The 60948-nt window shown below is 38.2% G+C and overlaps 1 protein-coding gene across 1 annotated transcript; it reads right to left on the bottom strand.

The window, feature by feature from the left end:
• Positions 1-38134: 38134 nt before the first annotated feature.
• On the bottom strand, positions 38135-39276 carry LOC141608568 (uncharacterized). Its single transcript, XM_074427910.1, has 3 exons — positions 38956-39276; positions 38549-38871; positions 38135-38141 (listed from the first exon to the last, which is right to left on the bottom strand). The coding sequence occupies exons 1-3, from the start codon at positions 39274-39276 to the stop codon at positions 38135-38137; spliced, it is 651 nt and encodes a 216-aa protein (XP_074284011.1).
• Positions 39277-60948: the final 21672 nt, after the last annotated feature.

Consider the following 60948-nt stretch of genomic DNA (forward strand, 5'->3'; position numbering starts at 1 on the left):
AGGCTCCCTGAACATCATCCTAGGAGGATCGATGGGAACCGTCAACACATCCTGAGAGCACTGACGAGCCAAGCGCTCGCCCAAGTACCACACAGGACCCATCGACGTCCTCAACAGTAGCCGGCTCGAGCTCCTAGGTCGAAGGACCTCAGTCACGAAAGGAGGCGCTCCGGCGTACTCTGCCTAAGGCCTGGGCACCCACTGGACAAGACAAAGAAAGAATTATTCTCGTTATCGATTAAAGAAATAATGAAGAAGCAGAAACAAATACAAGTGGAATGCTCACGCTGTCCAACTGAAGAGCGTTCACGTCCCGCCAGTAAACGCCGTAAGAGGAACGCTTGCTCCTCGTCCAGCACATCACCCAATCCCTCACGACGGGATAGGCCCTCTCCAGCGACTCCGTCCTCCTGGGCGAGAGGCTCGGAAAGTAGGAGTACACCCACGCCAGTGAAGTAAGATGGTCAAATAAACGATCTTTCGTAATTTGACAAGAAAAGGAATTGATTTTAGTCTAAATGAAGGTTCATACATCCAGCAGCAGTCCAGGTCCGACAGCGCCAGGAGAAGTCCCATTCTCCATCAACTCCGGATGAACCATGGCCCTCATAAAGCGGATGAGGACCACAAAGCCAGCAGTGACCCAGTCCCAACGCCCTAGGGAGCTCAGGTTAGAAAGGAAGGGAAGAAGCTTTGTCGACAGCCTCTCTCCCTTGTCTCCGAGGTAGATCGAAGACAGAAACCACCAAAGCCACAAACGAGCCCTCTGCTCAGCTGTACAGGGAGGAGGAGCTGTCTTTCTCCCATCAATCGTCACCAGCGCCGGGGTCTTCCCCGCAAAGTAGTCTCGGACATAGGAACTGGGCACCAGACCAAGCACAGTAACAGCCTTCGGTGACAAGTTCCAGCCGATCAACCTCCAAGTCTCGGCCAAGTCCACCCTCATGGTAGTCTCCGGCGACTCCACCTCCTCGATCCCACGGTAGACCCGAAATCATGTCGTAGTCCTCCAACATGACTCCCACCTCACCAAAAGGCATGTGAAAAGTGGAAGTCGTGTCCCAGAATCGGTCCAAGAAAGCGCGGACAAGGCTAAAGTTAGGCCGCAGCTTCCTCTTCGCGATATCCCTCCAGGCCTGCACCAGGGCACGGAACGTTCCGTGATCGATCATGGCGCGCTCCTCCGCTGACGGCCGCTCGTAGCACTCCATCGCTGTCGTATAATCCGAGAACGACCTGATGTTCCCAGCCTCCTATTGTGATTTGAAACAAAAGCTAACTTTAGTTTGAATGAAATTAAAAAAATGATGAGCAAATGAAATAGAAGAAGATGAATGAAGAGTGATGAATTCCTATTTACCAAGCTCTTCACCGTCCTGTAGGACAGGTGACCCTCTGCAGCCCAAAGCAGGTGCCTACTCTCCCAGGTCTCAGCCCACGCGGGTGCTCCCCTCAGCTGACGACCTCCTCGCCCAACGTTGGCCTGCCTCGGGGCCTCCTCCTCCTCAACAGCCTCGTCCTCGTGGACCTCGTCCCCAGCAGCCATCACCGCGGCGGTGAGAGCTTGCTCTAAAGCCTCCTCGACAACAGCAGTGTCTATCTCCATGGGAGCCCTCCCAGAAGTAAAAGCCTCATCACCTGCAATATTAAAGCAAATTTAGGCCGCGTCACGTGACGACGAGCCTTGATTAAGGGATTTTCGAGTCTTCAGAAGCCCTGAAATCGCTCTTTTCTCGCCATCTTTGGCCATATTCTCACAAACCCGATCACTCATGTGGTAATTAGGGTCAAGTCAAGCCCAAGTCAAAGCCTAGTTCCGAGTTCGAGTCGAAATTTCGGCAGCATTTCGTTATAACGGCGATTATGCCCTAGAAAAGTGTCCTGAAAAAGCCATCACAAACTGAAATTCCGAGATGGTAGGAAGTTTACCCGTTATCCAAGGATCCCAAATATCAAGTTTCATCGGAAATGGGCAATCCGAAGGCTATTTTCGTAGCAATTTACGGTTTAGCTGTGAAACCGTCACAAATTCACTCAAATGCTCAAAACTCAACGAAAATTCAAGACAAATACATGGTTATGTTCCTTATATTACCAATTATCCGTTTCTAATGTCAATTTCACAAGTAAAATCCATTTGGGGGAAAAGCCCCAAATTTTCGAATTAATTGGGTTGGAAACCCTAATTTTCTCGATCCAAATTGAGCAAATATAGAAGATTGATACAAGAACGATGTACATACCTCGATTAGTCATGACGAATGCGACCTTTTGGATCAAATTTGGCGGAAATGGTTAAGATTTGAGAGAGAAAGGGATGAATTTGTGTTTCGAATAAATGAATTGCAAACACTCTGTTTATCGCGTTTTTACGCAGGAAAGACACACTCAGGAACAGACGCAGCAGGCGCTGCGCCTATTCCAAGAGATGCAGCTCTTTCTGCGCCTCTTCCTGGTGTTCCCTCCATACGAGTTTTCAAAAATTCGTTATTGGGTTCTGTTTTGTGTGGATTTTGCGCAGGGCGAAATCAGGTCAGGGTGATATTGTGCAGGGTTAACTAGCTCTAGTTAGATTTCAGGTCAGGTTGACAGGCTACGATATTAGTTGTAAATACGATAACAAAAATAATAAGACAAACAATTTTGTACGTGGAAAACCCTTGAATGGGAAAAAACCACGGGCACCAAGCCAGGAGAGGATTTCACTATATGATTTGAGAGTATATTCTTATGATGACAATAATGCTTGTATTTCTATGTAATATGTGTATATCTTCTTGCGTATGAATGATGATCCCCTTAAAATCTCTCAAGTGTTCTTTATATAGCTTTCCATCTTGAACGGCTGTATGATCAAGCATTGAAGGCTGAATATTCTCCACAATTGCTGGTAATAAAGGCTGAATATTTCCCTCTTAATTACCGTAATTACTGCATAATCTTTATACTTAATGCTGCGTATTTATTTCCATTAATATACGCGGATATGGTCAAATATTGTCCTGATATTTGGATCGTTGTCCTCTCCATGGCCTGGCGCCTAACTTCATGTGCCCCGAGAGCCTGGCACCCTGAGAGCCTGGTAGTCGGGTTTAGGTGAAATGCTGATCAGGGTGGTCTGCGGATTTCCAAGCCTAACAATTACCCCTTATCTCCTTATTGGTAGTGCCAGGACGAATAAATGAGGAGATAACTTCAATTTTGATAAGATCACCCAACGGTTAATTTCCCTGATCAGTTTCCTGTAACGACTCTTTTTACTGCAACTGCTGACGTGTGGTCTATTTACTGCAACTTCCTTAATTATTTTGCGGCTGAAACCCTAATCTTATTTGCTATAAATACTTGGGTGCTTCATTGATTTGAACTCATCAACATAATTTCTTCGTCTTCTTTCTCTTAACTTTCTTCAGTTTTCTTAATTCTCAACTTTCCAAATCTCTTAATCAATCTTTCATAATTCTTCAATCAATGGCTGCACAGAAAAAATCTACCAGGGCAGCGGTTCCTGCTACTCCTCCTTCTCAGAATCCTGAGGAAGTTTCCTCTGAAACTCTTCCTGCTTCTTCTGCTGCTCCATCTCCCGTAGTGGATAAATCAAGTGATCCTCCATTGGAGATGATTTCAATATCTCATGGTGCTTTTCAATTCAAGCCTACAAAGGCTTTAAATGAGGATCAGTCTCCTGCAAACCGCTTGAAACCTGAGTTCGAGAAGATTCTGAAGGAGAAGGGGATTATCCCTACTGATGCTGAGGTCTGGATCCCTGAGAATTCTGCTATCAGGGCTGACTGGGCTTGTCCTGGTTGGTTCTGCATCCATGACTAGGCCTTCAGGGCAGGTTATAAGCTTCCTTTTTCTCCTCTTATGGTTGAGGTTAGTAAGGATATTGGTGTTCCCTCTTATCAATTAATGCCGATGGTGTGGAAAGTTGTATGTTCTATTGAGAACCTCTGTAAAAAACACAATGTCTCTTTTTCTCTTGATGAGTTTTAAGGTCAGGCCGTCAACTACTCCCCTTCTGAGCAATTTAGACAGTGGTCATGATAAGGGCTGGGCTGCTGGCTATATGTTTGTCAGGACCAATTCTGTGGGTCCTGACCTGGCGTATTTGAATCATGAGGCCTGTGTGGCTGGTGAGTCTTTTGATTTCTTTCTTTGGCCTGCATGTTTTTCCTGTTAGTGAGAAAATGAAATGAAAATAATAAATCATACCTCTTATGTGTGCAGTTGATGACTCAAGGTTCTTTTGGCCAGTACCCTACTCCCAATGTCTCTGCTTTCCTTGCTATTCCTCCTTTGGAGAGGTCCTGGCCTCTTTGTTGCGGGGTTGGTCACCTCCCTCGCTGTTTGAGGGCTGACGGTGTTCCCAGGGCGGCTAAAGCGTCAGGGGCTGCTGGTGCCAGTACCTCAGGCTGTAAGTCTATTTTAATTTTTCCTTTCTTTTTACCTGGGCTTCCTGATAATGTTTTGTTTGTGTTGCTGATATAGTATTTCATGTTGCAGCTACCAGGTCATCAGTTCGCCTTGCCAGGTTTGGCATGGCTGACCTTTCTGCCAGGCTGGCGAAAATCAAGGAGGATGGTCCCCAGGGGAGCGGGGATACTGAGCCTGTAATTGACTTGACTGAGCAATCTGATGTTTCCAAGGTTACTGTTGCACCTGCTGTCCCTGCTGAAACAAGTTCAGCAGCCCAAAAAAGGAAAATTGAAGATGTTGATATCTCTGCCCCGGTCAGGGAGGTGAGAGCCAGGGTGGAAAATATGGAGGCTGCTAGGGTGAAGATCAGGGATTATGCATCTTCTAAATCGGATGTCATGCTCACCCTTGACCCTGTTGAGACTGCTACTCAGGCGGTTGCTTCGGTGGATAATCCAGTCAGCCTCTTGGCTGGTGCCCTGGCTGCCGTAAGGGAGGTAGGCTGGAACAATTTCTATGTGTACTTTTTTTTTTTTTTTTGTAATTTTCTATTTTCAGGGTAAGTTATTCATTCTTTTTGTATTTTGATCAGGGTGCCGCAGCCTATCTCCATAATGCCTATCAGGCTACTTCTTTGGTGGCCAGGATTGATCTGATGAGGTCAGATTATGATAGGTTAAAGTCTGAGCTGGAATTTGCAAGGGCTGACTTGGCTGCCAAGACTGCTGATTTGACAAGGGTGCAGGCTGAGAGGGATGCTGCAAAGACTGAGGCAGCTTCAAGCACGCGGCTGTTGTAGGAGGCCCTAGATAGGAATGAAGAGCTTACCCAGGAGAGGGATGATTTGGAGTTCAAGTTAGATGACGCCTCCCTCTATTTCTACATCAAGGGAAGGGCGGCTGCCATGTCGGAGCCTGTCGAGGCCAGGGCAAAATGGGACCTATGGTGAGATGGCTTTTTTGCTTTGGTTCGAAATATCCTGACCTGCATAATTTGGAAGCTGAACAGAAGGTTGACTCTCCAGGGGAGCAGAATGTTGAGGCTGAGCCGGCTAAGAGTGGGGAGCAGGTTGTTGATGCTGCTGCTTCTGAGGAGAAGCAGTAGTACTTTTTAATTCTTGATTGGTATTTTGGCCCATCCAGGGGGGATGTCCCTGGACAAACAGTATTTTCGTTTTCCTGTTCTGGGTCAGGGGGGGCTCTCCCTGGCCTTTATGAATATTTTGGCACCTTTGCCCTAGGGGGTAAGGGTTTATTAATATAGACATGATGGCCTTCTTTTAGCTGATTTCACTTTTGTCTTTGCTTGATTTGTGAGTTTCATCCTGTTGGACCTGTCAAATATTTTGTTTGCATGATTTGCACATTATTCTGGTTAAATAACTTGCACATTTTTATTTCAATTTTTGTCGTAAGTATTTCAACCAAGTATAGTTTTTTGCTATAATGGTTGAGTGGGAAATCCGGCCTGTCGAGAGGGCATATGTCCCCTGCCTGGCTGGAGGGCTTGGTATTCGGCCTGTCGAGAGGGCATTTTAGACTGATGGTCGGGATAAAACACCCTTGCACCGTCTTGCTACGCCAGCCGGTTGTTATCCGTGGCAGTAAACCTAGTCAGGTCAGGCAATTATTTCATGCCTGATTGGTCCTGACTTTTTACTGTATCTGGTGATGGTTACCAACTCGTTAGGCACATTTAAGTGCAAAATTTTTGTTTCAGGAATATATAGTAGAGTAGCCCTCAATCCTGAATATTTATGCGTATAATCTTTTATTATGTATAATTGTTCAGGATTCAAAAAGTAAATAGATGGGTTAGTTGAGCAGGTATAAAATACAGACAAGTCATATAAAGCATGTAATTCATCACATAGCACATAAGGTTGAGTAGTGATTGAATTTGTACCTGACTGTAGCTTGATCTGATCTTTACATATGGAATAGTTTTAAATGAGTTACATTCCAGGATCTTGGGATCATTTCCCCTTCTAGTGTTTGGAGCCTGTATGCTCCTTGTCCAACAATTGAATCAATTAAGTAAGGGCCTTCCCATGTGGGAGCTAGCTTGCCTGCTGATTTTTCCTTTTTATTTGGAAATACTTTGCGTAGGACAAGGTCTCCTTCTTTGAAGACCCCGACCGACGTTTTTATTGTAAGTCCTGGCAACTGCTTGTTGATATGATGCCATCCTGATTTTGGCAAATGTCTCTTAGTTCTTCCGTTAAGACTAAGTTATATTGCATCGGGTCTTTGTTTGTTTCAACGTTGTTCAGGCGGATCGGATGTTGGTACTCGTATTTCTGCAGAATGACGACTTAGCAGCCATACACCGGGAGTAAGGTGTTTGGCCTGCGTCGCGATTTTGGAGTCGTCTGTCGCCCATAGTACTAATGGAAGTTCTTGACCCATCCGCCTCGTCTTCTTTTCAGCTTCTTTTTTAGGCAGCTTATGACTACCTTGTTGCTTGACTCTTCCTGGCCATTAGCTTTTGGGTATCCAGGGGTTGATGTTACCAGGTTAATATTCCATTCTTGGCAAAATGCTTGGGTCCTTTTCCCCACGAGCTGAGTTCCGTTGTCATATACTATTTCTGATGGGACTCCATATCTGCAAATAATGTTTGTCCTGATGAAGGTTATTACTTCTTTTTCGGTTACTTGCCTGTAAGAGTCAGCCTCGATCCATTTAGAGAAGTAATCAGTCATGGCTAACATGAAGACTTTTTGCCCTGGAGCTACAGGCAGTTTTCCCACAATGTCCATGCCCCATTTTATAAATGGCCAGGGCGCGGAAATTGAATGAAGGAGTTCAGATGGTTGATGTATGATTGGTGCATGGATTTGGCAAGCTTCGCATTTCAAAGAGTATTCCAGGCAGTCAGCCCTCAGCGTAGGCCAGTAGTAGCCTGTCCTGAGAACTTTGCTTGCCAGACTCTTTCCTCCTTTATGATTGCCACAGTGTCCATCATATATTTCTTGAAGTACTAGCTTAACTTCGTCAGGCTCCAAGCATCTCAGGTAGGGTCTAGCCTTTAGGTTTTGAACACTGAGGTCTAGACATACCTTTAAGCCTCTTTTTGTGACCATATACCCAAGAAATTTGCCTGCAGAGACCCCAAAGTGGCACTTTGCAGGGTTCAGCTTCATGTTATATTTTTCTAATATCTCAAATGCTATTTCTAGGTGCTTCACATGATCTTCTGCATTCTTGGACTTCACCACCATGTCATCTATGTATACTTCCATGATGTCACCTATTTGGTCTTTAAACATCATGTTGACCAGGCGCTGGTACGTTGCCCCTGCATTCTTCAGGCCAAAAGGCATGGCAGTGTAATAGTATATGCCTCGGTCTGTAATGAATGCAGTACTCTCCTGGTCGGCAGGGTGCATCTTTATTTGATTGAGTCCGCTGGAAGCATCCATGAATGTCAACATTTCGTGACCTGCTATTGCATCTACCATGACATCAATATGAGGCAGGGGGAATGGATCTTTAGGGCAAGCTTTGTTCAGGTCAGTGTAGTCTACACAGACTCTCCACTTTCCATTCTTTTTCTGCACAACAACTACGTTAGCCAGCCACTCAGGGTACATTACTTCCCTGATCATCCCCATATCTAAGAGTTTTTCTACTTCTTCATTTATTATGGTGTTTCTTTCAAATTGCAAATTTGCGCCTTTTCTGCACGCACGGGCTTAAAAGATGGGTCAACATTGAGCTTATGAGTAATAATATCAGCACTAATTCCAGTCATATCAAAATGTGACCAAGCAAACCAAGATGATTTATTTTTAAGGAATTTTACCAGTTCAGGCCTGACATTATCTGGTGCGTCGGATCCTATTAAAACATACCTGTCAGGGTACTCAGGGTCTAGATTTACCTGATCTGTTTCCATTCTTGGAGGTGCTACATACGTGCTCCTGACGAGGGTCTCAGTAATTGCTATGCCAGGGACTTACCTGCCTTAGAAGGTTTCAAGGCTGCTGTGTAGCACTCCTGGGCTGTTTTGTGATCCCCTTTGATTGTGGCTATGCCCCAGTCTGTTGGTATCTTGATGCATTGGTGATAGGTTGATGGTACGGCTTTGACATTGTGAATCCAGGGTCTGCCCAGGATGGCGTTGTAGGATGATAAGCAGTCAAGCACCCCAAACTTTTCATAGGATGAGACTCCTTCCACATAGGTTCGGAGGTGGATCTCTCCTAGAGTGCTCCTGGTTTCACCACTGAACCCTACCAGGACGCTGGATTTTTTGGTGATTTGATCCTCGTTTATCTTCATGGCTTTCAGTACGTCAAGCATGATCAGGTTTACTGAGCTGCCTCCATCTACCAGGATCCTTCTTACTGTGGCTGTTCCAATCTGCATAGAAATGACTAGGCCACCGTGATGAAGATCAGGGATGCCCACCATATCGCAATCATTGAAAGTGATTGTTGGAACAGGATCCAGCTTACAGGGTGTCATGGTCCTCGGTGTCCTGACTATCTTTTTTGCCGCTGAGCTTGTCAGGCCACAAATCTCTGAACCGCCTGATATGAATTTTACTTCATAGAGTGGTGGTGGTGAAGGGAGGCTGCGATCCTGCTTGTGCTCCTGATTTTCTTTATCCTGGTTTGCATTCCTGCCTTTTGACTTGATCGGGTCTTTTAAGTATCCTGATCTCAGCAGGTAGGCCACTTCCTTCCTCATAGTGAAACAATCATCCGTGGTGTGTCCAATATCCATGTGAAATTCGCACCATTTTGAATTGTCTCTTCTGGGATTTGGATTTTCTACCTTCCTGGGCCATATAACAGCTGTTCCCATGTTGTCAAGCCTCTGGATCAATCCTGCAGTATCAACACAAAAGTTATGTTCGGAGATAGGTGGATAAACCTTAACCTTACCTTGATATTCATGAGTCTGGTTGACTTCTGATTGATCTGGCCTCGAATACGGAGTAGGTCTGTAATGGTTTCCCCTGTTGCTTTTCCTATTGCTTTTTTCATGGTCCTTTGGTCCACTGGGTGATCCTAGTTTGTAGCTTTTATCTTCTTCCAGCCTGATGAAGGCAAGGGTCTTGGCCTGAACATCTTCGAAGGTGTGGCAGGGATACTTAGTAAGTTCACTGTATAAGTCACTATGTGGTAGTAACCCCTGTCTGAATGCTTCCACTGCTGTTCTAGCGTCACATCTGGGTATAGATAGTTTTTCTTTGTTGAATCTTGCAAGGAATGTCCTGAGAGTTTCATCAGGCTTCTGTGTAATTCGGTAAAGGTCACTGGATCGTTTCTCCAACTCCCTGCTACTTGCGAACTGCTGGTTGAAACTGTTGATCAGGCTGGCAAAGGAATGGATACTGCTAGTAGGCAGGTTGATGTACCATTGCAGGGCAGGTCCAGTCAGGGTCGTTCCAAACCCCTTGCACATGCAAACTTGTCTGAACTCGCTAGGAATGGATGCAACCAACATCTTCTGCTTGTAAAGAGCCACGTGATTTTGTGGATCCGTGGTTCCATCATAGACCCTCATGGATGGAATTGTCAACTTCTTTGGTAGATCTACTTTGGCTATTTCGTCTATGAAGGGTGAATCAGCATAGCTGTCAGGGGCAGCTTCTTCCATACTGACAGGTACTCCTGGTATCTTGTTAAATTTTTCATTGAGTTTCTTGATCTCCTGAACTACTGCCATCATGATAGCCGCTACAGATTCATCAGGTTTATCATCATTTTTTGGCTCTTCATCACCATCTACGTTAGTGATTTTAGGAGTATTTGGGCTCCCAAAACTGGAAAAATCAATGTTTTTGATGATTGATGAAAATGGGGTTCCTGGTTGGAATCTAGAGCCTGTCCCTTGGGTTTTTTCCAATCTTTGCTTCAGGGCTGACTCAGATTCTTTCAGTTGCAGGATTTCTGCTTCAGTTTGGGCCACTTTTTCTTTCAGGCTTTCCAACTCAGCGATTTTTTGGAGAGCTGCATTCAATTGATCTTCAACGGTGGGTTGGGCCATTTTTGTAGGTTTTTAAGTTTCTGTAAGATAAGAAAAAAGGATTAAAGAGCTAGATGCCCCACGGTGGGCGCCAATTGTTTTGTGTGGATTTTGCGTAGGGCGAAATCAGGTCAGGGTGATATTGTGCAGGGTTAACTAGCTCTAGTTAGATTTCAGGTCAGGTTGACAGGCTACGATATTAGCTGTAAATACGATAACAAAAATAATAAGACAAACAATTTTGTACATGGAAAACCCTTGAATGGGAAAAAACCACGGGCACCAAGCCAGGAGAGGATTTCACTATATGATTTGAGAGTATATTCTTATGATGACAATAATGCTTGTATTTCTATGTAATATGTGTATATCTTCTTGCGTATGAATGATGATCCCCTTAAAATCTCTCAAGTGTTCTTTATATAGCTTCCCATCTTGAACGGCAGTATGATCAAGCATTGAAGGCTGAATATTCTCCATAATTGCTGGTAATAAATGCTGAATATTTCCCTCTTAATTACCGTAATTACTGCAAATCTTTATACTTAATGCTGCGTATTTATTTCCATTAATATACGCGGATATGGTCAAATATTGTCCTGATATTTGGACCGTTGTCCTCTCCATGGCATGACGCCTAACTTCATGTGCCCTGAGAGCCTGGCACCCTGAGAGCCTGGCAGTCGGGTTTAGGTGAAATGCTAATCAGGGTGGTCTGCGGATTTCCAGGCCTAACAGGTTTGTTATTTGTGGGCCCATCTTTGGTGCGCCTCTTCCCCGATGTTATTTTATCTTTTTTCGGCCCGGTTGACGATTATCTTTCGTTCGGACCCGCATTTTTACGCCAACAGCAGACTATCATATGTTATTTATCGTTTCCAAGACCCTTGCTTGTCACAACGAGCAGGTATTCTTTCACAGGTGTTTCGACACGCCTCTTTTATATTTCCAACGATAGTAAGCGGATAGACTTTCCCTCTTGAGACATGGAGATCAGTCCCGATTAAGTTCCCCAACGAGAGTAAGCGGATAGACTTTCCCTCTCGAGACATGGAGATCAACATCGACCCCAAATTCTTCTGATGTTTGTTTGAAGCTGAACACAAGCAGATTTCTCCAAGCAGTTCCGGACCGTGTCCTGCTGTCTACTCCCAATATCGCAAATTTTTTTCCCTGAAGTTCCAAAGAATCTCAGGTATGGTTCCTTCTTATGGCTAGCGAGCCTCCTTACGTAGTCTAATGGACTTTAAACGACCCTCCCCGATAGTCGACAGACTCTAAAATGTTCCCGACGATAGGTCCTTGGCTCAGACCTCTTGAGCCGCCTCGCGTCGCCATAGTCGTCAGGTTGTAATCTTCGATTGACCTGATGGCTATACTTTGACTTTCGCCTTGTCCAAGCCTCAGTCAAAGTGGGGGCTCTGTAGATACCTCATTTCTGCACCTCTCGCAAACCACCAAGTGATGATTGGGCCGCATGTTTGGTACGCGGAACGATTTGTGACAGTTCGTAAGTTTATCGTCAAGTGATTGCTCAAACATTTATGTCCACCTCTTAGTTGTCATCTACGTGCCGATACTGTCATTTTGACAGTAATTAGAGTACATTTGGAGTCTGGGCCTAAAACCGTTTTCATTTTTCTATAACCGTTAAATCCCGAGTCAGAATGTTCTGGAATGTTCCGGATATTTCTATTCCATATTTTAATCTTTGGTAAAGAATTTTCCGTAATATTCACACGAAATATTAAGGAAAATAAGATTAATCCGTTTTTCCATAAACCCAACACGGAAATCTTTCTTTCGCAGGAGGAAACCACTTGGGAACAGACGCAGCAGGTGTTGCGCCTCTTCCAAGAGACGCAGTGCTTGCTACGCCTCTTCCCAAGTCCTTTTCTGCGTATTTTTCGTATCTTTTTTTATATCTTTCCGAGATTTACTTCCAAAGTGTCTCCGAAAACCCTATTCTTTCCGTGATTAGTATAAATAGAGACCTTCGGTCTCACATATTTCTCACGTGAGTGTCCACCCTTCTCTTCTCTCTTTGCATTCTAGACTTTTGTTCTTACTTTTTGGCGTCTACATGCGTGAACATTAGACCACGTAAGCTCGGATCCTTCTGAGTCTCAGCCTCGTTTGCATGACCGACCAATTTGACCAACTACACAACAATCAACTTAATTAATCTAATCGTTTTCCTCTTACGAGGGCACTTTCTTTACATTCGCGTCGAGCATCACTAATTGATAACTTAGTTCATCTCGTTCCGTTAACATGTAAGTCTGAGGGTGTATAATCCTTCTTTTATTTATTGTTATTTACTTTTTGTATCATTAATGTAAGATTTATGTCGAAAATATCATTAAAACCGATTTATAAAACCTCGTTCAAAACCTCTTTTACGGATTTCCAGAAGACAAACCATCGAGAAAGGACGCAGCAACTGCTACGCCTCTTCGAAGGAGCGCAGTGTCTGTTGCGCCTCTTCGTGAGGTTGCCGCAGTTCCTGCTTCCTTTCTTCTTCCTTCGTCCTCTGTAATTCGTCAACTTTTATTCGTTTTCGTTTGTTTTCTTTAATTCTTTGACGTAACCTCATAATCATCTCATATGTATATTATTCATCATCATTAACGCGTATTAGTTCATCATAAATTCGACTTAAATCCCAAGTAATTCATATTTGCGGGTTTTCGTCATTAAATTCAACCCGGGTTGTAGAAATTCGATTCATTCACATTGAGTTTCTGGAATTCGACCTTTGATATATTTTCATCATTAATTCGTCATATTCATCATTAATTCGTTGTTAATTTATCCTATTTAGTTCACCTATGTCACTAATCAATCCTTATTAATTCTCGTTCATTCATGTAGTTAATTCGTTTGTATCCGTCTCACCCATGTTTTATTGCTTTTATGACCGTCATTCATATGTAAATAACCTATTAATCACTTTCATCCGAGTCAATCATCATAATCAATCCTTAAAATTACCAATTAACATTAACGATTTGCAGTTCCGGCTTCACAGCCAGAACTCACCCTTGGAACAGACGCAGCAACTGTTGCGCCTCTTCCAAAGGGCGAAGTCTTGCTGCGCCTGTTCCAGGGTGATTTCTGTCTCTGAACTCCCTTTCTGCCTTGACTTAGTTTTATTAGTTTACGTAAAATTAACTATTAATCGTATTATCGCCTACTGATGTGTTCGTTAATTTATTCTTTTATTCTTTTTCCCAAATTATCCGTTTTAAAGGTATTTTCGACATAAATCGCCAAACCCATTGTAATTATTGTAATCTTTATTATTGTAATTTTTCATTATTGTATTTATCGCTGTATTTTTGTATCATTTGTATGTCCTCACATATAATTGAACCTTAAATCCAACCTCGACAAAATTGTTTGTTAATCAATTGCTCACCGACTTAGTTAATTCTCACATGCTAGGATTAATTCTATGGATGTTGCATTGCATGCATATAATCGACGATATATCGAGTACGAATAACTTCCCTAATCATTAGTAGAGGCCGTTATCGAGGCGGGCGGGATTAGGTGTTCGATCAAAAGAGCTTCCTAATACGTACCCTCACCCCTTACTCCAAATCTCTGTGAACCTCCGTGTTCATTGGCATCCACGAGAGTCATTCTAGACATAGAATGCTAACGGTAACGAGTTCTTGGTGTTCATGTCTCTACTTTGTGTCTTGAGATGACACGAGGTATTCGAACGGTTCCAATTTCCCATAAAAATTGGTGGCGACTCCACAAAAATGCAAACGCTTGTTCTCTCTCCCAAGCGCCCCCGTGGGCCCATTGTCCACACCTACCTACAACTAGTCTTACACATCTTACACATCTATTTTCTTGTGAAGACAAAAAAGAAAAAGTAAGATGCCTTATATTGGACTACCCAAAAACCGTCCACCCTCCATCATCATTTTAGAGAGATTTTTTTTCTCTTATTATTCTTCATTCACATGCATTTTCTCTCTTCTTCTTCATTTTTCTCAAAAACTTGAGAAATCTTGATTCAAATTGTTCAAATCAAATTACTAATATTATTAATGTAATATATGAGTATTAGTAATCAATTTTAAGGTAAACTACTAAACTAATATCTAGCTAATATTATTTAGTGAGGATAAGGGATAATCTTGGGTGCAATCAAGAGGAGAATCTCTACTTTGGGATTTTTGGAGGATCATCCTAATATTCATTATAGCTCAAGAACTAACAAGTAGGAGATCTTGTTGGGCCCATATTGGCCGAAATATTCATATGGTATTAAACGATTTTTCCTTATTCTTTTTCTAGTTTTGCATGCATAAGATCTTTAAGTTTTTATGACTAAAACTTCCAACCAAAATATGTGATATTTAAAATATGATTTCCAACAGGTCTTATCACTAACCTAGGTTGAGACCGAAAGGGATAACCAATGGAGGGTACCTCTAGGCTAGCATTTGAAATCGACCTCCGAGAGGAGGAGTGGGATGACCCGGAAAACGATGAGGCCTTAATGACCTTAGCCATTACTAAACCACCTTGGGAAGTTGCATGTTCTTAGGGTAGCCGGGTATTAGGTTAGGGATTCCGACCTTCGAACCCGAGAAGGGGGTTGGTGGGTAGTTCTAGTGTCCTAATTCGAACCCGAGAGGGGGGTTTTAGGCGAATTAGAGCCATCTCCTCCTTGCTTGTCTACCCAAGTGATTAGCCTAGGGAATCGTGACGTGGAATTATGAATCATTGTGGGAGAACCGAGTTCTAGGCCTTTTTAATCATTTGAATTACATCTTAGTCTTATCTTGCTCATTTTCACCTCTTTTGTTAAATTCCCTTTTATTTTGTTTAGTTTAGTTGATAGATTAATACACTCATCCTTTTTATTATCGACTTAGCTAAGCTTAAAGATTAGAACGATTAATAATCTCCCTAGCTCCTCGTGGGATTGACCCTCAATAGTGTACAACGACAATCGTGAACTTGCGAGGTAACATTTGATAACCATCAAGTTTTTGGCGCCGTTGTCGGGGAGCAAAGGCTAGATATTAATCGTTTTATTCTAGATTAGACTAGGTCTTTCTTTGTTACTAATCCCTTTCTTGAGTAGTGAAAGGTGTTTTAGAAGAACCGGGTAATCTTAAGTTCTTTGATATTCCATTTGGAATTCCCGAAGAAGCAACAATGGCCGCGGTTCCTATGAGAGACAAGTTGGCTCCAAAGAAGGTGGTGAATCCTAGTATTGTCAAGCCACCTATTCAAGCAAACAACTTTGATGTGAAGGCTACCTTGTTACAACTAGTCCAAGGAAACCAATTCGGAGGGGGAGCCACCGAAAACCCCAATGAACATCTTAATGAATTCTTGGATAGTTGTGACATGTTCAAAGCAAATGGAGTGTCGGAGGATGCCATCCGCCTTAGGCTCTTTCCTTATTCCTTGAGGGGGAGTGCTAAGGAGTGGTTGAAGAGTTTTGAGCCCGATTCTCTACGGACTTGGGATGATATCTCCAAGGCCTTCTTGAACAAGTACTTTCCACCACAAAGGACCGCAAGAATGAAGAGTGAGCTTCAAGGCTTCACCCAACATGATGATGAGACCCTTTATGAGGCGTGAGAAAGGTATAAAGGCCTCCAAAGGTTGTGCCCCCATCACGGGATCAGAGATGATGAATTGATAAACAACTTCTATGTGTGGTTGAACAATGAGATGAAAATGAATCTAGACTCCGGCTCAGGAAAAAGGGCACTTGACAAGATAGATCACAAGACGGCCAAGGAGCTTATTGAGGAAATGGCCTCCCGTACTTTTCATCGGAATAATGACCGCCACAAGAGGAAAGGGAAGTCCAATGTGGAATTAACAAACAATGTGGAAGTTAAGGGATTGATAGAGGAACTCCAGCAACAAATTGTTTTGTTGAACTCTAGTAACACCTCAAGAAACTCTTCATCAAATTGGTGTCAAGTGTATTGTTGTGAGATTTGTGAAGATCAAGGGCATCCACCAAATGAATGTCCTTTGATGATGGGAGAGGCAAATTGTATGGAGCAAGTGAATGGAGTGTGGGAATCAATTCCGGCTAGACAAGCATTCAACAACAATCAATACCATCCTGAAATGAGAGTCCACCCAAATTTTTCCCATGGCTCACAAAATGTCCAAAACTTCACTTTCCAACAAAATCCACAATTTACACCAAATTTCCAAGCCCAAAAGCAAAATCCCACCTTTCAAACAAGACCAACATTTCAACAAAATTCCCAACCATTTCAACAAAATTCTCAACCCTTTCCACAATCCACCCAACCCAAATCAAACATGGAGCTCATGATAGAGCAATTGATGAATTCTCAAACCCAATTCATCACTCATTCCAACCAAAAATAAGAGGAGGCCACATCTTCTATCAACCAACTAAGGACTCAAATGCAAACCTCCCAAAAAATGACAGATAATCAAATCTCTCAATTGGCTTCTCAAATAAGTCAATTTCAAGCCTCAAATGGAAAATTTCCGGGAAAAACCGAGGAGAACCCAAAGACCATTATGTTGGAATATGTGTCCTCCGACAATAATGCGATCACAACTGTCGATCATGATGATCACATGTTTAAGTCTCATTTTAAGAATACAAATTGGGAAGTAATATTTTACTGTCAACTGGTCCACACATATCGGTAATGATTGGCTGACTAGAGTTTGACATTACTGTCGTGCGACGGTGGTGACCAGTTGATCCCCTTAGGTCATACCTAAAGGGGTAACAATCTTAATTGATTATTTAATTGATCGTATGACGATACGGGTTAATTAAATTAAATAAAATTGATGGACGATTTTGGAAGTAATATTTACGTATCTCATTATAATTTGATTAAATAAGATACGGTCTAAGTGATCGAATTGTTTTATTACTTAGATGAAATTATTGTTTACGGAAATAATTGAACTGAATGAATAATTTATTATAAATACAAGATGTTGTAATTTATAATTGGTAAAGTGTTTTGGTACAAGTAATTGTGAATTACTAAGTCGATTTTGTACATGACGAATTTTATTAATACGTTGATTTTTAATATGTTAAAAATACATGACAATTTTACATGACTTGTAACATGTGACAAACTGACAAAATTGACAAATTGACAAAGATAAAATGGAATCCATTTTATCCCATTTAGATCAAAATTAGGAGGGAGTATGGTGTTTATATTATGTTAAATTATTTGAGTGGAAAACAATATAATTAAACCTAGTCTCCTAGCCATGCAAGCCTAGTCTTTTCTTGGGAAGAATAGAGGCTCATGCATTGGCCTTTCCTCCCTCCCATACCCGGTTTTTCTAGTAAAAGAGACCAAAGAGTTTTCTCTTTTATTTACCTTATACACTATATCAAAGATTAGTGTATCAATTATTCATTCAACCATCTAAAAATAAGAGTTTTAGAGAGATAAAAATTCTTCCTCCTCCTCCCATTCTCTTAACCGAAAATTAAGAGACCAATATAATTTTTGGGTCAATTTTTTATCTAAATTAATATTGTTCTTGTATCAATAATATTAATTTTATTAAGTAGTTACCTTGGGTATTATTCCTTGGGAGGGATTCTATACTTGAATCCTTTTGTTCATCCATTTTAGGAAGCTCAAGAACAAGTGAGTAGGAGAACTCACTTGTGCCCAATAATCCGAAATATCCAATGTAAGAATGATAATTTCTTCCTTATTCTTATTATTGTTTGCATGCATAAGATCAACATTTAATTTTATGACTAAATTAATTTGAAACATATATGAATATGTTAAGTAATGATATATAGATTTCTAACAAGTGGTATCAAGAGCCTTAGGTTGTTTGCATGCAAATCGGTTATAGTTTTTCCGAGTTATACGATTAACATACAAAACTTATAAATTTGTGTTTATTATGATATATCACGAAATCATTATGCATGTTAAAGTTTCTGGTCCTAAAACGTATTTAGGTTGTTTTGGTTAATTTATGGATTTTTATTGTTCATTTTACATAATAATGGCATTAAAATGTGATTTTATGATAAAAATGTCATTTTCGACATAAAATTAGCTAAACTTTGAATTCTTCAGTGGTTTTTGGATATGTTTTCACATGTATTATTCTTATATGACCTTTAAATGTTCATAATTTTATGAGTTCTTATGCTCGAAATATGGATTTTTCATGATAAAAATTGAATTTAAATGAAAAATAGGTTAATATGATAAATATTTCGAATCTGGTCATAGAAATTTAGTATGTTGTCACATGCAATTGTAAAAGATGTGTGTAAAATAATAGGATATAGTGAAGTCTTTATGCATGATTTATGAATTTTTGATGAAAAATAGCATAAATAGTGACTTTAATTAGTGAATAATTGCTAAAACATACTTCATGACTAAGGAAAAACGTCACATGTTGCATTTTATTACCTATTTCAGATCTAAAATTGAAAAGTTGATAAATATAATTTTTCTCATATTTTTATGATTATATTTGTTAAATCCGATAAACCGCAACATTGTTTTTCCCGACAAGTTTCAAAATTTTTTAACCTAAGTTTTTGGATATTATGAGTGTCATGGTATTTTTCCCAGAATTTTCATGATTTTAAATTTCAAATTTTGAATTTATTTGAAATTTTTATGATTTATTTGCAGTTTAAGGCATTTTATTGTAATTTTGAGTCCATTAATGAACAATTTTAAGAAATATAAGTTAATTATAGTCAACTAGTTTTGTGACCCGTGAAAATCACGGGTTTGACTTTTTTTTGTTTTGTTTTCGGTGTATTGTTCGTGGAAGTGTTTTTTGGCTTTTTCTGTACTTTCTTTTTTACTTGGAGATATATTATAGTTAAGGTATTTTGAAATTTTGTGATATGAGTCAAAACTATGTAATGAGGAATGACACCAAAACTTCTAAATCTGTATGATGGTTTGATTTGTCTTAATGACAACCCCTAAGTTAGTATTCCATTTTAATATTCGAGCATTGTAACCACTAAATTAAATTTACTTAAGCGAAACAAAAATACCTGGTATATTTGAAATAAAAGTAAAAAAGAATAAAATATTAATTGTTTATACCTCGACATTTCACGTTTAGATCCTTGGTAAGTAACTCTGAAAATAAATTAGAATCCAATTAAATAGAGTGTAAAAGACTAAACAAAAGTATGCAAATAATAAATTATAGGTGAATGGAAGTCCCCCCGCCTTTTTGTGGTCTTATTTATAATCTTGGATTATATGACTTTTATTGATATATCTCTTGAGTTATCGGTTATAATTGATCTAAATAAACCCTCCTAGTGCTAATGATAATGAGAGTTACTGAAATTAAACTTTAATGAATTATAATGAGTTGATGTAAACATCATTTCAATGAGTTAATTTAACCAATTTTTATTTTTTGTCTTTTTAGTTGCCAAGATCATTAACGATAATGAAGTAATGAAAAATTTAATGCATATTTCTTAGAGAGTTTTTTAAGGTTCTTACATAGTCATTTATTTAGCCAATTTTTATTTTTTGTCTTTATAGTTACCAAAATCATTACTCATGTAGTTATGAAAATTTTAGTGCATATTTATCTTTATTTTGTCTTTTTAGTTACCAAGATCATTAGTCATGGTTATGAAAAATTTAGTGCATATTTATGTTAGAAAATTTATAAAGGTTATTAAATGATCACTTAGTTAGAGTAAGATGATGTCACTTGATACTTAAGGAATTACTCAAAATATCATTTTTATGTTATTGTAATAATAATAATAATAATAATAATAATAATAATAATAATAATAATAATAAAAATAATAATAATAATAATAATAATAATAATAATAATAATAATAATAATAATAATAATAATTATAATAATAATAATAATAATAATAATAATAATAATTATAATTATAATAATAAATAATTAATAATAGTAATAGTAATAGTAATAGTAATAATAAGGATAATAATTTATGAATGAATGGATTATAAAAATGTCATGTGAATTAAAATTAAATGATTTAGGTAGCCTTTTGATTGTATATTCATTTTGTTACCCGTGCAATGCACGAGATAAACATAAATTTTCTTACTAAAATTTACACGTGCTTCTTAATACTCAAAAGTGAATAATAATGTTTAATTAAACTAAATGTACAACAAATTCTTGCACAAATGAAGATATATTAGTATAGTAGTACAAGACAATAATTACACATTGTGTTTGAAACATAAATAGTTTGATCTATGAAATTAAATATGAGAAAGTGAAAAAAAATTACCCTAATATGAACAAAATAGTTATTCAAAATCTGTTATACAAACTTTACAACTCATTGTCATTTGACACAAAGTACATTTTTTTGTCTTTATCTACTAATAAAACGATACATCAATAATTTATTAGTTTATACCTTAAGTTTTATCTTTAGTTTTCACCTTAGTCTTGTGCCTTTTGATTATCTTGTTTCTTCAAACTACTTGCATGAGGCTTTACCATATCTACATTCACGTGCCTTTGATGATGCTGTAGAGTTGATACACATGTTTTATTGATCAAAGAGAAAACATCAACATGACGAACATTTAACAAAAGAATCAAAATATTCTCAAATGTATGCCATTTAAATTAACCCAGATGAAAAGTATAAATTCCAATATAAAGCAAAACGATTCATAAGAACGAATAACATAAAAATAAAATTAAAATACTTTATCATACTACAAAACAACAACAATAACAATTTCATATAGAGATGTTAATTCATTTTTATATACCATATGTTCATACTCACCAAAATCAAATATAATATTCAACCATGAAATATAGTATGTAATTTGAAAATATATGATCAATGGATATTAAATGGAGGATTAGTGAATGAAAACTATTAGTTTTATATCCATTATACAACCATTACTTTTAAACTTTTCATTTTACTTTTCATTTATTTTGTGAGTTATGAGTATTATTAAATAAGATTATACAACCATTGATTCTCATTTTTCATATTCCTTTTCATTTATTTTGTGAGTTATGAGTATTAATAAATAAGATAATTTATTATGAGGACCTTAAGAGGTAAATTAATTAGGAAAAAGGTTAATGAAAATTGTGGGTGTTCAATTGCCTTGTTTTTAGATGCGTGAATAGTTTTCACATAATAAGTAAATTGGATTAATGTGAAAAATGTCATAGTTTTTCAATTGCCTTGTTTTTAAATAGTAGTTGAAGTAAAATGTCATACTTTTAATTTTAAGAATGTTATTAAACAACAAAATTATTTTTATTTTTAATTAAAAAGGTTTTAATTTTAGGAAAGTAAAGTATAACAATTTATAAAAAAAAAATACAACACTTTCAACAAACACTTAATCAAATTTATAAATTAGAAAAATAAGTATGAAGGACTCTTAATCAATTCATTAAGTTTTATTACAAAAACTTTAATTAAAATGTCAAATTTTATTTGTGAATTTGTATATATTTCATTACTTTTGAATTTTTTTTAACTCATGAAATATTTAATGTATAAAACTAATTTAAGATTAATGCTAATATCCTTCGATTTGGTTTATCTTATATGTTACAAAAATTATGAAATTTGTAAGGGAATTTGTGTAAATTACATCACTTTTGAAATTTTTTTAACTCAAGAAATATTTAATATATACAATTAATTTAAGAATAATGATAATATCCCTTTATTTATTTTAACTTATATGTTACAAAATATATGATGACACTTTTGTGAGAAATTTATGTAAATTTAATAAATACAAATTTTAAAATTATAAAAATGCAACATAGAATAAAATTTAATGATTATGCCACATGGAATTAAATTTAATGCTTTTAAAAGTATTTTACTTTGATTTATTTTAACTTATATGTTACAAAATATATGATGACACTTTTGTAAGAAATTTTAGTAAATTTAATAATCAATATAAATTTAAAAATTATGAAAATGCAACATAGAATGAAATTTAATGAGTACGCCACATGGAATTAAATGTAATGCTTTTAGAAGCCTTTTAATAATATTGTATAGATATAGTCATAGTAATATCGTACGAAGTAATGTATTATAAAATGTCATTTGAAATAAAATTAAATGGTTTAGGTAGCCTTTGTTTAACTTTACTCTTTTAACTATAATTAATAAAATATAATATTTTATGGATTAATAAAACTAAATGGTTTATGTAGTCTTTTAAGTAAATTGTATAGATATATATAGATCATAGAGGTTGGGTGAAATGTGAATAATAAACTACTCTTTTTTTTTATCATTTTTTTGCTACTCCTTTGTCTCCTCATCTTTTTGGTTTGTTAATTAGTAATAAACTAAATAGATAATTAAAATGTATAGAAAGTAAATTGATTTCTAAGCCTATGTGGAATTAAATTAATTGTAGTGACATGTGGAATTAAATTTATTGCTTTTGCCTAACCTTTTAATTATATAGTATAGATATGTTAGTGGAGACTAATTTTGAGTCCTAAGTTGGTTAGGGTAATTAACTTGTGCATAAATATGATTTTATGTAATTTAATGTGATTTTAAAAGGTTGAATTACACAAATCCGTAAAAACCGTTTAATATACGATATTGGCTCCTTAAAGGCGATTTAGCATAAAATTGGGCATGTTTATACATATTATAATGCTGCATTTTATTTATGATTGTCATAATTTTATTTTATGTAATTTTTAAATTGTGTAATTTTTACTTAGTATGGCCTTAGTTTTAAATTGGTATTACCCGAAATGTATGGGAATATCGATTCGGTTGTAATTTATTGTGATCTCGTATCACCGTTTTGTAATTTAATAGATTTATTTTATTTTAATTACATATGTATAATAGGAAATTATGTAATTTGTTATGTAATTTATTTATTTCGGAGTTCCTTGAAGACGGTGTCACGCAAGAAGGCGATACATAAAGACGGTGTTACCTTGAGATGCGTGCCAAAACCGAAGTTCAAGGGACCAATGGAGTTGGTTTCCGAATATGTAATAGTTACTTAGATTTTCTATTTTAGGAAGGCCATACTAGGATTTATTTTATGCTTTGCATTTTATTTATATGTTACATGCATCGCTAAATCGCCATAACTAAAACATGCATCATCATTTTAATCGAGTTTATCGACCGTGTCAATTATAATTATCGTAGTTCACCGCTTTAGTTCACTTAAAACATGATATATAATAAATTGACATGACCTCTCGCTAAAATAAACAATTGAGACATAGCCTTACCAAAAAGTAGAAACCATGAAAACCTATTTCGTGAGGGAGTGCACTCGGCTTTACCGGGGTACAAACCTTGTTACGTAGGGGAAGTGGGTGATAAATGTCTACCCACCGAATTTATAAAGATGAGGGTTGTTTTCGGCTTTACCGATGCCCAAGTTGACATAAATTTGGATCATGGACACATTTATTCGAAATTTGGGTTGAACTCAACGAAAGTATTCTCGACGGTTGCCGGATGTGTTTCGGGCTAAAGATAAATATTAATGTAATTTTATCAACCAAGAGTTCTAAAAGTAGAATCGATTAAAGCGTTAATCCACCGAGTTATATTGATAAGGGTTGTTTTCGGCTTTACCGATGCCTAAGTTAATATGAATTTGGGTATTGGAATCATTTATAATAGTTGGGTAAAGGTCACTATATAAATGTTCATGTCTTGTTAAATTTATTTAGAAGTATGATTTAAAAAGACAAATGTTAATATTTCCTTTTCCTCCATACGCGTAGTTCATTACAATGAATCCATCAAACGCTACCGCACCGATAACTATTGAGTCTTGCCACAATGTTTTTGACGACGTTTACTTCAACAATGATTTCGACACTACTAGAGAAATTTCTTTTGGGATAGATTCGGATGGAAACATAAACTTCATCACTTCTTCTAAACCTCCCACTACTACTACAAGATCTCTTGTGAGCCGGTCTCAGGAAGACCGCCTCATAAAATATATAGGATCTTTGTCCTTGGAAGATAAAGTTGCCAAAACTAATGGGAGCTCAAGCAATCAAGTTCTTGCTTCCAAGGGCAAAAGGTTCAAGAAGAAGGGAAAGAAAGGGAAAAACTTCAAGCAAGTTGAAGATGAGTGCCATTATTGCTATGGCATGGGACATTGGCTTAGGAATTGTCCCGTATATTTGCGAAATATAAGGGAAGGAATCATCGTTCCAAAAGGTAAAATTCCTAAGGAAATTTATGTTATTGATATAAATTATACTTCCACTACGACATGGGTACTGGATACCGGTTGTGGTTCTCACCTTTGTAATCATTTACAGGGGTTAAGAGACGTGAAGAGGCTTAGCAAAGGAGATGTGGATCTACGCCTTGGAAATAGAGCTCGAGTAGCGGCCGAATCCAAAGGAACTTATGTATTAGCTTTGCCTAATGGATTTGAGTTGTATTTACATAATTGTTTTTATATGCCTACACTCTCTAAAAACATTATTTCTATCGCTATGATAGACATGGACGGATTTTGTTTTGTCATTAAGAACAATCGTTGTACTATTTCGAGGAACGACTTGGTTATAGGCCAAGCTTCTTCCATTAATGGCATTTACATTTTAGAAACCTCGAATCCGACTAATGATATCTATAACATTCAATCAAAGAAACTCAAATCAAGTGACCCAAATGAATCGTTCATTTGGCATTTTCGATTAGGTCACATAAACGAGAATCGCATCAAAAGATTAATTTTGACTAATGTGATTACACCATTTGATTTTCAATCATATGGAACATGCGAATATTGCCTTCTTGGCAAAATGACTCGAAATCCTTTTAGTGGTAAAGGGACACGAGCAAGTGAACTATTGGGACTCATACATACCGATGTGTGTGGACCAATAAGTATCACCGCTCGTGGAAATTATGACTACTTTATAACCTTCACCGATGACTTGAATAGATATGGGTATATCTATTTAATGAAGCATAAAAGTGAAGCGTTTGAGAAATTCAAGGAATTTCAAAACGAAGTAGAGAACCAATTGAACAAAAGAATTAAGGCACTACGATCCGATCGTGGTGGAGAATATCTTAGCCTTGAATTCGATTCACACTTGAAAGGTTGTGGTATTATATCACAACTTACTCCACCCGGAACACCACAACTTAATGGTGTTGCCGAAAGGAGAAATCGAACCCTACTTGATATGGTTCGATCCATGATGAGTCAAACCGAGTTACCAAACTCGTTTTGGGATTTGCGATTCAAACCGCAATAAGATCTTTGAACAATTGTCCCACCAAAGCGACCGAGAAAACTCCATTTGAGATATGGAAAGGAAGAGTTCCTAATCTATCCTACATGAAAATTTGGGGTTGTAATGCTTATGTTAAAACCAAAAATGACAATAAGCTAGCCCCACGATCTGAAAAATGCACCTTTGTAGGCTATTCTAACACCCGAGGTTATTACTTCTATAAACCTCAAGAAAACAAAGTGTTTGTGTCTTCTGAGGCTGTCTTCTTAGAAAGGGATTTTATTTCTAAGAGACAGAGTGGGAGAAATTTTGAACTTGATGAAATTCAAGAGCCACAAACCGAGGTAGAGAAGCAAGAAGATGTTCCTTCGTCGTCTAGCGCGGTTGTCCCTCCTCCTCTTAGAAGAATGGGCTGAGTTATACGCCATCCTGATCGATATATGGGACTTATCGAAGAAGATGGAACACTCGATGTGTTGCTTTAAGAAAGTGACGAGCCCGCCACCTACAAGGCCGCAATCTCTAGTCCAAATTCCTCCTTATGGCTTGAAGCCATAAAGTCCGAAATGGATTCTATGCATGAAAACCAAGTTCGGAACTTGGTAGATTTGCCTAAAGGGGCAAGACCTCTTCAATGCAAATGGATTTTCAAAGTCAAGAATGGCATAGAAGGACATGATGATGTCTACAAAGCTAGGCTAGTGGCAAAAGGATTTACCCAAGTCCAAGGTCTCCATTATGATGAAACCTTCGCCCCCGTAGCCATGCTAAGATCCATACAGATTTTGTTAGCGATTGTCGCATTTCATAATTATGAAATATGGCAGATGGATGTCAAAACCGCTTTTCTAAATGGGCATTTAGAAGAGGAGGTGTACATGATACAACCCGAAGGTTTTGTTGATTCTAAAAATCCTAACAAAGTGTGCAAGCTTAAGAGATCCATTTATGGTCTTAAGCAAGCATCTAGAAGTTGGAATCATCGATTTGATCATGTGATAAAAGAGAGTGGTTTCACTCGAAGTGTTGAGGAACCATGTTTATACATGAAATTCAGTGGGAGCAATGTTGTGTTCCTAATCTTGTATGTCGATGACATACTACTCATTGGAAATGATATTCCGATGTTATCTTCTGTTAAGAAGTGGTTAGGTAACCACTTCCAAATGAAGGATTTAGGAGAGGCACAACGCATATTAGGTATCCAGATCTATAGAGATAGATCCAAGAGGATATTGGCATTAATTCAAGAGTCTTATGTTGATAAGATTCTTCGACGGTTCAGCATGGACAAGTCAAAAAGGGGTTTGGTACCTATGGTAACTAGGACTATATTGAGCAAGTCTCAATCTTCCTCCGAACCCCATGATTTTGAACGCATGAAGATGATCCCTTATGCTTCCGCTGTTGGATCAATCATGTACACCATGATATGCACACGTCCTGATGTCTCGTATGCCTTGAACATGACAAGTAGATATCAAGGAAATCCAGGTGAGAGTCATTGGATAGCCGTCAAGAATATCCTTAAGTACTTGAGAAGAACTAAGGATTCTATCTTAGTGTTTGTAGGAGCCACCGAGCTACGTGTTAATGGATACACGGACTCGAGTTTTCAAACGGATAGAGATGACATGAACTCACAAGCTGGTTTCGTTTTCATGCTCAATGGTGGTGCCGTTAGCTGGAAAAGCTTCAAGGAAGCTGTGACTGCGGATTCAACAACGGAGGCTGAGTACATTGCGGCATCAGAAGCTGCCAAGGAAGTTGTGTGGATCAGGCAATTCACGGAAGGTCTAAGAGTAGTACCTACCGCCAATGATCCCATCACTCTCTATTGTGATAATAGTGGGACGATCTTCCAAGCTAAAGAGCCTAAGTCTAGTAATAGATCTAGACATGTACTTAGAAAATATCATGTAATTAGAGATTTCATTGAAAGAAAGGAAATTGCGATATGTAAGGTTGTAACGGATGACAACATAGCCGATCCGCTCACCAAGCCTTTATCGCAGACCAAGCATGATGGACATGTTGCGTCCATGGGACTTAAACGTGTACCAAGTTTTTGTTAGATTTTGAAATGAAATAAAAGTGTTGTTTTTGTTCATGTTCATAATCACATTTGCCTTTTATCTTTTCTTTATACATTGTTACATCCAAACGAGTTGTAGTGACAAATTGAACCTCGTTAAAGTGAACACAGATTAACATAGTATTCGCCCATAGTCACTTACATGAGGTGACGTCTCAAAGTGACTAAAGTGTGATGCGATTGATGGCAAGTTCAAGTGCCATGAAGTCATGTGAGATGATTAGTCGATCACATAGGCAGACTGTTAGGAACACTTTGGCGGCCCTTATGACCGCTTATAGAGTTCTGGCAAATTTATATAGCCTGGTCGTGGCGAGAGCTACTATAGTATTCTAATGAGTCGATTCTTTTGACTAAAGACTGTTTGCCTAAGATAGCACAGTTTCAGATTAACTTTGATTTGTGTTACTACGACCTTCGTAAATGGGGTCAAATGGGAATATTTTGGGTTATGATAGCTGTGGCTAGTCGAAGGGAATAAGTGCGATAGGAATTGTCCAACCCTTGTCAGGGTTATAACAATATCTCAGGGCCACTCAAGGAGTAATGAAATGGAAATGCGTGGCCACGCTCGGAAGGTATCCATGGTGGATAAATTCCGGTCAATCAGTTATTCTCCAAATCGAGGAAACCACTCTTGATATGATCACTTGCAAGTACGACCCGAAAGACACCTTGAATTGAGTGAGAGATAGTAATAGGACAAGAGAATTGGTGACGCACACTTGTCGAGGACAAGTGGGAGATTGTTGGAATATGTGTCCTCCGACAATAATGCGATCACAACTGTCGATCATGATGATCACATGTTTAAGTCTCATTTTAAGAATACAAATTGGGAAGTAATATTTTACTGTCAACTGGTCCACACATATCGGTAATGATTGGCTGACTAGAGTTTGACATTACTGTCTTGCGACGGTGGTGACCAGTTGATCCCCTTAGGTCATACCTAAAGGGTAACACTCTTAATTGATTATTTAATTGATCGTATGACGATACGGGTTAATTAAATTAAATAAAATTGATGGACGATTTTGAAAGTAATATTTACGTATCTCATTATAATTTGATTAAATAAGATACGGTCTAAGTGATCGAATTGTTTTATTACTTAGATGAAATTATTGTTTACGGAAATAATTGAACTGAATGAATAATTTATTATAAATACAAGATGTTGTAATTTATAATTGGTAAAGTTTTTTGGTACAAGTAATTGTGAATTACTAAGTCGATTTTGTACATGACGAATTTTATTAATACGTTGATTTTTAATATGTTAAAAATACATGACAATTTTACATGACTTGTAACATGTGACAAACTGACAAAATTGACAAATTGACAAAGATAAAATGGAATCCATTTTATCCCATTTAGATCGAAATTAGGAGGGAGTATGGTGTTTATATTATGTTAAATTATTTGAGTGGAAAACAATATAATTAAACCTAGTCTCCTAGCCATGCAAGCCTAGTCTTTTCTTGGGAAGAATAGAGGCTCATGCATTGGCCTTTCCTTCCTCCCATACCCGGTTTTTCTAGTAAAAGAGACCAAAGAGTTTTCTCTTTTATTTACCTTATACACTACATCAAAGATTAGTGTATCAATTATTCATTCAACCATCTAAAAATAAGAGTTTTAGAGAGATAAAAATTCTTCCTCCTTCTCCCATTCTCTTAACCAAAAATTAAGAGACCAATATAATTTTTGGGTTATTTTTTTATCTAAATTAATATTGTTCTAGTATCAATAATATTAATTTTATTAAGTAGTTACCTTGGGTATTATTCCTTGGGAGGGATTCTATACTTGAATCCTTTTGTTCATCCATTTTAGGAAGCTCAAGAACAAGTGAGTAGGAGAACTCACTTGTGCCCAATAATCCAAAATATCCAATGTAAGAATGATGATTTCTTCCTTATTCTTATTATTGTTTGCATGCATAAGATCAACATTTAATTTTATGACTAAATTAATTTGAAACATATATGAATATTTTAAGTAATGAGATATAGATTTCTAACACATTAATGCTATACATTTGAGGAGTGGTAGGGAGTTGGAATATCAGGTGTTCGTAAAGAGGAAAAAGAGTCGCAAACCGGAAGTTGTGGTTGAACCACCAAAAGTGGTTGGAGATGATCTTGTAGAGGTTGTTGTGGGGACTCCCATGGTAGTTGATGAACCTACCAAAATTGTTGAAGAACCAAAGGAACAAGTTGTGAGAACTTATGTGCCACCAATTCCTTTTCCCCAAAGGTTGGCAAGGGCAAAGTTTGAGCAAAAGTATGGGAAATTCATGCACATGATGAAAGGTGTGAACATCACCATGCCTTTTATTGATGCCATCAAGGAGATACCCGCATATGGAAAATTCTTGAAGGAGTTGATTTCCAACAAAAAATTCCTTGAGTCCAAGTACAACGTTGAATTTATCCAAGGAATGTAGTGCCATCTTAATGAATGAGTTGCCCCAAAAGCTTGAAGATCCGGGTAGTTTTTCTATCCCATGCACAATTGGATCCATTCAAATAAAGAGGGCCCTATGTGATTTGGGAGCTAGCATTAGCCTAATGCCTCTCAAGATTTTCAAGAAGTTGAAGTGATTTGAGCTCTCACCTACAAGAGTATCTTTGCAACTTGCGGATAAATCGGTGAGGTATCCAATTGGCCTAGTGGAGGATGTTCCACTCAAGGTGGGAAAACTTGTGATACCTTGCGACTTCTATGTGATGGATATTCCCGAGGATTCCAAAATTCCAATCATCCTAGGGCGCCCATGCCTTGCTACCGAGGGTGCTATGATCGATGTTAAGAATGGCAAACTATATCTTCAAGTTGGTGATGATAAGATAGAATTCTCGTTGGAAAATTCCATGAAATCTCCTTCTATGAGTGACTCTTGTTGTAGAGTGGATATGTTGGAGGATTGTTTGAATGAACATAATATTGAGCCATCACATTTGGATCCATTGAAAGTTTTTCCAACAAACAAAGAGGGAAATGGAGGTGATCTTGTGTTTAGAGTTGATGTTAAAGGACATTTGGGTGAAGATGACTCAAGAGAAGATGAATTTGAAGACCAAATTAATGATGAGAATGAATCATTCTTGAACTCCCCGGATTCATTTAATCTAAGCCCTTTAGAAGATGCACCTTGGTTCGATAACTCTTCAAGTGATTGGGAAGCTCAAATTGATGTCTTGGAGGCGGCTCTCAATGGAAATAGGTCGGTTCAAAAGGAGAGTCAAGAAAATGAGGATAAAAATGACAACATCATGAGCCTCAATGTTGAGAAGTTGACTCCTCCCCATACTATTCCCTACCAATTTCCTTACTTTGGTGACCAAGAAGAGAGTTTCCCAACAAGTGAAACTTATGAGATTCCGTTACTCCTACCACCTAACTACCATTCCAAGTTTAAGGGTTCTAACTATCAAAAGGACCTGAGAAAGGAAGCCAAGGAGGGTAAGAGGAACTATGAAAAGAAGTGTTGGAAAATAAGTTGGTTGAGTCTTGATATAGCTTGGTGCTATTTGTGCTTGTTTGAGGCATTTGCTAAAGCTTTTGACCGGTTACTACGTGCTTTGTGTGACATGGAGCACATCACCAAAGGATTCAAACAACAAAATTTTGGATGAGAGGTTTGGTGGAGTCCCTTAAGAACCATCACATTGTTCGTATTCTTTTCCTTTACTTTATTTATGTTTTGCTTGCATTTGCATTTAGTTTACTTAACCGAATAGGAGTAAATCTAAATTAGCTCTCTTTGAATTCATGTAGTGTAGTTTGCATTGTCCTTTAAATTTAACATATAGAATAATTCATGCATTACATTCTTTAACCAAAAACCACTAAAAATTTGAAAAATCAAAAAAAGATCTTCAAAAAACATGTATTTTATATCGAAATTTCCTCCACACATTTATTTCCATTGAAAATATGTAAATAAATAAGTGTGGAGAAGAAATTCCATCATTTAAAAATACCAAAAACATGTTATTTATTTTTAAATATTCAAAATCAAAAACATGTCTTTAATTTTGAAAAAATTTTAAAAACACAAAAATATGTTATTTATTCTTCCTATTCTCTCCCTTTGATTTGTTCCATTGAGGACAATGTAAATTTCAAGTGTGGGTAGGGAAATATCCATTTTGTGCATATTGTTTATATTTGTTGTTAGGCCCAGTTTAGCCTGGTCTGACCATAACCTGGCCTGACTCAACAAGGCTGATTGATCAAGACAAGAACCGGACAAATCTGACTACTATTTAGCTGCTGAAGAATATTGTGGCAAGAAGACTACTAAATCCTGGAAAAGAAGCCTGATAGTCAGTATATCATAGCTTGGCGGACTACTAAAAACAGCCTGGATTAAGCAGATAAACAAGAAATGCGATTGTATAAGCCAGATAACCAAGCCCTATTCTCAAGGAAGACCAAGTCCAAACCTAAAACTATTTAATCCATGAATCTGGACGGAAAGAAGAGAAAAAGCTAAGGATTGGTTGAGTTGAGAACGGGTCAAGCGAACTAATAGGAAGCATGCCCTATTATTCCGGCAACAACTCCTACCTTTGGGGAGAACGTTATACATTTATAACGTTATTCATTGTAACGTTGAGAGGACGGGAGAGAACTATAAATAGGAGAATTTAACAATTGTAAAAGATATTCATTATTAGTTAATTTTATCTATACTTTATCTTTTTACTCTTGAGCATTCAGATATTCATACAACATTGTGCCCGGTCTATCAAAATAATAAAAAGCGTTATCCTTTATATTTATTTCTTTCTTTATCATTTATTCATTCCATTCTAATTTCATAGAACTAGATACCCTGATCACTATACAACTAAGCCGGATCCCTTCAGGAAAATCCTGCTAAAACAATTGGCGCCCACCGTGGGGCATCTAGTTCTTCAACCAATAAAATTCTCCTTATTATCTTTCAATTAATATTCACACACAAAAATGGTGGAACTCACCGCTGAACAACAATTAGCGGCTGCTCTGGCCAAAATCAAGGAATTGGAAACAATCCAAGAGAAAGCAGCTCAGGCTGAAGTAGAAATTAATAGGCTGAAGGAATCTGAGTCTAGCCTGAGGAAGAAATTGGAAAATCAGGCTTCGGGCTCCAAGACCAGATTCGAACCAGGAACCCCATTCTCATCCATCATCAAAAACATAGACTTCTCTAATTTTGGAACCCCGGAGAAGGATACATTATCCGGCACTCCAACCATTCCCAATGATGAGACAAACAAAACTGAAGCCGCAATAATGATGGCTATGCTTCAGGAAATCCAAAAACTCCACAACAAAATAGAAAATATACCCGGAGTACCAGACCGTGGGTCAAGTAGAAATTGACAGACTTTGCGATTCACCCTTTGCAGATGAAATTGCAAAGATTGATCTACCCAAGAAATTTACTTCCCCCATCCATGAGAACTTATGATGGAACTTCTGATTCACAAAATCATGTTGCCATATTCAAAAAAAAATGTTGGCTGCCTCAATACCCAGTGAACTCAGGCAAGTCTGCATGTGCAAAGGCTTTGGCACAACCCCGATCGGGCGCATTACAATGGTTCATCAATCTCCCAAATGGAGGTATTAAGAATTTTGCAGAATTGATCAATGCCTTCAATCAACAATTCGCAAGTAGCAGAGATATGGCCAAGAGACCAAGCAACCTGTTCAGGATAAAGCAGCTTCCTGAAGAATCTCTCAAGGAATTCCTGGCCAGATTTGTCAAAGAAAAGGTGGCCATTCCAAGATGCGATGAAGAAACAAAGAGAAGAAGCATTCGTGCAAGGAGTCCTGCTTGACAGTGATATTTACGCAGATCTGACCAAGAAAGCATGTCCAACCTTTGCCACCGTTCAATACATCGCCTTAGAGCATGTCGATTAGAAGAAGACCTCAACTTCGGACGAACTCATCCGGAGGAAAGCGGGGCTATGGACATACTAACAGAAAAGCTCCTACCGAAAGGAGGCAATCCCGGATCGACCCTATTCCAGGCCTGAACGATCCGAAGTCAATATGGCACAAGAACATAAAGGTAACCTCTCTAGCCTCCCAACTATTCCTGAATATAACTTCTCTATTAATACTGCAGGATTAATCAAACGCCTGGAAAACCTGGGAGATACAGTCAGATGGCCAAAGAAGTCCGACAACCCCAGGAAAGATCCAACAAGATGGTGTGACTTCCATCAGGACATCGGACACACCACGAAGAATGCATTCACTCGGAAACAAGTGGCATATCTTCTAAAGAAAGGCTACTTGAAAGATATAATCCAGCAGCCAAAGAATAAAGATGAAGGACAAAATAAGAGAGACCCGGAAGCGGCGGGATCCTCCTCCTCCTCCTCCCATCTATGAAGTCAAATTCATAAATGGAGGATCGAAATCGTGGTCCGACCGACTCTGCAGCCAAGAGAATATCCAGGGAATCCAGACTCCAACCTCCTTCCAGGCCCGAGTCATTGCCTGCTATTACCTTTGATGACTCGGATCCGCAAGGAATATCGTCTACACCATGACAAACTGGTAATCACAATGCAAATCGGACAAAGAAAAGTATCAAGAATCCTGATAGATGGAGGAAGCTCAATCAACCTGGTGATGCTTGACGTCCTTAAAGCTATGAAGATAGACGAAAGCAAGATCATAAAGAAATCCAGCGTCTGGTTGGATTCGGTGGAGAAACAAAAACACCCTGGGAGAAATCAACTTGCCTACCTATGTGGAGGGCGTGGCTTCATATGAGAGATTTGGAGTAATGGATTGCTTATCCTCGTATAATGTAATCCTGGGCGGACCATGGATCCACAATGTCAAAGCAATCCCATCAACATACCATCAATGCGTGAAAATTCCAAATGCGAAATGGGGATAACCACCATCGAGAGGAGAACAAAGGATTGCTCAGAATGTTACACTCAGGCTTTGAAACCCTCAAAGTCGGGTAAGTCCCTTGCATAGCAATTAAAGTCACCTGTCAGGGAAGAATACATAGCACAAACACAGATGGAAACAGGAGAAGTCATATTAGACCCAATTCCTGACAGAAAATACTTGTAGGGTCAGATGCACCCGACTCAATCAGACCAAATCTGGTCAGCTTTCTTAAAACCAAAATGTCTTGTTTTGCTTGGTCACATTTTGATATGACTGGTATAGATGCTGATGTTATTACTCATAAGTTGAACATTGACAAATCCTTTAAGCCTGTACAGCAAAAGAGAAGAAAATTTGCTGCAGAAAGGCACGAAATTATCAACCAAGAAGTTGACAAGCTACTGGACATGGGAATGATCAGGGAAGTAATGTACCCTGACTGGCTTGCAAACGTGGTAGTCGTCCAAAAGAAAAATGGCAAATGGAGAGTCTGTGTAGATTACACCGACCTAAACAAAGCCTGCCCAAAAGATCCATTTCCCCTACCACACATCGATGCAATGGTAGATGCCACTGCAGCCACGAAATGTTAACATTCATGGATGCCTCCAGGGATTCAATCGATAAAAATGCATCCAATGAGACAGACCAAGAAAGCACACTTTCATCACCGAAAGAGGTATATATTGTTATACTTTGCTATGCCCTTTGGATTAAAAATGCGGTACAACCTATCAAAGGCTAGTCAACATGATGTTCAAAGATCAGATAGGAGACACCATGGAAGTCTATATAGATGACATGGTAGTCAAATCAAAAAAGGCAGAAGACCATGTCAAAGACCTGGAAGTAGCCTTTCAAATATTGGAAAAATTCAATATGAAGCTCAACCCACAAAAATGCCACTTCGAGTCTCAAGAAAATTCCTGGGCTACATGGTAACAAAGAGAGGAATAGAAGCCAGCCCTGAGCAGATCAAAGCTATCCTGGAACTAGAACCACCAAAGACAGTCAAAGACATACAAAAGCTGACGGGAAGAATAGCAGCCCTGAATAGATTCATCTCAAGATCATCAGAAAGATGCAAATCGTTTTATAACCTGCTAAGGAAGAACAAGGACTTTCAATGGACCCCTGATCATCAGGCTGCCTTTGAAGACCTGAAAATATACCTATCCTCTCCACCCTTGCTGGCTAAACCGGTCAAAGATGAACCCCGACAAAGATACCTCAGTCCACAGAAACTTCTTTGTCGGTGCGATCCTGGTAAAAGAAGCGACGGACAACAAGACTGCCTGTCTATTATGTAAGTAAAAGTCTCATGGATGCGAGAGATCGGTATGGCCTACTAGAAAAATATGTTTTAGCTTTAATAATGAGTTGCACAAAATTAAGACCATATTTTGAAAGTCACCCTATAATAGTCGAAACAAATCTTCCTATTAAGTCCGTACTTAGGAGACCGAATTGTCCTGGACGAATGTGCAAATGGTCGACCACTAAGCACACATACAATATTACGTTTGAACCAAGGACAGCAATTAAGTCACAAGCACTAGCAGATTTTGTGGCTGATTTTAGTCCGACCCTAGAACCTGACCTAATGAAAGAAGTAAATAAACTGACCAGCGACCAAACAGACCTAGAATGGACCCTATTTGTCGATGGAGCAGCCAACACAAGGGGCACAGGCCTAGGTGTAGTACTAAAATCACCACGGGGGGGATAAGATAGTACAGGGCTATCACCGTGTGCATTTGAAGCCACCAACAATGAGGCAGAATATGAAGCCCTGATAGCCGGGTTAAAGGTATGTATTGATCTTGGTGTGCAAAATTTAAAGGTACGCACTGATTCCCTTCTCGTCTCCAACCAGGTAAATGGCATATATACTGCAAAAGACCCCAAAATGATGCTTTATCTAGATGTTGTTCAAATGCTAAAATCAAAGTTTAAAAACAGAGATATTGACCAAATTTCCAGGGACTTAAATACCCAGGCCGATGCCTTAGCCGGCCTAGGGTCCAACTTTAGTCCCCTTGATTTTGACAAAATACCCATTGTGCATTTATTAGAACCTGCAATAAACAAACAAGATGAAAGTTTCCCAATCTACATTGCTAATTCCTGGACGAAACCTTACTATGACTGACTACTTCTCCAAGTGGATAGAAGCTGAATCATACAGGCAAGTCAAGGAGAAAGATGTCATAGCATTCATCAAACATAATATCATATGTAGATATGGCATCCCCTCTGAAATAGTATGCGACAATGGCACACAATTTGTGGGAAAAAGAACAATGACCCATGTGCTCAATGGAACATCAATCTGGTAACATCCACGCCAGGATATCCAAAAGCCAACGATCGGCGAATCCAAAAGAACAAAGTGGTGATCACCGCATAAAGAAAAAGCCGGAAAGAAGAAAAGGTAGATGGGCTGAAGAGCTCCCCCTGGTCCTTTGGGCTGACAGAACCACGCCTAAAACATCCACCGGCCAAACCCCTACTCCTTGGTCTATGGATGTGAAGCGAATACTGCATTGAGGTGGACATTCCATCAGCCAGATGTAGCCTGAACACAACAACAAACAACGTACCTCTAATGGAGGATAGCCTGGACTTAACAGAAGAGCTAAGAGATGCAGCAAGCATCAGATTAGCAGCATACCAGCAAAGAGTTGCGAGAAGCTACAACAAGACCACAAAGCCAGGGTGTTCGTGGGTAGGAGACCTCGTTCTCAGGAAAGTATTCCAAAACACAAAAGAGAAGAATGCTGGCAAATTGGCCCCAACCTGGGAAGGCCCCTATCTGATTGATTCAATAGTCGGCCAGGGAGCTTATAGACTACAAACCCTGGACGGAGAAATGATCCCAAGAGCTTGGAATATTACACACTTAAAACTATTTCACATATAGAATATATTTGCACAATCCAGGTATAACTTTTTACTTTAAACACTTCTTGCCTGAAAACTACATGTATGATACTTGCAATTACATGAATAAATGCCGTATATGATTTCTTCAATTTATATGTCCAAATACTTATTTATATTCTCATATTCACTTAGCGAAATCTTCAACACTTGTTTTACATATTGCATCTTAGTTAAAACAAATCTTAAAGATTGGGGGCCACCCCCACCAAATATCCAACTGATATCCAAAATTCAGTTGCAAAACAGGCCTTTAAATACTGAGCTCAACATACAAACCTGGAAAATCTATTCCTGAACTGTATGACATAGATGGGTCATAAGCCCTCCAGACAGGCAAAGGACGTAAGCCCTCCAGACAGGCAACAACTCCACCCATAACACATTAAATCGCTCGATCCGATCGAATAATCGCTCGATCCGAATCGGCCGATCGGTCGAACAATCGCGAGATCCAAGTACATGTCCAACATCAGTACCTTATCAAAACACGAAAAGAAACAAAACAAAGACCAAATATTTATTCACCCAAAATACTGGTCCCACCTAATAACCATCCATTCCGGGGACATTCCCCCTGGATGGGCCAAAAAATTCCTTGAAAATCTAAATATTCATTCCAGGGACATTCCCCCTGGATAGACCAAAACCCAAAAGAAGAAACTAAATTATTTTTGAGCCAGTAACCGACTCACAACCATCCACCATCTCCTGATCACCAGACTTTGCCTTGGAAGGAGGAGAATCCACTTCTTCTTCTTGACCCATGTTGGCCAAGTCAGGGTACTGAGCGTCCAAAGCCATCTCATCTCGGTCTGGATTCCAATTAGCCCGGTCAGATTCTGGATCCCTCATAGCATCAACCCGGCCTTTCCCGAAGAAGTACTGAGCAGCATCAGCCAACCGCGCTTCCACTAACTCCTTTTCAGCAACAAGCTCTTCATTCTTTTTCAACTGATCCTGCATTGCCTGCTTCTCAGCCTCCAACTCCAGCCTGACAGCCTTTTCAGCATTTTTCGCAGCCACCTCACAAACTATAGCAGCCCTGGTTGACTCCTTAGCTGCTACCAACTGAGATTGGAGCACCACTTCATTACCCCTGGATGAGTGCAGGTCACGGTTTAGCCTATCCAGCTTTTCCTCCAAACTGGTAACCTTGGCCTGGGCGTCCCTAAGCTGACAAGCAGTAGCCAGCCCAGCATCCAACCCCTGCGTACATACAAAATCAATTAAGCAAATACAAGGTAAAACAAAAAGCACATAAACAAAAAAAAATATCCCTCTGCAACTAACCTCTCTAGCCTGGGAAGCGAGTTCAGCAGCCCTTGTTACAAGAGAAGTCAGAATAGAAACCACCCTGGTAGACGAATCAAGGGTACTAGCAGACAATAGTTGGTCGCTCATCTTTGCAGAAAACTCATCTATCCGAGCCCGGGCATCATCCATGTCATCAATCCTAGCAGGCACTTGCCTTATACTCCTGAGAGGCTGAGCTTGAATAGGCTCTTTGTCTCCCTCTTCCTCTTCCAAGATCACATCCTCTCTCTTCCTTTTTTGAGCCTGGACGACCTGCGGTGTTACTATCCTGGGCGGATCTTGAGGAGGGCCGGACATCGAAATCGGGATATCCAAAGTCTTGTCACTCCCACTAGTTTCCTGGCTCTTGACTGCTCAAGAATCCTAGCCACCCCACCTTCAAATCCTTGGCGTAAAAGCTAGCCACCTAGCGGAAGACCTAAACACTGGATACATAAAAAATATATACGTAAATATCAAACCAAAAAGCGACAAGAAGACAACGGCCAAAATAAAAGCATGCGAAGACGTACAGAAAGAGCGAGAACTAGGCTTGCCTTTGGGCACTCGACCCCAGTCGGCTTGGTCTTCATATACCGGGCAACAACTCCCCGCCCAAACTCGCTGGCCGGTTTCTTTCCTCCTCGGGAATAGCAAGGAAAGCATCTATCCCGAAATAGCCTCCTCATCCAGAGGATCACAACCCCAATCAGGAGCTACAAAAACCACCAAAATTACACAGGTAAGAATCAAAACCCATTAATTTCATATGATATATTGCAAAATAAAAAGGTACAAGGAACCTACCACTCTCCAAGGAGGATATCTCGGTAATCAAAGCCTGATCCCAAAGTCTCGGTCCGGACAAACAGGAAAGTCTTTGCCCAATTCTTATCATCTCCAGAATCCAGGTTAGTAATTAATGGAGACATTTTTGACTTTATTCTCAAATTAAAACGACCATCAACAGGATTTTTCATATGATAAACTCCCTTAATATCGTTAATAGTAATTACAAGATTATGTTTAGCACATAAATTTTCAATAGAGTGAATAAGTTTCCAAACCATTGGCATAATCTGAAAAGGTGATACCTCCATAGCACGAATGGTATCAATCATCAAAGGAGTAAAAGGCAACTTACACCGCTTTGAACGCCCATTCAAAAATACGAACCAACCAGGTGAGACCCGATTAGCCCGACCGGGCAGATTCGTGGATCCACACTTCATGAGATTCGGAATTATTTTCTTCTCCCTTAGAATCTTGTCATAGTTTGTTTTTAGCAAATTCTCCTCGGGGAAAGAAGAATCAAGAGATTGAAGAGCAAAGTGAATACAGAATCCCGATACTTGAAAGCCACGGCCGAGCGGGAGGATCAATTTCCCTTACCTCCTCCTCTTGAATATCTCGGGTTCGGGCTCAACAAAGAGCAGCAGCTCTGGGAAGCGGGCGTTTTTTGGCTCCCATATTTTTAGATTGTTTGATTTATTATTGAAATTGTCGAGAATATGCAAAATAACGAGAACAAGATTACTAAGAAGAAGGAAGAAATTCGGAAGAATTTTAGAAGAGTTTCGAAGAATATTCAAAGAAAGAAAGTGGAGGAAAATTGATGAAAAATAATCTTGCCCTAAATACCGTATTTATAGAGAAGTGAATAACGGCATGAAAAACCTAGGAATTGTAAAACTGTCAAAGATGATGTCACGTAGCCGTTGCAGTGTTCAACGGTAAATAGGAGTCTAAGAGTCACCGAATGAATATGATTCTCTTTAATTGGTTAACCCATTAAATTTGACATCTCACCCCCGGCCGGATCCAAACGGGTAAAATGTCAAGGGGCAATTGTTAGGCCCAGTTTAGCCTGGTCGACCATAACCTCGGCCTCGACTCAACAAGGCTGATTGATCAAGACAAGAACCGGACAAATCTGACTACTATTTAGCTGCTGAAGAATATTGTGGCAAGAAGACTACTAAATCCTGGAAAAGAAGCCTGATAGTCAGTATATCATAGCTTGGCGGACTACTAAAAACAGCCTGGATTAAGCAGATAAACAAGAAATGCGATTGTATAAGCCAGATAACCAAGCCCTATTCTCAAGGAAGACCAAGCCCAAACCTAAAACTATTTAATCCATGAATCTGGACGGAAAGAAGAGAAAAAGCTAAGGATTGGTTGAGTTGAGAACGGGTCAAGCGAACTAATAGGAAGCATGCCCTATTATTCCTAAGAACAACTCCTACCTTTGGGGAGAACGTTATACATTTATAACGTTATTCATTGTAACGTTGAGAGGACGGGAGAGAACTATAAATAGGAGAATTTAACAATTGTAAAAGATATTCATTATTAGTTAATTTTATCTATACTTTATCTTTTTACTCTTGAGCATTCAGATATTCATACAACATTGTGCCCGGTCTATCAAAATAATAAAAAGCGTTATCCTTTATATTTATTTCTTTCTTTATCATTTATTCATTCCATTCTAATTTCATAGAACTAGATACCCTGATCACTATACAACTAAGCCGGATCCCTTCAGGAAAATCCTGCTAAAACATTTGTATATATAGTTGTTAATTTGAGAAAATTACAAAAATGCCTAAAATTGAAAATTTTGAAAAAAAATCAAATTTTTTTGCATTGTTTATATTATATATATTACATTTATTCTAACCTTTTGATTGACAACACATGAGAGCATCGGAGAAGACATTTGGTAAAATTCTTCCAATATTTACTCCTTTATCCTTCCTTTTCTTTTTGTATATAAGCATGGAGGAGGACGGGAGATGTGATGTGGGTCTTCCCTTTGGGAACCGTTTTGGATATGGTTGTGTTGTTAGGACTAGAACTTGTGTGCATTTAGACTAGAAATGTATATATGTGTTCACTATTGCATTCACGTAGCTTGTTCATATGTTTAGTTGCATTTCATACACGTTGCATCTTGTTTGTAAATTGTTGCTTAGAGGGTCTAAATGTGGAGCGCATATGTTGCCAATGATGATAATTTGTCTTGCTTGTGTCATTTCCCTCTTGATAGCTCGTATCTCTTGATGACACATGTTAGGGTTTTTGCTTGAAAAAACCCGGAAGTCTAGCTTAACAACCGAGTTGCGACCACCATGTGAGACCGTATTGGACCCGAGACTTGACCTAGGACCGACATAGCTACTAAAATGTGAGGATAGAGCCTCCATATGGCCAGTCCATCAAAATGGTCCCGTTTAGGTCATGAGAGTAGTTCTCCTTACGTGGTATGTCATGTCAAAACGCACAAGTATGGTGCTCATTCCTTGATTCCGTCGAAGTGTCAATGTTGTAAATAATTGAATGATTTTTGGAAATGACAATCTTGCCATATTTTGTGGAAGAATTCTTTTGCATGGATCGAATTTAGTGGATTGGTTAGATGTGATGACTACTTAACCGATAGCCTCACATGTCTTAAAACGGTGCTTGCACCAACCACTTTTCACCGAACCCGAACCCCATTACAACCCGATTGTCTCTTGCATGTGCATCATTTGACATTTCTCTTGCGGATATTGGATTGGGATATTAGATTGCGGGCATGCTTCGCAAGTCGAGTTAGGAGAGTGATTTCGGTTACTTTTTGTCACAAAAATCACCCCGTTCTTTCATTTGAGTGACTAGTGAAACCCGTGATAGTCGAACTTAGGTCTCCTTTGGTCAAGGGTTTTATATGGAGTCGAATCTTGCGTGTGTCGTGTCAATCTTGGGAGTATAGCTACGTACTTCCCCTTTCCCGCCTGGAATTTGTTTCTTCGGCATCCCGTGTTGTCAATGTTGGTTACATGAGCTATAATTAGGGAGTCGACACCTTGGTAAGACCCGGAGACGACATCCTCCACTAACGATTCTCTTTGTTCAATTTTTGAAAGAAAACGGCCGCTTAGATGAGGAAAGCGGTTTGACTTTTTTGATGCATCTTATATGTTGATTCGTGCTTAATGTTGGATGCGTCAAAATTTTCCGCAAGCCCCCACTTGCCTTGCATCGGAATGCATACCTCATTGTGTCTTGGTGTGAGTTGAAGGGACGGAGAAGGCCCGTTAATTGTCTTTCATCGGATATTAGTAGTTTAGATAGTACTTTTATATTAACGGTCTTAGTTTAATTTAAATGAGCTTGTGGGGAGATTTGATAAGTAGTAGTTTAGCGTTATTTTACCCATGCTTTTATCTTATTTTCGACTCAATTTTTGTGTGCTTATATGTTTAATTAGCTCATTTAATTACTATTTTATAATAATTAGTTGTATTGGTAATATTTAATAATTAGTCGGTTTTTATATAATATTAATAAAATTATTATCTTATTTATACATTTACATAATGCGTAGGTGAGATGGGATAAATAAGAAGGAACGAGGAGTAAGACGATTCACAACAAGCAAAGCGGGTCAAGATGAAACAAGCAAGGAATTGTCAAAGTCAAAGGTTGACCTTTGATATACAATTTTCAATCGTCTTCTTCACCTTCACTGCAATTAAACCACCATTTTTATCCTCCATCAATTAGCACCATCTCCACCTACAACCAGCCACCCTCACCACTGCTACTTCCTGCATCTCCTCATGCATCCTCATTCATACCACCTCCATCACGAAAACCCAACTCCACCACCATACCGCCATTTTCGACCTCCCTTCTTCATTCAACTGCAACTCCGACCACCAATCACCATTAACCACCTGCATCGATCCCAAATCACCACCAGCATCAACAACCTCTATCATCGGCTCTGTCATTCACCATAACCGGCAGCAGCAATAACAGCCATGACATCCACCATAATTGCCATCATCTCCGATCACTATTCTCAATTAGAACAACACCGTGGTCTCTCGAGGAAGAATCTCTGGGTTCGAAACCCGGCACCTGCAAATCCATACATCACCATCCTGAAATAACAAGAGCAGCACCAACGGCCCATCACTTCAGTCGAACAATCGTCAATATTGAACTCGGAATCAAAACCGGGTCAATTAGATACAAATGCATCAAAGGTACTCACAGCCGGGCACCCGTCTGCCTCCCGACCGGCTCGCGCAAAAATCGTATCAAAATTGACCTCCTAGCCGGGGCACCGGCCGCCGACACCCTCACCGGCTCCCACTACCACCAAATATCACCTTTTCTTCCAGGGACTTTGATGTATCACTTTTATATATACTTTTATAGCTCCCTTTATACCATTTTACATACCGTTTTCGTGCCTTTATATCATTTTTATGCCTTATTTCAATGAATTGTTGACACTGACGCTATTTCGTGTTTTAATGCAAAAATGACTCGTTATGAGTATATATGGTCAAGCTAAGATTAGCGTGGCGGAGACGGCATAGTAGAATACGCGAAGCATGGCATGAGGAACGAGGAAGCATGAAGGCTAGGAGTGAAAGAAAGGAGCATACCGTCTGTGAAGATGGTTCCTCGATCGAGTCAGGGAGGACTCGATCGAGTCACCTCTGGCTCGATCGAGGAACCTGTATGGCAGACTAATTTCCGGATTTTCCTAAAACATTTATCTTTTGTTATAAATTAGAAACTCGTATTTTATTAGAGGGGACGTTATTATTTACCTTCATACTGTTGAATACTCTCTTAGAACCCTAATATTTCCTTGTGACGGTACTAATCTTTCCTCAATAATTAATCGTTCATCGTTTTATGTTAATTGATTATTGTTATTCCATGCTTTCAATTATGTTTTCAATCTTAATCATTATTGTTGTTGTTATCATTATGAGTAGCTAATCTCCTCATCTAGGATGAAGGGGATCTAGGTTAATTTAAAAGGGAAATTGATTAATTGCTAGTGATATCGCATAAGTTGTTGTTTAATTATTGTTCTTCTTCTAGTTGATTAACTTAAGACCTGAGTTATTAATTAGTGTAGCGATTTAATCCTTTCGCCGACCGGGTTAGAATTAATATAGGCTGCGATAATCAAATAGATTGTATCTAATTATAGCGACCGCATGTTAGAATCGATCTAAAGGGCATAATTAAGTCGACCGATCTTATGACCTTAAACAGCTTGGTAGATCTAGCAATTGATTAAAAGACCCCAAATAATTGACCTAGTGAACCGGAAATCCTAGACCTTTAATATTATTGTTTAAACCTCCTTTTTAATTACTTGCAATTAGTTGATTAGATCAAAACAAAACAAACCCCCCAGAAAACGGTTACTTTTAGGCAATTTAAATATTTACAGACTTAGCTTTTACCGCCTCCCTGTGGATTCGATACCTGTCTTACTGCTAGCTATTCTTGTTAGTCCTAAGAAAGTTTTACTTTGATTTGGTGATACGACTTTAGCCACATCAAATTTGGCGCCGTTGCCGGAGAGGTAACAATTGTTTAGTTTGTTTGTGTTTATTTTGTCTTTTTGTCTCAGGGAACCCAGTTCCTTGAGACCGTTCTCACACTTTTCTTGTTAGTTCCATTTATGCCCAGGTCTAGTAGGTCCGAGGTGATTCCTTTTGATCCTGAACCAGAGAAGACTTTTCGCTACAGACGAAAATTTAATCAAGAAGTGGGTCAAGTAGAAGACTTGAGTATACTTGATGAAGAGACGGCGAGCTCAGCACAGCTAGCCGATCAGTCCTTTGAAGAGGACGACATCCCTCTTACCGATCAGTCCTTCGAAGAGGACGACATCCTTATTCCCGAAACTCCAGTCATAACTGCTATTCCCGAAACTACCATCATGCCTACTCTAGCCAGTCACTCCGAGCCAATCTTAGCTTCTATCTCACAAGGATTTAAGCTGCACACTACTACCAATGGAACTTTTGAGATTCGGCCATCTTACATCAATTTGGTGGAACGAAATATGTTTGGAAAAACAGCTGCTGAGGATCTTGCGACACATATGGAGAAATTTGTCACCTACTGCTGTTCTATTCCATTAACAGCTGGAATTCCTTAGCTCTTGCTTTCTATAAGAGGTACTTCCCACCTCAAAAGACTAATGCTTTGAGAAGTCAAATTACCAGTTTCAAGCAAGGAGCTACTGAAGATTTGAATGAAGCTTGGACTCGCTTCAAACGTTTGGTCCGATCAGTTCCCCATCATGGTTCCCCTAAGTGGTTTCTTTGCAACCAGTTTTACAACGGGTTGTATGACAATCATCACGCTCTTTTGGATTCTTCTGCTAATGGGAGGTTCCAGGACAACACCAATGATGATAATGCGTGGAAGTTAATTGATCAGATTGCTACCCATACCGCCAGGTATGGAAATCCTAGGGGAAGCACGCGAGGTACTGGAGTTGATAGTGCTCTGGCGGCACAATTAGAGACCATTTCAGCTCAGATTGCCGAGATAAAGACTACCCAATCACTGGGTAGTAAGGAGAGAGTTCATGCTATGAGTCAGCAAGTAGAGGAGTCTTGTGCTAGATGCGGTTTAGATGGTCACAGTGCACCTGATTGCATGAGCACATTGGAGCAGGTTAATGCCTTTCAGGTTTACAGACAAGGTGCACAAGGTATATCTTTCTCCAACTTTTAAAATGAAAGAACGAAGGAACAACCGTTCCTTCAATGGTCTAGTCAGAATGTGCAAAACCCGCAGCAGTCACAACCGCAAAAGAATACTTATGTCCCTCCCACCAATCGTGGTAGTCAACCACAAGGGGGATATCAAAGGCAAAATCAAGGAGGACAGCATTTTAACAATCAATATCAACAGCCTCCTCAACAAACTCCTTAACAAATTCCTCAACAAGCTCCGAACAGTGATATGGCAGAGTTGCGCAATCTTTTGCAACAAACTTTGTCGATGCAGCAGAAGAAGACGGCTCGAATTTCTGAGTTGATTGCCCATAACAAGATGCTAGATAATCAAGTGGCTCAGATGGCACTTCAAAACCCATCAAAACAGGTCGTATGTCTTCCTCCTCAAGGTAAACAAGCTCACGAGCAAGCTAATGTTATTCAGCTGAGGAGCGGTACTTCTTATGCGAATCCCGACCTACAAAGCCTTGAGAATGACGTGCCCATTACTATTGATGAGGTCCCTTATATGCATCCCAAAGGATTGGGTAATTTGGAGCTTAGTGATGATGAAAAAGAACCTGACGAAGTTGAAACACGAGTTGACGATAAAAGCAAAAAAGATGAAGAAGCTGAACTTGCAGAGGTTCCTCGATCGAGTCAGCCCCAACTCAATCGAGGATCCAGCGTGCTCGATCGAGTCACCTCTCGACTCGATCGAGACACCTCTTCGACAGATGGTGGTGTTTCAAAAGTTGTTTCTAAGGTCAAGATAGCCGAGCCCATAACTATTGCACTACCTCTTTCTCATCGACAACAAAAATCCAAGCTGGATAAGCAGTTCGGTAAGTTTATGGAGGTTTTGAAGAACCTTCAGGTAAGTGTTCCTTTCACTGAATTAATTACTCAAGTGCCGGGTTATGCAAAATTCATGAAGGAGATTTTGACAAGGAAGAGATCCTTTGACGCGGTGGAAGCTATTGCTTACACTCAGAAGTGCAGTGCCATGTTGCCAATCAACTCACCACCTAAATTAAAGGATCCAGGAAGTTTTTCTATCCCTTGTCATATTGGCCACCTTTCTATTAGTAAAGCTCTTTGTGATTTAGGTTCTAGCGTCAGCGTTATGCCTTATTATATTTGTAAGAAATTAAATATGGGTCTGTTGACAGTTATTAATATGATACTGCAAATGGCCGATAGAACTGTTAAACACCCATTGGGGGTGTTAGAGGATGTTCCCGTTCGTATTGGGAAGTTTTTCATCCCCGTTGATTTTGTTGTCATGGACATGGCTGAAGACAACCAAATCCCTATCATTTTGGGCAGACCGTTCCTACACACTGCGGGGGAGGTTATAGATGTTAGGCAAGGGAGATTAACCTTAGCTGTGGGGGGTGATACAATTATCTTTAACTTGGAAAAAGCATTAAAACATCCCATGATAGAAGAGACTTGTCATAGTATAGATGTTGTTGATTTTACTATTGATGAGTGTCTTCCTATGTTTTTGGACAGGGATCCTCTGGAGAGTGCCCTGATCACGGATTCAGCTGATCAGACAGGTTCATGGAGTCCAGAAGTTCATCGGATTGAGAAGCTTCTAACTGGAGAGGAATGTCCCCATCAAAGGGTATATAGTTTGGGTACTACACCTAAGGTAACTGAGGTAAAGAAACCTGAACTAAAACTCCTTCCCTCTCATCTTAAGTATGAGTTTCTTGATGACTATGAAATGAACCCAGTGATTGTCAATGCTAGCCTAACTGAAGGTCAACTGTCTGCTTTGTTGACTGTTTTGCGAACTCATAAAAAGGCAATTGGGTATAGCATTGATGATCTAAAAGATATTAGTCCTAATTTTTGTATGCACCGTATTCATTTGGAAGAAGGCCACAAGCCTAGTGAACAAGGTCAGAGACGACTAAATCCTCCAATGCAGGAGGTGGTAAGAAAAGAGGTACATAAATTAATTGATGCTGGTATTATCTACTTTATATCTGATTCTAAATGGGTCAGTCCTATCCAAGTTGTACCTAAGAAAGGAGGTACTACAGTAGTAAAGAATGATAAGAATGAATTGATTGCTGCTAGACTTGTTACAGGGTAGAGGATGTGCATTGACTATAGGAAGTTGAACACGGCTACTAAGAAAGACCATTTACCACTTCCTTACATTGACCAAATGTTAGAGAGACTAGCATGTCATAGTTATTTTTGTTACCTAGACGGCTACTCCTGTTTCTTTCAGATACCCATTCATCATGAAGATCAGGAAAAGACCACTTTCACATGTCCATATGGTGTATTTGCCTATAGGAGGATGCCTTTTGGTTTATGTAACGCTCCTGCTACCTTTCAGCGTTGTATGATGGCCATATTTTCTAATTACATAGAGTCTATCATGGAGGTCTTTATGGATGATTTCAGTGTATATGGTACTGATTTTGATATTTGCTTGAGAAACTTGACTAAAGTTTTGCAGCGCTGTGAGGAGAGCAGCCTTGTTCTCAACTGGGAGAAGTGCCACTTCATGTTTACTGAAGGGGTGTTAATCGGTCACTTGGTGTCAGGTAAGGGTATTCAGGTAGACAAAGCTAAGGTTGAGGTAATTGAGCAACTCACGTACCCGGTTAATGTTAAAAGTGTGTATAGTTTTCTTGGTCATGCAGGGTTCTATCGCCGCTTTATTAAGGATTTCTCTAAAATTGCTCAACCTCTAACTCAGCTTCTTCATAAAGATACACCTTTTGTGTTTACTGACGAGTGTGTTAAAGCCTTTGATTGGATTAAACAAGCTCTTATCTCGGCTCCCATTATCCGATCTCCGGATTGGGGCCTTCCTTTTGAGATTATATGCGATGTCAGTGACTATGCAGTTGGAGCTGTTCTGGGGCAGCGAAAGGACAAGGTGTTACATGTCATTTACTATGCAAGCAAGACTCTTCTTGAAGCACAAATTAACTATGCTACTACGGAGAAGGAGCTTCTTGCCGTTGTCTATTCTTTAGACAAACTTAGAGCTTATCTTGTTGGTTCTAAAGTTATTGTTCATACTGACCATGCAGCTTTAAAATATCTTTTAACCAAACAAGAGGCTAAACCTAGACTTATTAGATGGATTTTGTTGTTACAAGAATTTGATTTAGAAATCCGTGATAAGTCTGGTGCTGAAAATGTTGTTGCAGATCATTTGTCCAGATTGAGATTTTCAGGATGAGAAATTTTGCCCATTGATGACTCTTTTCCAGACGACCATCTTCTAGCTGTAGCTGCAAATACCCCATGGTTTGCAGATTATGCCAATTATTTGTTAGGAGGTACACTTCCTCTTGATTTGTCTTATCATCAGAAGAAGAGATTTATGCATGATATGAAGCAGTACTTGTTAGAAATCTATATCTCATTACTTAACATATTCATATATGTGATTATTTAATTTAGTCATAAAATAAATGTTGATCTTATGCATGCAAACAATAAATAAATAAAGAGAAGAAATCGTTTTCCTCACATTAGAAATCGGATTTTTGGGCACAAGTGAGTTCTCCTACTCACTTGTTCTTGAGCTCTCCAAATATTGGATGAACAAGGATTCAAGTTTAGAATCCCTCCCAAGGATTAATACCCAAGGTAACCTCTAAATAAAATTAATATTATTGATACTAGAACCATATTAATTTGAATAAAATTGACCAAAATATTATTTTGTTCTCTTAATTTTCGGCTAAGAGAAGGGAGAAAGAGGAATAAATTTTTTCTCTCTAAAAACTCTTATTTTAGATAAAAATGAATGAATAATCATACTAGTATACAAGTAGTGTATATGGTAAAAATTGTAGAGAAAAACTCATGGTGTTCTCTTGATAAAACCGGGTAAAGGGAAGGGTTTTGAGGGTCAATGCATGAGCAAGGTGCTCTTCACAAGAGGCACTAGGTTTGAATGGCTAGGTTTAGGTAAAAATGATTATGTTTACCACTAAGTTAATCAACATAATATTTTCCTAATACTCCCACTAATTCGGTCCATTTTAGGATAAAATGGATTCCATTTTATCTTTGTCAATTTGTCAATTTGTCACATGTCACATGTCACATGTCATGTAAAATTGTTATGTATTTTTAACATATTAAAAATCAACGCATTAATAAAAATACGTCATATACAAAATTGACTTAGTAATTCATAATTACTTGTACCAAAATATTTTACCAATTATAAATCACAACATCTTGTATTTATAATAAATTATTCATTCAAATGCAATTGTTTTCTTAAACAATAATTCCATCTAAGTAATAAAACAATTCAATCACTTAGACCGTATTTTATTTAATCAAATTATAATGAGATACGTAAATATTACTTCCAAAATCGTCCGTCAATTTTAAGTAATTTAATTAACCTGTATCGTCATCCGATCAATTAAATAATCAATTAAGAGTGTTACCTTTTAGGTATGACCTAAGGGGATCAACTGATCACCACCGTCGCACGATAGTAACGTCAAACTCTAGTCAGCCAATCATTACCGATATGTGTGGACCAGTTGACAATAAAATTTTACTTCCCAATTGTATTCTTTAAAATGAGACTTAAACAAGTGATCATCATGATCGGCAGTTGTGATCGCATTATTGTCGGAGGACACATATTCCAACAATCTCCCACTTGTCCTCGACAAGTGTGCGTCACCAATTCTCTTGTCCTGTTACTATCTCCCACTCAATGCAAGGTGTCTTTTAGGTCATACTTGCAAGTGATCATATCGAGAGTGGTTTCCTCGATCTGGAGAATAACTGATTGACCGGATTTATCTACCATAGATATCATCCGAGCGTGGCCACGCATTTCCAGTTCATTACTCCTCGAGTGGCCCTGAGATATTGTTATAACCCTGACTAGGGGTGGACAATTCATATCGCACTCATTTCCTTCGACTAGCCACAGCCATTATAACCCAAAATATTCCCATTTGACCCCATTTACGATGGTCGTAGTAACATAAATCAAAGTTAGTCTGAAACTGTGCCATCTTAGGCGAATAGTCTTTAGTCAAAAGAATCGACTCATTAGAATACTATAGTAGCTCTCGCCACGACCAGGCTATATAAATTTGCCAGAACTCTATAAGCGGTCATAAGGCCCGACAAAGTGTTCCTAACAGTCTGCTTATGTGATCGACTAGTCATCACACATGACTCCATGGCACATGAACTTGCCATCAATCGCATCACATTCTAGTCACTTCGAGACGTCACCTCATATAAGTAACTATGGGCTAATACAATGCTAATCCGTGTTCACTTTAACGGGGTCTAATTGTCTCTACAACCCGTTTGGATGTAACAAAGTATAAGGTGAGTTATTAATAAGTCAAACGACAAATGTCGACATCACATTCGGGTAGTCAATATCGTATTACAACCTTGTGATGCATATCGTAAGTGTGTAAACACCAGACGATTGCAATGGAAGTTTAACATACCATGTGTCCATGTGTTCAGACTTCTTTTATCGCATTTTCCTTTACATTCATGTTATCTGTAATAGCATGAACCTTACCAAGTACATATATAGGTTCCCAACCTCGGTTTGGGTTCTTTATCTTGAAAGAACTTTCTGGTTATTTATCACACAACCAACGAATTTGTGGTGGATGATATAACTTGCACTGGTCAAGTGTTCTACCAACTCACAATGCACTAGGTAAACGTTTTGTAGAGTCTTGCAACAATTGTCAAGATAATTAGCCTAGCACTTCTCACAAGTCCTAGCATTTTAGAAAATATTAGTTTTGAGTAACTTCTTACTTCAACTAAGTATCTTTCCAAACTTCTTATTTCTCCTTTCAGCTTGAAAAGCTTAGGATTTTCATAAATCCTTACGCGTGTTCGAACTTTAATATGTGCAACCTCTTGACACATAACAGAGTGTTCTGTCCAACACTGAAATCGCTCATCGGTTCCTCCTCGAGAATACATGACGATTCTTCTATGGCTTGCCTATGAATCATCATGCTCTTATGCATATGATTCATTATTGGACATGTTCATGATTATTCTAATGGCGGAAACATTAGTAACTTTTAATCATGCCATCAACCATTCTTAGGTTCAATGAATGACCATGACTGCTTATGGTAATTCCATTTTCATCGATATGAATAACCTACGTTTGTTGTTGATTTGATGTGTATATCTCAATACCTATCCAACATCTTATGATGTGATTGGATTCAACATAGTCCATTTTCATCCAGAATTGAAAACTCAAATACTTCTTTATGAAAGAATAGTATTAGCTCGTCATTCTCAATGAGTAATGAGTTATAAACTTTTACAAGATGATTGCTCCCACTAAATTACATGTCTTCACATGATAATTTCCAACTCCCACTTAATTCCACATGTTTCGCAATTGACTACTCAATCGAAATAATTCAAGAATTGAAATATATTTTGCTTTGCCAAGTTATTAAGATAAAACCATATATGTTCCCATCATATCCTTTCAAAATACCTATTTTGAAAAGGTTTCAATCTTAACCTTATGGAAAGATATTTTAATCTCTAACTCATTCATTTTATAATGATGCGCGGCAATGTCATTAGATTAAATGTGAATTATATCTAATACACGTCCTTCTTAAAATACCCTTTTCGGAAGGAGGTTTAACCATTTCATTTTCATAATGAGGTTAAGTAATGACATTAGCGAGGTTAATACTTAACTTAGCTCTTGTGGATATCGGTATATCAATCTTTGCAACTTTTAGTCATAAATCTCATTTATTTTCTAGGATGCAACTTTGATTCATTTAGGCTCTTAAGTAAATATCAATATTGAAACTATTGGTCAAATGTTGTTCATAAACTAGTCAAAACTCTTGTTAATACTTTACTTTAGTCATTCTTATTCCAAAACTTTCTTTTGGTCTCCTCGTGTAGATATCTTGAGAACATATTCTTTTGATTACTTCATTTGGTCTCTTTTTTTACGTAGATTTCATCTATTCGAGACCATATATCTCATCTATTCGTGTATACTATCCGTATAGGTATAAAAATCATTATTTCTTGCGTAGATCTCATTTACACAAGTACACAAATTTTGCTTGGTGTTCTTTGTGTCTTCATTTTCTCCCACTCTATCTTTAGAATGAATACACTAGAGATTCAAAAATAGCATATGAGACACAAATAATGATTTTTGAAGTATAAGGAGGACTATCTCATAGGTTGACTAATGGTTTTAGATTTGATAAGTGTACTTGGTGATTGGCATTCCTTTAAGAGAGTTCATCAACTCAATATCACTATATAATTGATCATACTCAAGCCTTAAGCTTGTGTACATATAATGAATCCCATCATTATAGTTGTCCATTAGATCACTTAAGTGAATGATCATATGTTTCTATGAGCAAGCATATAAAGACGAATTTTTTAGAACAAGGATAAAATACGATAAAACGGGTGACTTGGGTTGCAAACCAAACCACCACAATCCAAAATACAACAATTGTTTTAGAGAGGATCAAACATTTCCATGTCGAACACGGAAATCAAAAGGTTCTAAAAATCCGAAACATAATTAAAATAAGACAATAAAAGCCAAGTTTCATGGAAGCTACTCCTAGCTTCTTGATGGTTTCTCAAGCTTGCTTTTCGTTTCCCTTGTCCTTGCTTGGTGGAGGCCCTATTTACAATAAAAAGGGCATACATTATCACAACTTTGTATCACAATACCATAGTTGAATTAGAAACATAAAAGAAAGGATATTACTTACTGGAGTGATCTTTCTAGCTTTAATGTCACCAAGATATTTGAAACAATTTCTTTTCCAATGTCCAACACCATTACAATAATGGCATTTATCAAGAGGACCCTTCTTGATCTTGGAAGTGCTAGCTTCATAAGTCTTAGCTTTGGTGAAAATGGGAGCTTGCTTCTTAGCCTTCTTCCCATTCTTCTTGAACTTCCCCTTGCTTTTGGTGCTTATGTTAATCACATCCTTAGGTGGGTTAACATTTAACCCCATGTCTCTTTCGGCTTGCACAAGTAACTTGTGCAACTCTTCAAGAGACATGTCCTTGTCTTGCATGTTAAAATTCACCCGGAATTGAACATACGCTTTGACTTTGGATAAGGAGTGTAGAATCCTATCTACAATGAGTTCTTTGGGGATTTCAACCTTTTGAATCTTCAAGGTCTCGACTAGTTCCATCAATTTGAGCACGTGAGGGCTAACCTTTTGGCCCTCTTTAAAGTCGAGATCAAAGAATGCCGCGGCCGCCTCATATTGGACGATCCGCGGAGTTTGTGGAAACATTGTCACAAGCTTGGAATAGATTTCATTAGCGGTGCCCATCTTAAAGGCCCTCCTTTGGAGATCCGCCTCCATCGCAAAGATCAACACATTTTTCATTGCGGCGGACTCCTTGTGGTAGCCTCATATGCTTCCCTAGTAGCGGCACTCGACCTAGCATTAGGTTCGGGTGGAGAGGCCTCGGTGAGGTAACGAAACTTGTCGTCACCTTGGGCGGCTAATTTGAGTTGGGAATCCCAATCGGAGAAATTTGACCCATTGTTTTCAAGTTTACAACGATCCATGAAGGATCAGAGCCATGACTTATTAGTGAGAGGTGTGGCGTTGGTGTTTGGAGTGGCCATTTGTTATGAGAAATAAAAGAGGTCTACAAAACAAAATAGAAGGAATAAAACATATGTCGTTTTTCAAAATGATAATACTCGTAAAAATTTAATTTTAATTTAAACAAGTTTTATTGCATTTATCTAGTGACCTCTACGCAACTTAGATAAATGATTCCAAGATCCAAATTCATATTAACTCGGGCATGGTAGGGCCGATTCATCCCTTATCAATACAACTTGGTGGATTAACGCTCTAATCGATTCTACTTTTAGAACTCTTGGTTGATAAAATTACATTAACATTTATCTTTAGCCCGGAACACATGCGACTACGGTCACGAATACTTCCGTTGAGCTCAATCCAAATTTCGAATAAATGTGTCAATGATCCAAATCCACATGAACTTGGGCACGGTAGGGCCGATTCATCCCTTATCAACATGAATTCGGTGGATAGAAATTTATCAACCACTTCCCCTACGTAACAAGGTTTGTACCCCGGTAGGGCCGAGTGCACTCCCTCGCGAAATAGGTTTTCATGGTTTCTAGTTTTTGGTAAGGCTATGTCTCAATTGATTATTTTAGCGAGAGATCATGTCAATTTATTATCTGTCACGTTTTAAGTGAACTAAAGCGGTGAACTACGATAACTCTAATTGACACGGTCGATAAACTTGATTTAAAAGATGATGCATGTTTTAGTTATGACGATTTAGCGATGCATGCGACATATAAATAAAATGCAAAGCATAAATTAAATCCTAGTATGGTCTTCCTAAAATAGAAAATCTAATTAACTATTACATATTCGGAAACCAACTCCATTGGTACCTTGAACTTCAGTTTTTGGCACGCATCTCGAGGTAACACCGTCTTTATGTATCGCCTTCTTGAGTGACACCGTCTTCAAGGAACTCCGAAATAATTAAATTACATAACAAATTACATAATTTCCTATTATACATTTGTAATTAAAATAAATCTATTAAATTACAAAACGGTGATACGAGATCACAATAAATTACAACCGAATCGATATTCCCATACATTTCGGGTAATACCAATTAAAACTAAGGCCATACTAAGTAAAAATTACATAATTCAAAATTACATAAAATAAAATTATGACAATCATAAATAAAATGCAGCATTATAATATGTATGAACATGCCCAATTTTATGCTAAATCGCTTTTAAGGAGCCAATATCGTATATTAATCGGTTTTTACGGATTTGCGTGATTCAACATTTTAAAATCACAATAAATTACATAAAATCATATTTATGCATAAGTTAATTACTCTAAACTTCTTAGGACTCAAAATTAGTCTCCACTAACATATTGACTATAATTGACTTATATTTCTTAAAATTGTTCATTAATGGACTCAAAATTACAATAAAATGCCATAAACTCCAAATAAATCATAAAAAATTCAAATAAATTCAAAATTTGAAATTTAAACTCATGAACATTCTGTAAAATTACCATGACACTCATAATGTCCCAAAACTTAGGTTAAAATTTCGAAATTTATCGGAAAAACTATGTTGCGGTTTATCGGATTTATCAATTATAATCATAAAAACTTGAGAAAAATTATATTCAGCAACTTTTCAATTTTAGATCTGAAAAAGATAATAAAATGCAACATGTGACATTTTTCATTAGTCATGAAGTATGTTTTAGCAATTATTCACTAATTAAGTCACTATTTATGTTATTTTTTATCAAAAATTCATAAATCATGCATAAAGACTTCATTATAGCCAATTATTTTACACACATCTTGTAAAATTGCATGGGACAACATACTAAATTTCTATGACCAGATTCGAAATATTTCTCATAAAACTTATTTTTCATTTAAATTTGATTTTTATCATGAAAAATCCATATTTAGAGCATAAAAACTCCAACAATTCTGAAAATTTACAGGTCATCTAAATATAATATATGTGAAAACATATCCAAAACTCACTGGAAAATTCGAAGTTTAGCTAAATTTAGTCCGAAAATGACATTTTTATCATAAAATCACATTTTTAATGCCATTATTATATAAAATGAACAATAAAAATCCATAAATTAACCAAAATATCCTAAATATATTTTACGATCAGAAACTTTAACATGCAAAATTGATTTCGTGATATATCATAATAGACACAAATTTATGAGTTTCATATGTTAATCGTATAACTCGGAAAAACTATAACCGATTTGCATGCAAACAACCTAAGGATCATGATACCGCTTGTTAGAAATCTATATCTCATTACTTAACATATTCATATATGTGATGATTTAATTTAGTCATAAAATTAAATGTTGATCTTATGCATGCAAACAATAAATAAATAAAGAGAAGAAATCGTTTTCCGCACATTAGAAATCGGATTTTTGGGCACAAGTGAGTTCTCCTACTCACTTGTTCTTGAGCTCTCCAAATATTGGATGAACAAGGATTCAAGTTTAGAATCCCTCCCAAGGATTAATACCCAAGGTAACCTCTAAATAAAATTAATATTATTGATACTAAAACAATATTAATTTGAATAAAATTGACCAAAATATTATTTTGTTCTCTTAATTTTTGGCTAAGAGAAGGGAGAAAGAGGAAGAAATTTTTTCTCTCTAAAAACTCTTATTTTAGATAAAAATGAATGAATAATCACACTAGTATACAAGTAGTGTATATGGTAAAAATTGTAGAGAAAAACCCATGGTTTTCTCTTGATAAAACCGGGTAGAGGGAGGGGTTTTGAGGGCCAATGCATGAGCAAGGTGCTCTTCACAAGAGGCACTAGGTTTGCATGGCTAGGTTTAGGTAAAAATGATTATGTTTACCACTAAGTTAATCAACATAATATTTTCCTAATACTCCCACTAATTCGGTCCATTTTAGGCTAAAATGGATTCCATTTTATTTTTGTCAATTTGTCACATGTCACATGTCATGTAAAATTGTTATGTATTTTTAACATATTAAAAATCAACGCATTAATAAAAATACGTCATATACAAAACTGACTTAGTAATTCATAATTACTTGTACCAAAATATTTTACCAATTATAAATCACAACATCTTGTATTTAAAATAAATTATTCATTCAAATGCAATTGTTTCCTTAAACAATAATTTCATCTAAGTAATAAAACAATTCGATCACTTAGACCGTATCTTATTTAATCAAATTATAATGAGATACGTAAATATTACTTCCAAAATCGTCCGTCAATTTTAAGTAATTTAATTAACCTGTATCGTCATACGATCAATTAAATAATCAATTAAGAGTGTTACCCTTTAGGTATGACCTAAGGGGATCAATCTGATCACCACCAGCCGCACGACAGTAATGTCAAACTCTAGTCAGCCAATCATTACCGATATGTGTGGACCAGTTGACAGTAAATTATTACTTCCCAATTATATTCTTTAAAATGAGACTTAAACATGTGATCATCATGATCGGCAGTTGTGATCGCATTATTGTCGGAGGACACATATTCCAACAGTACTTCTGGGACGATCCCTATATGTTCCGAGAGTGCGCCAATGGTATCTACAGACGATGTATTCCAGAGGGTGAGGTACGTGCCATCCTCTCTCATTGTCACTCTTCTTCCTATGGTGGTCATCATGGTCCTTCTCGGACATTTTCTAAGGTAATGCAATCGGGTTTTTATTGGCCTACTATCTTAAAGGATGCTACTAACTTTGTCTGTTCTTGTGATGCATGTCAAAGAACTGGCAATATCTCGCAAAGGCATGAGATACCTCAAACTGGAATCTCCTAAGTGAAGATTTTTTATATTTGGGGCATTGATTACCAAGGGTCGTTCCCTACATCTTTTGGGAACCAATACATATTAGAAGCTGTAGATTATGTTTCTAAATGGGTGGAGGCAATTGCCACCCCCACTTGTGATGCTAAATCTGTTGTTAAGATGTTTCAGAAGATTATCTTTCCACGGTTCGGAGTACCTCTTGCGGTGATCAGTGATGGAGGCAAGCATTTCAATGAGCGTCATCTTAATTCTCTCTTGAAGAAATATAGCATTACCCACCGCAGAGGATTAGCTTATCATCCACAAACCAGTGGACAAGTAGAGATTTACAACAGAGAGCTGAAACAGATCTTGGAAAAGGTAGTAAGCAAGAACAGAAAGGATTGGAGTAGGAAGCTAGATGATACTTTGTGGGCTTACCGTACTGCTTTCAAAACTCTGATTGGTACATCACCTTACCGTATCGTCTATGGCAAATCTTGCCATTTACCTGTGGAGCTTGAGTAAAACGCTATGTGGGTCATAAAAGAGCTGAATATGGATCCCTCACTGGCGGGTGAGAAACGGTTGATGCAGTTGAATGAGCTTGATGAATTTCGACTGCATGCCTACGATAGTGCTCAAGTATACAAGGAGCGAACGAAGAAGTGGCATGACAAGCATATCTTGCAAAGGTAATTTTATGTTGGTGAGAAAGTTCTCTTTTTTAACTCTCGTTTGCGTTTGTTTCCAGGTAAATTGAAGAGTAGATGGTCTGGACCGTTCACTATTGCTGAAGTGAACAAATTTGGGTCAGTTACACTGCATTCTGACACAGGAAAGACCTTCAAAATGAATGGGCAACGCTTCAAAACATACTATGAAAGAGCGTATGTTGGGGTAATAGAGGCTCTTGACCTTTTTATCATTGATTCTTCTTACTGATGAAGAATTACGGTCGTGCGGGACCGCAAAAACCAGCGCTACCGAGAGGCAGCTCGGATTTTGTAACGTATTAGTTTGTAATTAGGATTTCAATTTCAGCTTTTGTAATCGCTTTTACGTTTTTCTTGAACTTCGAGAGATGAGCGGAGGGAATTTCATGTGTTCCCCAAGTGTTATGTGCAGGACTGGCGGAATTTGCAGCTAAGAATGCCAAAGAATGAAAAAGGGAACCATCAAGTGCTTCCTCGATTGAGCCAGGAGCGACTCGATCGATGAACCTATGAGCTCGATCGAGTGAAATGGTGGCTCGATCTAGGCACCAATGCAGGAATTAAAGAAGCTTAAAATGAAAGTCGGCTAGTCAGGAAATTGGTTCCTCGATCGAGCCAGGCACGACTCGATCGAGGCACCTAAATAGACCGGGTTCCGCGGTTTTCTTTATGCCGGTTTTATGCTTCATTGTTATTATTTATTTCAAATCCCTTCTTCTATTTCGACACTCTTACTGCCTATATTGCTCTTTATCTCTTCATTCCTCATCAATCTGAAGGAAAAGTAGATCTTTATATACTTAACATACTCATATATGTTATAAATTTAATTTGTCATAAAATTAACTAATGATCTTATGCATGCAAACATTAAAACAAAATAAGGAAGAAACATTATTCTTACATTGGAATTTCGGTTCTTATGGGCACAAAAGAGATCTCCTTCTCTTTTGTTCTTGAGCTTTCCTTTAGGATGAACAAAGACCCAAGTGTAGGATCTCTCCCAAGGATTAATACCCAAAGCTTACTCTTAATTAAAATTAATATTATGAATACTAGACAATATTAATTTTGTAAGAAAATTGACCCAAAAATTTGGTCTTTTGGGCTCCCAAATTCGGTTGGGTGGAGAGGAGAAGAGGAAGAGTTTTTCTTTCTAAAACACTTGTTTTTAGATTAGTATCATGAATGAATTATGACTTGAGTATATATAAGGCAAAGGAAGATGAAAAGCCACACCCTTTTAGCTTCCCCAAAACCGTGTAGAAGAAGAGGAAGGGTCAAGGCTTTTTGT

The sequence above is a fragment of the Silene latifolia genome, chromosome 10, assembly GCF_048544455.1.
Source record: "Silene latifolia isolate original U9 population chromosome 10, ASM4854445v1, whole genome shotgun sequence".
Taxonomy (NCBI): domain Eukaryota; kingdom Viridiplantae; phylum Streptophyta; class Magnoliopsida; order Caryophyllales; family Caryophyllaceae; genus Silene; species Silene latifolia.

Bases quoted from the DNA above. Each gene is read 5' to 3' on its own strand.
- LOC141608568 (XM_074427910.1), bottom strand. From the start codon at position 39,276: ATGTCCGGCCCTCCTCAAGATCCGCCCAGGATAGTAACACCGCAGGTC. The intron at 38,872-38,955 runs GTTAGTTGCAGA...GTATGTACGCAG, and splicing joins TCGCTTCCCAGGCTAGAGAG to GGGTTGGATGCTGGGCTGGC.